A 72,089-nucleotide genomic window follows, 5' to 3' on the forward strand; every position below is an offset into this window, starting at 1 on the left:
TTTGTTAATTTAAAAGAATTAGCTCATGACGGAAGAGTTCGACCATTAGTATTTTCAATAAAACGAACAAAATAAAGTGAGCAGAAGATTGATATGCATTTCTAGTAAGTAGCTTTTGTGCATTGCAATGAATTGAACTTAGATTAATGTCCATATTTACAAAACGAAATTATGAAAGTACACTTTGATTAAGCATGAAAGGAATAAATCGCATATTGCATTATTGAATATATATTTTTTGAAATTATTCGTAAAGAAAGATTGCAAACTGAAACTCCTATACCCTAAATACTTGCCCACATTCACAGAATGTAGGGACTGTAGGACATACTTGCGAGAAAAGATCTAGGGTTTTTTCCTATGAATCTCTCGCTAAAAAGATGAAACTCGGAACCCTAGGACTGACAATGTCGGCCTAATGCAATCACGAACAGATTGTTATATCTAATCTTGACACCGTGATTAGAAGACACCGTTGATGGATAGAATAGTCCCATAGTTGATGCGACACTTGTGCAACAAGTTGCAGAGTCGCATGATCTTGTGATTGGATCACAAGGGAATGGCCAATTCCTCGAATGAGGTTGGCAGATTCTTACGTAAGTTATCTTGCAAGAGGACAAATAATCGTCCTAATATAGTATCTTTCTTGGGTAAAGATAATTGCTTGGAAGCAAAAGACCAACCAATAAATTTGAATAACATATGAACTTAAAGTATTAGTCAAGTCGGGTTAATAGGGTACGCCCTAACCCAGGATATAGGGAGCTTGTCAAGTCGAAATTAATCTTAGATCAAGTGCTGGATGCATTCGGAAAGAAGGATTCGTTCCTTAGCAGTTGGCCAAAAATAATGATCAATGGAAATGATTGTGCTTGTAACAGTTTTAAGAGCACTGTTTTGCTTTGTTTGCTCAAAGAATTAAAGGATAAATGGATATCTAATGCTTCAGTTTGAAGGCCTGAAGGGAGAGGCAGCTTCAGTTACCCCCGACTACCTGCTTGACCCTAACCAAGGGGGTTGTTAACCGCGTTGGGAAGGTGGACCGAACCCGCCGCGAGAGGTCTCTCTGTTGATCACTACTTGGAGCAGGAGGACGCTTGGGTGCCAAGGGGGGCTTTGGCCATAAATCCCTCACCTTCCGGGCCTTGCACAAGAGGCCAACGTGACTCAGGATTGGATCTCGAGGCCCGCATACTAGTCTACGGGCAGAATATTGGATTAGTGATCCTTGTGGATTGTTGGATAGCCTTCGGGCGGATTATGGATAAGCCTATGGGCTGGACTTTATGTATTTCAAAGATAAATATGATAAACTGTTGAAAATGAACTTTTTTGACATTGTTTTTCTTTGTCAAGTGCTATGATTACGTGAATGAACCACTAGTACCTAACAGGCTAATTATAGAAGCTGATTGATACATGTCCAACTAAATGTGCTAGGTAATTAAATAACTAAAAAACCTGAGGAAAGTGTGGAGGATGTGGCCATGGGTCCGTCCTACGGATGGGTGGTCCCGATTGGCCGGGAACTTTTCTCAATCATGATGGACAGCAGGAAGCTCGTTCAAAGAACACGAATAGCAAGAGCGTTGACCTAGAGTCTAAGTTAAAAATAATCCCGATTTACGTTGCTTTAGGGGAACGGAATGGGACTATGCCTTATGGCAGAGAGGTTGAGCTCCGCATCCCTCTCATTTCCCATTCTCCTTGAACCAAGTGCAATGTGAATCTACTTTGGACCTAGCATTTCTGCGTAAAGTAGTTCGCTCGGGTTCGACACTAGTTTCCGTTAGGAAATGACCAATAGAGAAAACCCTAATTCAGGTCGGTCCTAAGTGAGAACGGCCGGAATACTTCCACTACGTGGCAAATGCGAAAAGTCCTAGATTGCAAACCCCGTAACATTTCATGGGAGTGCCGGGCGGAGCTTTCTAGACATTCTTTCCGATAGACTGCTAAGACGTGTTCTGAAGATAATAGGTGGACACGTTACAAGGGTATGCACAATAATATGGCCTTGACTATGAGGAGACTTTCAGTCCGGTGGCTAAAATGGCAATAGTCAAAATTGTCATTGCTTTGGCAGCATGAAAAGGATGGAAATTATGGCAAATGGACATCAAGAATGCTTTCTTGAATGGTGATTTGGTTGAGGAAGCATATATGGAGTAGCTTAAAGGCTATGTTCACCCGGAATTTCCTACACATGTATGTAAGTTGAAAAATGCCTTATATGGCCTGAAACATGTAGCTAGAGCATGGAATGCTTGGATTATAGTTATTTATAGCAACATGGATTTAGATTGGGTGATGCAAATCACAGTTTGTTCACGAAGAAGACAGATCATGGATATGTGTTTCTAGTGGTTTATGTAGATGATCTCATCATCACTGGAGATGATGAAGAGGACATTGCTGAAATTAAATCATGTTCACAGTTTAAATTCAGAGTCAAAGAACTTGGTGAACTAAAGTATTTTTTTGGGATTGAGGCAGTCTCTATGCCTCAAGGTATATGGCTACTATAGAAGCAGTATGCTCATGACATGTTATAGAAGTATGGTATGGCTGAATGCAAGCCTATGGAGACACCTCTTGATCAGAATGTCAAGCTGTAGATTGATGTTGGGAATGACATAGAGAATGTGACAACGTATCAATAGATGGTGGGTAGCTTGATATACTTGACTATTACCCATCCTGACTTATGTTATCCAGTGGGGTTGATTAGTCAGTTCATGCAGAAGCCTCGCAAACCACATTTAGATGCAGTCAAGAGGATCATAAGATATGTAAAGGGTACTATAGATTATGGGTTGTTTTATGCATATGGAAAATCTTTTGACTGGACAAGGTTTACTTATACTAATTGGGCTGGTTGTGCCTATGACAGGAGGTCAACTAGTGGTTATGCATTTGGATTGGGCAACAGTATGATTAGTTGGCAGAGTAAGAAATAGCCTACTATTGCATTGTCTAGTACAGAAGATTGCATTGTGATGACCTCAGCAGTGTTATGTTGGCTAGCAATCCTATCTACCATGCTAGGTCCAAACATATTGAGGTTCGCTACCATTTCATCAGAGAAATAGTTCTTATAGGGCAGATTGACTTGATTCATGTGAAGATTGAAGACCATGTAGCTGACATATTTAGCAAGTCTCTTGTTAAAGAAAAGTTCATTTATTTCAGACAGCTACTTGGAGTTTATCAGATGGTTTGAGCTTGAGGGGGAGTGTTAGAATATCAAGCTCCCATTACTCTTCAGTAAGTCTATCTTTATGTGTGTGACATGGATACAGTTGTACACGTGTGTGACATTCAGTAAGTTGGTGTAGTCAGTGGCTTAATCACAGTTAGTCTTGGTTAGTCATACCTATGTGTGCAAGTCTCTTTTGTAAGTATGATGGAAGAAAAATGAAAGAAGAACAATAATGAGCTGAAGCTCATCTTTTTCTCCACTGTGTCTCTGTCCCTCTCTTTCAACAACACTTACATTGGTATAAAAGGACAAGACACATAAATTTTTGTCATCTTTTGACACATTAATACAATTACTGTCCTTCTCCTCTCTCCTTGCTCATAGCTTCTATGGATTTTTTCTCTTTCCTGTCTTTCTCTCTCCAATTCTAGTCTCTCTCTTCTCATCACTCTCTTTCTCTCTCTTCATACAATCTTTCTCTCTCTTCTATACTCTCTCTCTCCTCTTTCTCTCTCTCCAATTCTCTTCTTGACAAGTGGTATCAGAGCATTGGTCTTTGATCCATTTTTTTCCCTTCTATTTTTAGTCCTATTTTCTCCATCAAAAATCAATTTCAGACAAGTACTTGGTAAAGATAGTGACTAATGGAGGGTTGTAGACCATCTACAGTTGGTAAGAGACTACATCTAGAGATCTTCAAGACTAGATATGGTGGCAAGAGCCTAAAGTAGTAGATCATCATCAAAATTTCATGCAAATTTTGGAGGTAACTAGGGTAAAGGAGAGCTAATCGGGCTTAGTTTGGGAACAAACTGTGGTTACTTTGAAAAGAGGGAGTTCTCTTTCCCCTTTCTTGGAGTTTCCTGCACGTTTCATGGAAGTTTACCATCAAAATGTGTTCATCTATCTCAAATCCCTAATCTTCTTGGCCAAGCACCATATGGAATAGCTTCTTTGCTTCAATATCTTCAAATTGATTACCCATTTGTCAGAGAGTAGCTTAGCAATGGAGCCAATAACATCCCCGAAAATTGCAGTGTAAATTTTGGGCTGATTCTAGCTTGTTCCGTGCATCAAATGCTTCAGCCCCAACCTTTAGCACTCTCTCTGATCATTGGCAAGTGTAAATCATCAGTGATCCTTGAAGATTGAACTCTACTCATGAACTTTTAGCCTTCCTGTAAACTCTAGATGAATAGTCCATGGCAGCCATGAAAGCTTTAGTCCAAGCTTCCATTTCTCAAGAATTTTTTGAAGATTCTTCATCAATCCAACCCATGGGATCAAGGTAGCAAGGATTCTTCAACAAATTGCAAATATTTCAGCTCGTGGAGGACATTGGATCTCATATCAAAGGTTTATTTTGGGGCTTTCCTTCAAGAGGCTTGAATCGTTAGTATTCAAGTGTTTAAGCAAGCTCGGGGCATTGATTCTTCACGGGTTTGATCATGATGGAGCTCATATGGACTAATTTTATGGATATTTCAAGATTTATAATGAATTCATGGTGGATTATGGAAAATTCTTCCATCAATGGGATTGAAGCTGGTATCTATCATCCTCTTCAAGCTTAATCAAGGTATTTCTCTTGCTTAATCTCTGAAATCTCTCAATAATCCACTTGCTAATGCTTTCCCACTTGTTGATGAGATATTATTGATAAATTAATTCTCTAAATTGATCAATAGATCAGAGATTAGTATTATTTCCATTAATTTCAACCTATCTCATTGAATTTCAGCATTGATTCAATCATAATCTTATCATAGGTATCATTTGCCAAGTTTGATGCATAACCTTGACAAGTTTGGTTGAATTCTTTTTTCCAAGATGAAAAATTTGTAGAAGGGTAAGTACTAGCAATCAGTAAGTCACTCATTTGCATCGGTAAAACTCTCATTCTATCCAAATTTTCAAGAATTCATCCAATTGCATCTCATGAAATGGGCTGAACGAATATTTTAGCAATGCATTTCATGCTACTTGATTAGAATAGAATGTCATTGCCATGTTGATATACCCACCGAGGCAAAAGGTGGATGCTGGGGGAGATAGTGGGACAAAAGAGAGGTGACCCTCCATCACTATCAAAGATCCCGAAGGGGTGCAACCAACCGACCCCGGGAGAACTTTGCCCCTTCCGATGATTCGGAGCATGTGTAGGGAACCTGTCATACCACTTTATCCCTCACACAGGTACATTGAGTGGAAATTTGAAGATTGAAGAGTTTCCAAAGGCCCAAGTACCTTCACGATCAAAACAGAGTAAAACAGGGATTTTACAGGATATTATAGGGCATTTATGTTGAGAAATAAGTCAAAATCTAAGGCATAGTCTAAGCCTTATCATATTGTTGTATGTAAAGTGTCCTTAAGTTTGGGGGTATCTATCTTTAGAGGATACCATTTTAGTGTGTGTGGACTGTTGAAGATAGATTTGGAGAATAATGGAGGAGATGTTGACTTGAGCTCCAAAAACTGTGCTTGTTCCATCTTTGTCTTCCTCTATTTGAAGTTTTATTATGGTATCAGAGCCTGTACTTCCATTTCATCAGTTGTATCAAGAGGCAAGTAGATCTCTTCCATCTCAAATGCACCTGCTCCTACCCACAAATACCTTATCTGTAGATAGACAGAACAAACTGGGGAAGCAGCAAATCAAACGAGACTGCTGCGTGGATATCAATGTAACGAGCTGAGTGGATGAGGACAATGTGATCAGGCTTCTTGGTAAGGTTGTGAAGGATCCATCAGAGGTTTGATTGTGAGGCTTGGTTAGCTTTCTTCAATGCACACAAAGATCCTCCTGGTGCGCCAAGTTTTCCATCTGCAACGAACATCCATGTCCAAGGAGCATGGTACTGTTGCAGCAAATCGTCTTCCTACCTCTCTTTTGCATGGTTATGGCTATGGCTACCTCAGTTGTTACAAAAGGTATTTCTCTGGGCTCTGTTTTCCATCTACAACAAACCTCCGTGACCAAGGAGCAAGTTAGTTTTGCGGCAAATCATCCTGTGGTTCATCTTGAGCATAATAGGTATGGTCATGGCCGTGCTGCGTGTCTCAGTCGGCTAACTTGTTTAATGCAGCAAGGATCTGCTACTTGAGCTCAATAAGGACAATCTGCAAAGAATTTCCTCCAATTTTTTCCCATGGTTCCACTTTATTTGGCACGGCCAGTGCTATCATGCTGCTGGTGGTGCTGTTGCTTCTTGACTATGCCATGAGTGAGAAAGGTAAATACAACTCAATCAATGGGAATGAGAGCGGAAGCACACATGCGATGATTGGAGACCTGATGTGCTTGGATGTTAAAACAAACATGTGAAAACTAGTATCCAGCAATGAAGTCTGGCTCCGTTTGAGCCTGTTTTGCAAGGTTACAAAGTGACTAGTAGTAACAGGTAGCTGAGATAGGCAGCAAATATGGAGGACATTTGTTGTGTCGGAAAAAATATGTGAGCAGCAGACTTTGACTGGGTTGCAGGCATGGCAGAAGCCAATTGACATGGGCAAACCTCTAGCTAATGAGGCAGCACCTCTACACAGATTTAGGTGTGGGCAGCAACAGCAGCTCTAGTAGACAGCATCCATCAGGTGTTGAAGGAAGAAGAGGAACAATTGTCAAAAAAAAGGGAGACTAATTGGATGCAACAAATGATTGAGATTATAAGAATGCCCACAACATGTGCTATTAATATGGGATTTTGAAGCATTTGTCTAACCATGTCAAGTAATGTTAGAGCTACACATTCCTTGGACAGGCAGAACAGTAAGTACAGTAGGTGACAGGTGCAACAAGAGTGCCATGTGGCAGTTGATGTGTAAGGGAAATCTCTATGCAATTTACGGGAGGCTTTTTGAAGGCCGTCTTTTGCTAAAAAATTATGGGAAAATTTTTATAGCTTCTGCTTGATATGTATTTCTAGCTTGGCATAAAAATTAGTAGAAAAAGTGTAGGAAAAATGATCAATTTTAGACCCATGTTTTGATGCATTTTTGGGTCATACAGACATCGTTTGGGATCCGATTTGGATGGTTCTTGCTGGGAACTGAATGTATGACATGTTGGCATCATGGATGAATGTATATGACAGTTTTTGGACACATGTATGACAGTCATATTGCTGAATACCATTTCTGGACAAATTGTATTATTGTTTTTCTTCTGAATTTGCAGCAGTCATAATGTCTAACACGGCACAGATCACTCAGATCATGGGAGAAAAATTGACCAAAGACAACTATAGTGTTTGGTATTACACGATAGAGAATTTTTTGATGTGGGTAGAGGCCTATGGGACCTCATAACAGGTGATGATGAATGTCCAGAAGTTCTCGAACATCCAACTGAAGAGCAAAAGAAAGCGTACAAGGATTGGACTGGGAAGAAGAGGAAGGCTTTGCATTGGATCTCCATATGTATTTCAGAAACATTGATTCCTCATATAAAAAAGGCAAGTACTTGTAAGGAGGCATGGGAAATCATAGAAAAAATGTATGGAACATGTACAGAGGCCGCAAGATACAACTTAAGCAGAGATTACATGGTGCATGGAGAGGCAATCGCAGTATCAATGATTATGTGGTTGAAATTAAGCAAATTTCAGAAGACCTTGCATCCATTAATGCACGTATTGATGATGATGATTTAGTGTCAGTGACACTAAATGGGCTTGGACCAGCTTTTAAATCTTTGGATACCTCTATTTTCGTTAGGGGAGGCTCTACGCCTGACTTTGAGGAGCTTATTGGATTGCTACTTACAGAAGAAATCAAGTTGGGATTGAATGCATCTAGCAGTGGCAAAAATGCAGGTGGAGATAGTGTTTTCTATCACCAGAGAGGTCGTGGCAGCTCATCTAGAGCTAGAGGCTCTTCACTTGGTCGTAGTAATTATGGTTTTGCTCGTGGAAGAGGCAACTTTGGTCGTGGTGACTTCATGCATAGAGGCAGTGGGAGATCTTTCCCTAGAAGTAGAGGACGGTCTAGTCCTTCTTCACAAAGAGATGGCACTTGTCATTATTGTGGGTAGTTTGGTCACTTTGAGAGGGATTGTTATCAGAAACAGAATGCCATGTCTAGGGGTCATGGAAGGACCCAATATGGCCACTATGTAGGCACTTATGGTGGTATAGGTTATGGACCTAGAGGTGGATCGCCTAGAGGTCATTTATTTGCTATGGAGCATGTGCTTGGGAGCATGACTCATCCTCCTCATGAGAATGACTGGTTTTTGGATTCAGGAGCTACAAACCACATGACTCATCATGCTGAGTGGTTTGATAGCAAGGAGCAACTGCAAAATGATGAATATGTTGCCACTGGTGATGATACTTTACACAAAATTACTCATATTGGTAGTGTGCCACTTGTTACTAAAGATGGGATTGAGAACAAGCTTGATGATGTACTTTATGTGCCCACAATAACTAAGAACCTAGCATCGGTGACAAATCAAGGATTGTAGGTGAGATTCAATAAGTTTGGATATTTCATTGAAGAGTTCCATAATGGGAGAACCGGTAGGGTGATTGCTCATGGTAGAAAGAAAGGGACTTTGTTTGCTTTGGATGCAGGTACTCCAGTGATTCAAAACTCTATGTATGTTGAGAGAGGACATGGGCAAGATAAGATGTGGAATTATGGCATAGACGGATTGGTCATGTTAATTTGCAAAGATTGAAGCAAATGCAATCAAAACAGATAGTACGTGGTCTACCGCATTTAGGATATGTGAATGTTGATCATGTATGTGAGGCTTGTCAGTTTGGCAAGAAGCCCAGATTTCCATTTCCAAAGAGGGGGAGAATAAGCAGCTATCCTTTGGAAATAATACACTCAGATATTTGGGGCCCATGTCAAAATGTTTCCATGAGCGGAAAGTGTAGATTCTATATCACTTTCATTGATGATTTCAGCAGGATGACTTGGGTGTACTTTATGCAGCATAAAAGTGAAGCATTTGAAAAATTCTTGGAATTTAAATCTATGGTGGCTGAAAAGCAGTTTGGATGCTACATAAAATGTTTGAGGTCAGATAATGGTGGAGAGTACATGTCATATGAGTTTTGTGACTTCTTGAGAGATCATGGTATCAAAAGGCAATTGACATGCATGTATACACCTCAGCAAAATGGTGTGGCTGAAAGGAAGAATCGGATTATTGCAAAGGTTGCAAGGGCAATGATGAACCAAATGAACATGCAATTGTCATATTGGGCAAAAGCAATGCATACTGCAGTTCACATTATGAATAGAACACCTACAGCCTTGATTCATAATATGTCACCATATGAGAGAATGTATGGCATGAAACCCACTGTTGCATACCTTAGAGTCTTTGGATGTGTTTGTTATGTTCATGTTCCGGATGATTTGAGAAAGAAGATGGAACCTAAGGCTGTAAAATGCATTTTCCTTGGATATCCTGATGAGAAGAAGGGATACAAATGCTATGATCCAGTGAGTAAGGAAGTATACATAAGCAGGGATGTCAAATTTAGTGAATATGAATCATGGTACAAGCCCAAAATTGCAGTGGATGTTGATTCCTATGAAAGCAATGATGATAATGGCTATGGAAGGAAAATTTCAACAAACAACAAAACTGAAAATCAGCATGTGGAAGATGCTTCAGGACCTCAAGAGAATGTGGAAAGCAGTGGTAGCTACAGTCCATGGAGTGGTAGATTGAGAAATGCATAAAGGAGTGCAGAAGTTGCAAAAGGTAAGAGACCAATGACTGAAAGTTCCGAAGATCAATAGATGATGAGTATGGCATTCCACATGTTAAAACACCTGGCACTAGAAGTGCAGGAAAGTATGTGCCACCACATGCTAGATCAGATGAGACACATGGTAGTGCACCTCAATTGAGAAGGTCAGAAAGGGTAAGGTATCCAGATGATAGATTGACTTATAATGGGTTCATGAAGATGCATTATGCATACATGGTTTCTTATGTACAGCATGTGGAGCGTGCTTGCTTTGAAGAAGCAGTAGAGAGCAAAGAGTGGAGACAAGCAATGAATGAAGAGATGAATGCACTAAGGAAAAACAAGACTTGGGATTTGGTGAAACTACCTTATGGAAAGAATTCCATTGGATGTAAATGGGTTTATAAGGTCAAATGTAAGTCAGATGGTTCTCTTGAAAGGTATAAATCAAGGCTAGTTGCAAAAGGATATGCACAAACTTATGGTTTGGATTATGAAGAAACATTCAGTCCAGTAGCTAAAATGACGATAGTGAGATTCGGTAATTGCTTTGGCTTCTATCTATGGTTGGAGGCTTTATCAAATGGATGTGAAAAATGCATTTTTGAATGGCAACTTAGAAGAGGAAGTGTACATGGATCAACTAGAGGGCTATGTGGATTCAAAATACCCACATTATGTATGCAGGTTGAAGAAGGCTTTAAATGGACTGAAGCAAGCACCAAGAGCATGGTGTGATAGAATCAGCAAATTCTTATGCAGTATGGGATTTCAGCAGAGCAAAGCTGATTATTCACTTTATGTGAGGCATACAGAAGATGGTATGGTTGTTGTGGTCATCTATGTTGATGATCTCATTATTACAGGTACACTTGAGAAGGAGATTACTAAAGTCAAGCATGGGTTACATAAAGAGTTTGATATAAAGGACCTTGGTTCGTTGAGATACTTCTTGGGTATTGAGGTTATTGAAACACCTCATGGTATATGGCTGATACAAAGGCAATATGCATTGGAGATGTTGGAAAAATATGGCATGACAGGATGCAAACCGGTTGATACACCATTGGATCAAAATGCTAAGTTGATGGATGATGGATCTTATGTTGAGGATGTTACTATGTTCAGAAAGATGGTTGGTAGTCTTATCTACTTGACCATTACAAGACCAGACTTGAGTTACGCTGTTGGATTGGTAAGTCAGTTTATGCAGAAACTATGCAAATCACATTTGGATGTAGTAAGAAGAGTTCTTAGATATGTGAAGAAGACAGTTGGATTTGGGCTGTTTTATGAAAAAGGAATCAAGCCTACATTGTTTGGATACTCAGATGTAGATTGGGTAGGTAGCTCTATGGATAGAAGATCTACTAGTGGCTATGCATTCTCATTTGGATCAGCCATGGTAAGTTGGAGCAGTAAGAAGCAACCTACAGTTGCTTTATCAAGCACTGAAGCAGAGTATAGAGGCATTGCATTGGCAGCATGTGAGTAAACATGGCTGAGATTGATCTTATATGACATGGGCATAGAGATTGATGGTGGAGTTATTATATATTGTGACAATGTTAGCAGCATTATGTTGGCAAAGAACTCAGTCTATCATGCAAGGACAAAACACATAGAAGTGCACTATCATTTCATTAGAGAAAAATTCATTGATGGAGAGATTGACTTGGTCCATGTGAAAACCAATGACCAAGTTGTTGATATCTTTACCAAAGCATTAGGTAAAGATAAGTTTGAGTACTTCAAGAGTGCACTTGGAGTCTTATGTGTGCAAGCTCATTCTGAGCTTGAGGGGGAGTGTTGAGAAATAAGCCAAAGTCTAAGGCATAGTCTAAGCCTTATCATATTGTTGTATGTAAAGTGTCCTTAAGTTTGGGGGTATCTATCTTTAGAGGATACCATTTTAGCGTGTGTGGACTGTTGAAGATAGATTTGGAGAATAATGGAGGAGAAGTTGAATTGAGCTCCAAAAACAGTGCTTGTTCCATCTTTGTCTTCCTCTATTTGAAGTTTTATTAATTTACAGGTCCATACAAGTACAAACTTCATTACTGAAGTAGATGTGCAAGTACTACAGGGTACCCACGGGTCCTACTCAGCCTTCTACAGGGTTTGGCAGCCATTTGGGGTTACTATTTTACCTTACAGGTTGTAAACAGGGCATTCACTGGTTAAAACAAGGTGCAGGCTTGGACAGTTCAGACTCAAATATTGAGTTGCAAAATTTTTTATCCTAAACCTGTTATAGCGTGCTATAGCTCATCTCAAAGAGGGAATTGTTAGCTTCAATTTTAACTAAAAAAATTTGGAATTGGAGTTTTCTAGCCCAAGTTATAGCCATTTTTCTGATAGGGGGTAATGCAGGATTGTACTATTATGGCAGGGCATAAAGGCAAAAATAAGGTCTAGGATGATTATGCTAAGCAAATGAGAGATTCCATGTTGGAGAATGTACCCCAAAAGAGCCCTGAAGAGCCTCAACAACAAGGGGAAATTAGCGTACTCAATGATACCTTGTGTGCACATGAACGAAGGCATAGAGAACATCATGAGGCCTTATTATCAAGAATGGAGCAAATAACACAATATTAGTGAGTTTGGGAATCTCCCAATTCCCAGTTTTTGAATACTAAAAAGGTGGCACCCGGATAACATGCCCAGAAGTTTCTCAAAACCATATGATGTGAGCTTTCATTGGAAAGTGCTTGAAAAATGGAATCTATTGAGCTATAGAGTGTTCAGTTTGGAGTTATAGTATTCAAGTTATGACAAATCCAAAGATTTGACCACATGTTCCAAACTTATGGAAAATTCCCATTTTTCCCAATATGGTGTTAAATGGTTTTATCTATTGATCAAACGAAGTCTTGTATTGAGAAATTAGTGGATTCAATGACTCAAAAAAAGGATTCTATTGACAAGTTGGTGGAATCCAAAGCTCAAGTTATGGCCCAATTCTCCCAATGGATGCAAATGCAAATGGGATCTAAAGAAGCGAAGGAGAAAGCTTATTCAAATAGTGAGCCTTCAGTTCCACTTCAGCCACCTAACCAAAATGGTCATGGTCATGGAATTATTGGACAAGGAGGCATCCCAAATAGCCAATATAAAGTAGGTAAGACTTCACAAAGGCATGATGACTATTTGGGCAGTTTGAATGGAGCCAACTCTCAAGCTATTGGGCTAAATACTCAACGTCCTAGGGGTCCTCTACCAACGGGAAGATTGCATAGTGGTTCTCAGCCACCTATTGGGAGATTTTCATCTCACTTTGGGGGTTCAATGTCTAGCAATCATGATCAGTCTATTTTGGGAAAGCAACCATTCCATGAAAGGAAACTGAAAGATCAAATCATTTTGGCCAAGTTCAATTGTCAGTCTTTTTTACCATTTGATTTAGAGAAGTGGATCTCTAAAAGAGAATCTTACTTTGACATATTCCCTAGAACTGATGACATGAAGATTAATTTTGCTTCCTTGCACTTGGAGGGATTTGCACATGCTTGGTGGAGGTATATTAAAAAAGAGAACATACTTGTAGACAATTGGGAAGCTTTTAAGGCACTCATGACTGAAGTCTTTGTCTCTTCTCTTCAAAAAGAGAAATTGGCATGGAGATGGTATGGTTTGGAGCAAAGAGGCCTAAGTGTAAGAGAGTACACTAACCAATTTCTCAATCTAACCATGTATGTAGAGAGCATTAGTGATGAGGCTAAGCTCCACAAATATATGTATGGCTTAGAGCCATCTTTATCAGCTGATATCATGGCACAAAACCCTACTTCTCTTTTTAAAGCTATTGAGCTTGCAGAGCACTATGGAAGGAAATATAGAAGAAAATCTTCATTTTAGTCTAGTTTTGGACATCCAAGGATTGTTTTAAAACATGGACAAGTTGGTAACATTTATGGTAGCAATCATGTGCCAAATGAGGGCTTAATAGTTTCAACTTATCCACTATTCAATGCTTCAAGACCTCAAAGTAATTTCAAGACATCAAGCAATCCTAGAGTTAACTTCAAACAAAGGGACAACAAGCCTAAATCTATTTCAGCCAACATGAATCTTAAGTCTATTCCTATGAATATTTACAAAGAAAGAAAGGAAAAAGGCTTATGTTTCAAGTGTGGAAAAAAGTATACACCTAATCATGCCACAAAGTGTGTATACAAAAATATCAAACCCAAGCTGATGCCAGGAGGCATATTCCACGGTGGATTTCGTGCCACGGTGGATTCCGTGAGGTTTTACGGTGGATTCTGTAAACTTTGATGACCGAGGCTCATACACAAAGTGGATTCTTTGTGCGAGAAGTTGATGGGGACGCCTGTCCTTTTTGGGCGTTTCATTAATTTAGTGTGTACATGGGTGATTCCATAGCGGGTGATTCCGCAAAATGCATATTAAATTAATAAATTTTTTATGAGTTTAAAGTGTGCACTCGTAATAAATTAAGGTTAGGATTTATTTCTAACCAGTTGATTTATTTATGTAGCTTAAGACTGCTAGGTATTCACTTTTGTCGGTTTAATTGTATTATTTTACTAACGATTGTGAATGCTTCAGTTGATGTGTAGAGATAGTAGTAGTGGCGGAGGAAAGCATTGGAGGATAGCGAGTATTCGATCTATGGATTATATTCTGATAGGCGCCACGCCTATATTTTGTCATGCCTATTTATTGAGGCATCGATTATTTATTATTATTTTGTATGCGCATGGGCGCACAGTTATGTTATTTCTATTTGGACATTATATTGGGCGTGCCAGACTCTTTGGGAACCGTCCATTAGCTTTATTCCTATTTTTGTAAAAGCAAACTCAAAAGCTAAAAGCTTGTTATATTTTTGTAAATTGGGCTATTATTGAGCATGAAGATGGAATATACATAAAATACATGCTTTGTGAAGCGCTCACACAAGGCATGGGGGGAGATTGCACCCCATTGGTCTCTTGCTCTTGTCGTTCATGCTTTTTACCTTGTAATTTGTGCAAAAAGTAGAGTTCATTGTTCTTGGGGACCTTCCGGCATTCACTACGCGAGCATATAGCGTCCGATCTACGCACCAGTTGTATCAGAGCGAAGCTGAGATCAAGAGCTTCCAATCGCTACCCATCTCGTGCGAAGGCAGAGCTCCTGGAACGATCGGGCTCTACGGTCAATCTCGTCGTGAACCGTCGATACAAGCAGACTTCTGGCGATCAAGAACCCATGTTTCTGTCATTAGATCGTGAAGGACCGGGCTACAGAGGCGGAGGACCACTCCTTCATCTCCTTCATCAAGTCGTGGACAACCAGAGATAAGCTTCATATTTTCCATATCTAATTCTTTTCAAAAGCTTAGTAGTGAAGCTTAAAAGCTTTAAGAAGCTTTAAAAGCTTCAAAATTCGTCAGCGAGGTGTCGAAAGACCTCCGAAATTTGCGCAACGGCTGAAAAAACGGTCCCCCCCCCACGAATTTTGCCGTTTATTGATCCTTAAGCTTCAAGCTTAATTACTTAAGCTTCCTAATCAATCAAGTGACTACTAACTTCTGGTCACACCCAACAAAATCAAGTTCTGCAAGTATTTTCTGATCAAGTTCTGCAAGTTCCATAAATTGAATAAGTTCTGCAAGTCTGCAACTCTGCAAGTCAGACTAGTCAACCGGAGTTAGAACTGACTTGTGCTCAAAACTCCTAGAAGGACTGTTCCTGCGTAGAAACTCTGAACTGCAAAGTTGTTCATTGGAAGGTACTCTACCCATACGTAGGTTTGCTGAAGCATTTCCAGCATACGAAGAAGAATAATACGCAGATTTTCCAAAGATTGAGAAAGCTATACCCAAAAACACATAAGCCTTGTATTCCCGAACTTGAGCTACGCTCATCCCGCTAACCTAATTTTGAGTGAGAAAGATCTTTTTGGTTTTACAGGATGACGGAACCACATATGGATGATCTTATGGCTGAAGGCAACCTACATGAGCCTACGATGGAGCAAAAGCTGGACTTAATCATGATGCAATTGGAAGAAGAACGAAGGGCTAGGCAAGCATTGCAAGTTCAACTAGCAAATTTACAAAGAGCGTCTACCGACAAAGAAGAACCTCAAGCTGAAGATCTTATTCGACGTACCATCGACGCAACTCTTGAAGCTCAAACCATCCGCAAGGAATCAAAGATAAGTAAACGAAGTTTCAAATTCCATACTTTCAATGGCATACGAGAAGGAAAAACTGTTCTAGCATTCATTAGTCAGTTTGACGACTATTTCCATGAGGAAACCTATGCAGAAAAAGATAAAATCAAGTGTGTTACTAATCATTTAGTAGACAGAGCATCTCTTTGGTGGATTGTAGTATGCAAGAGCATAGATTGTCCTGCTACTTGGGAAGATTTCAAGAAGAAGTTCATGCAGAATTTCCTTCCACCACAATTTCATGAGAAAGCTATTAAGTAATGGGATCTTCTCCAGCAATGGGATCATGAGCCTATTCCTCAGTATACAGAGCGTTTTTGGAATGCACTCCTCCAGTTACGCATGCTTGAAGACGTACCAGAAGCGACACATAAGCACAAGTATATGTCTGGACTCCTTGGGCATTACTATGCTGAAGTTAACATGTTCAAGCCTACTACTCTTAAAGACGCCATTTCACTAGCTCGTGACACTGAAGATAAGCTACGAGGTAGAGACAAACGTCCACAACAATTCCAAGCCAATGGTAACTATGGATCTAAACAATTCAATTCCAATTTTAGAATGTTTAATCCGGATCGTTTCTCTTCATCATCTTTCCGCAAAAATTGGGCAAAACCACCTGCATTACCATCCAATCTCAATCAAAACCCTAAGCCTATTCCATAGCCAAATCCAAATGTACCTAGACTTCCCGCCATTGCAAACAATGTAACCAAAGCCAAGCCAATAGTATGCTATAAATACCACCAACCTGGACATCTAGCAGCAAATTGTCATTCAAAAAAGCCACCTGCCCATATCAACTACCTTGGAGCAATGGACGAAGACGAACATGAAGATATGCCTGATTTCACTGAAGACGAGGACGACACTACTACTACTTCCGATACTTTACCATGTATGCCTACTCCACATTCTTTATTGACTATGAAATGTTTGGTGCATGGAAAGGAAAAGACTATTTTTCATGATGACGGTAGTACTCATGATTTTATTTCAGCAAAATTGGTAAAAGAATTGAAATTACAGACTGTACCTACGCATTATCGCATAAAAGCTGCATCTTTAGGCACTAGGTATAATGGTACATAGGAAGTGCAAGACTTAGAGATTCAAATTGGTTCATACACTGAAAGAAGAAATTTCTTAGTTGTTCCATTACAGTCGAGTGACATTATTTTAGGTATGCCTTGGCGTCACCAGCATAACCCAGATATAGACTATTCCACACGTTCAATGAATATTAATTTTCAAGGAAAATCTATTACATTATATGGTATGCATGCATCTAATGTTTTTCCACTGCTTTCGCATACTCAAGCTAAACGTGCATTACGCAAGAGTAGTAAATCTTATCTCATTTGGGTGAATGAATTGCAAGTAAAAGAAAATCATATGCACCCTAGGCATAAAGAATTTCTTGCATATTTTAAGGACTGTTTTGTAGAAGACCTACCACCTAGTTTACCTCCTTCACGTCCAGAAGACCATAAGATAGATTTGATCCCTGGCACACAACCACCTTGCAAAGCACCATATAGGCATAACCAGATAGAGCAAAAAGAAATCCAGAGTCAAGTTGAGGAATTACTAAATAGAGGATTGATTCGACCTAGCAGTTCTCCATTTGGTACACCTGTTCTGTTAGTCAAGAAAAAGAATAATACCTATCGTATGTGCATTGACTATCGAGCTTTAAATAAAATCACTGTAAAGAATAGGTATCCCATTCCTAGAGTTGATGACCTTATGGATAAACTGCAAGGATCTACTATATTTAGTAAAATAGACCTTAAGTCTGGTTATCATCAGGTGAAAATAGATAAGTCTGACATATTCAAGACTGCATTTAGAACACAGTTTGGTCATTACGAATTTTTAGTGATGCCATTTGGATTGACTAATGCACCTGCTATGTTTAGTAGAATGATGAACCGTATATTTCTAAAATATCAGTATTGTGTAATTGTCTTCTTTGATGATATTTTGGTGTTTAGTCAAAATGAGAAAGAACATTATGAGCATTTGTCATTGGTTTTTCAATTATTGAAAGAAAATCAACTGTATGCAAATCCTGAAAAGAGTGAATTCTTTAAAACAGAAATTGAGTATTTAGTTCATATTGTATCATCTAATGGAATTAAAGTTGATCCTAAGAAAATTGATGCAATATTGAATTGGCCCGTACCTAAAAACGTGCATGAGTTACGTTCATTCCTTGGTCTTGCTAGTTTCTATAGGAAGTTTGTACGTAATTTTTCATTACTTGCTTTACCATTAACCAAACTTTTGAAGAAAGGAATTGTTTATCATTGGTCCAAAAATCAACAGAAATCCTTTGACTTACTGAAACATGCATTAACCCATGCCCCTGTTCTATAGTTGCCTGACTTTAATAGACCATTCTTTCTAGTAGTGTGACCAATGCTAGTGGATCAGGAATAGGAGCTGTACTTATGCAAGACAATCATTCTATAGCCTATTCTAGTTGTAAGTTGAAACCCTCTAAGCTAAAATATTCCATATATGACAAAGAACTATTAGCAGTTGTACAAGCATTAAGACAGTGGAAACACTACTTAATGGGTTCAGAATTTATGATTAAGACCGATCAGCAAAGTATTAGACATTTACTTAGCCAACCTCAAATCTCTGACCATCATATCAAATGGGCCTCCTTTATTCAAAGTTTTCATCCTATCATTCAATACCAACCCGGAAAAGAAAATGTAGTGGCTGATGCATTGAGTAGAAGACTTGCTATTCATAATATTTCTGTCATATCTTTTGATTCTTTGATTGCTATGAAAGATACATATCACCAGGATATTACTTTTCATGCTGATTGGAATAAATTAGTTCAAAATAATTTCATTCCTATTGATTCATTGTCATATAATGATGGATTTATGTTTTATGAAAAGAGATTGTGTGTTACAATTCCATTCCGATCTTTTGTTTTGAATGAAATTCATTGTCCCCCATACCAAGGTCATAGAGGTATCATATCTAATTTAGGTACATTAACTGAAGATTTTTATTGGCCGCATATGGATGCTGATGTATCTAATTTTGTTTCTGAATGTTTGATTTGTCAAAGAGTTAAGCGACATCATGGTAAGCAGTATGGATTACTTATGCCTTTGTCTATTCCATCTAAACCTTGGAAACAAATTTCTATGGATTTCATTACTGGTTACCTAATACTAAATATAACCATGATATGATTTGGACAGTTGTAGATAGATTTAGTAAACAAGCATATTTCATTCCATGTAAGAAAACTTTAACAGCATCACAAGCATCACAGTTGTTTTTGAAAACTGTTTTTACTAACCATGGATTGCCAAAAGTTATTATTTCAGATCGTGATTCTAGATTTTGTAACAACTTTTGGATTACTCTTTTTGCTAACCTAGGCACAAAGATTGATTTCTCATCTGCATTTCATCCAGAAACTAATGGACAAACAAAAGCCACTAACAGCACTATTCTAGATCTTTTACGTGCATATACTATCTCTAAACCACAGACATGGGACACATATTTGCATTTATTAGAGTTTGCATATAACAATACACCACACACATCTACAAAGAAAGCACCATTTGAAGTGATTTATGGATATAGATTATCTACACCTATTGCATCTTTGTCAAATAGAATTCAAAGTGCTGATGATATTGCTAGTATGCATAACAGTATTTTTGATGGGGTTAAAGATATGATTGCCAAAGCCCAGCAATCATATACCAAACAAGCCAATAAGAAAAGACAAGGAATGAGTTTCAAAGTTGACGATTATGTTTGGCTGAGAATAGAAAAACGTAGACTGCAAAGTGTAGATAGACATCCAGTTGTCAAATTAGCCCCCAGATTCTATGGACCATTTAGGATCATTCATAAAATTAATGACAATGCATTCAAGTTAGAATTACCACCTCATTGGAAAATTCACAACACATTTCACATTAGCTTACTGAGACCATTTAGAGGCCAATTACCTGTACACCCTGTTTATGAAAACCCACCTTTATTAGAGGAAGAGACTGAAATACTTGAACCATAAGCTATTATAGACAATGACTTTACTACCACTAGAACGGTAAAACTTGGCTACTTATTGGATGGTGTCCATGGATGAGGCATCAACCCCTATGGATACTTACCTAAATGAGGGGGCAGAGTGCATCGACCCCTCTATCCATAGGGTAAAGTCTCACTCTATGCTCATAAAATGACATTGAAGTGGGTTTTAGGATGACATTCTAGAAACAATCGAATATTTGACTCTTCCTAGATCTTCCTAATCTAACATGTTGACATCTATGCACCAAAAGGGGCAAGAATTACTAGCTTAGATGTGCCTAGGATTAATAAAAGTAGGTTTGGATCTATTTGGAGGCTCTAGGTAGGCGGAGGACCCATTAAAGCTCACAATTGTTCATCAAAGGGAAAAGGGGCCAACAGAATGTTATGTAATAGTTTCCCGTTACATGTTTTATTTTCAAGTGAGGTAGATGGTTTGCTTTAAGTGGTCAAAATATAGACATCATGAACTCAAATAGAACCCTTTGAGGCACTCCCCATTTTCATGCTTAGCTTTTGTCAGCTTTGTGCATGTATATGAAATGTAGGTTTAAATTAATAAACTTTTATTAGTTTTTTGGAGTTCTAGTTTGGATTAAGAGAGGGGGGAGAGTGGAGCTCAAATATGCGGAAAATGTATGTCATGCAAAGTGAAATTTTTATATCAAAGTGTCATGAGAGCCATCCTTTTTATGTATTCCCAAATACAAAATGTACCATGTTGTATGGTCTAATATATGGACAAGGAGGATAAAAATGCTAAGCTTTTAAAGTCCTAATTTTTCATGTACTCAAATGTTTTTTATAAAGAAATATGAATATGGAAGAGTCGTGTGATGGTTGGTTAGGGGAGTTGCAACCATTTGATCTCTCTTTATCATCCCATTCTCACATATCTTTCTCTCTCTCTTTTTGGGGCACAACTCTTGCTTCTTTCTCTCTGTGTGTTTCTTGCTGAATCTATGGAGGAGGGAGAGAGTGAGGATGAGGAGAGTGCTGATCTTTTGTGTGCCATGTTTGTGGAAGGAAGAGAGGCTTGAGATTGAAAGCCAAGCTTTCCACGACTTTGTGGGAGTGTTCTGTGGTTTTCTTGCTGTTCTTGGTGCTTGTGGGAGGGGCTGTCAAGTGGTGCACAGTTGGGGAAACTCCAATTTCAAGCTAAGAAAGAGAGAAGGTGAAATGGAGTCTTTGAGCAGAATTGAATGTGATGATAGAGAAGAAGACGTGTTGTTGTTGACCAGACTATTCTCTGTTGTAGCCAAACAACAATCGGCTACTCTTCTAAATTTGACTCATGGCATCTACCTATCCTATTCAAGCAAATCTTGGCGTCATTTTCAGGCCACTGTCTCGACATCAGGCCCTCAATATGTTTGTGGAATGACACCCAAAGTTGTTCTATTCTTCAGCGCAAATCTGATGTACAAATCGAGGTGCTCACTATCTCCTTTCGTCATATGGACTCGATGCCCTTTCTCATAGATTCGACAGCTTGTCCTTCCCAAGTTTTGGCAGCGATTCCATCGTCTTCTTTTTCCACACATGCCTTATCATCTATTACTTCAATTAGCTATTAACCTTTGTAATATTTTCTTTATTAAACCATCAAAGTAAACATTAAAAGAAAAACTCAAGAGAGAGCCCATGTTCACATGCTATGTTGGGCACACAAATATGTGACATCCTATCATGCTCTTATGCGGGATGGTGGACACCTCAGTGGATTGCTATGGAAGAACATTTTCTTTTTGGAGACTATGTGATGTTTTTAGTGTGGGAGTTTGCACGGGTCCCTTCCCTACAAGCTTCATGACAAGTCCACTTCCTCCATTCCGTTTCCTTCTTTTCCCTTTCCATGATGGTGACTCTTCTTCAGTGGTTTGCGGGGATGCTTCACTTCTTAGTGTGGGAGTATGATGGAGCTCAAATATGCGGAATATGTATGTCATGAAAAGTGAAATTTTTATATCAAAGTGTCATGAGAGCCATCCTTTTATGTATTCCCAAATACAAAATGTACCATGTTGTATGGTCTAATATGTGGACAAGGAGGACAAAAATGCTAAGGTTCTAAAGTCCTAATTTTTCATGTACTCAAATGTTTTTTATAAAGAAATATGAATATGGAGGAGTCGTGTGATGGTTGGTTAGGGGAGTTGCAACCACTTGCTCTCTCTTTATCATCCCATTCTCATGTATCTTTCTCTCTCTCTTTTTGGGGCACAACTCTTGCTTCCTTCTCTCTGTGTGTTTCTTGCTGAATCTATGGAGGAGGGAGAGAGTGAGGATGAAGAGAGTGCTGATCTTTTGTGTGCCATGTTTGTGGAAGGAAGAGAGGCTTGAGATTGAAAGCCAAGCTTTCCACATAGACTTTGTGGAAGTGTTCTCTTGCTGTTCTTGGTGCTTATGGGAGGGGCTATCAGAGAGCGAGAGAATAAAAAGAGAGACGGAGAGGAAAGAAGAGGGTATATATATATATATATATATATAGGAGAGGAAAGAAATGTTAACATTATTGACATCCAAAGTCATGTTCATGTAGTTATATAGTGAGATTGGTGAGCTAGACGCACTTCGAGCCAGTAGCAAGTCATGGCATCGATGTCTTCTTTGAGCATACTTTGGTACATAAATTACTAACTATTATTTATATAATTACTTTCGTATGAATTGATAAAATTGATAGTTTAATAGGTTAAACAATTGTTATCTATTTAATATGGAAAAGGCTAGATAAAATATTTTAAATGTATTCCTATTTTTCTAAAAATATTAGGATTTATTCTTAATTTTTGAATTTTTAAAATTTAATACCCCAATATCATTAACCTATTTTGGATTTTATTTTAATTTTTAAAATAAAATATTACATTATTTCTATTAAGATCACACAAACATAATTTAGAAAGGAGAAAAAAAGGAGAGGGACAAAATCCAAACAAAGTCTTAAACTAAGGCTTAAAGGGGGGCTATGGGGGAAAGGGAGCGTGTTGAGTGTAGTGGTTCCCCTCATCACCCCCAACAATTTTTTTTAAATTAAGACCACATACACACACAAAATTAAAGAGAGAGACTAAGGTGTAAAGGAAGGGATATGGGGGATATTCTTTAAGGAAAAACTAAGTGGAAAAAATTGGCTTATCCTGAGAGATTTTTCTTATTTCTAAACCTGAGTATAAAAACAAAAATTCCCCCTTAGGTAACAAAGGAAACCCCCCTTTCTCCTTTGACTAATCAAATAAATAAAGACAAATCCTTCCCCCCCCCCCCCCCGTCCTCCCCAGAAAAACTATTTAAAGGAGGACCCTTTCTTCATAATTCATTTCACGATTGAGCGGAGACTACTCTTGGGAGTGAGAATACTCTTGGGAGTGAGAGTGAATGTTAATGTGCTAGAGTAAAAAAGCGAGTTTAACAAATACTTTTTGTGGCAAGGAGCCTAGTGCTCCTTTGCACATGATCACCCTACCTACAATTGCCTTCTCTCTAACACCCTTTCTTAGCTATAATAGCCCCACACAAGCACACTAATGTGGTGGTGGCAAGGGTAACATAGTTAGCCATGATCCATGGGGGATAGGGCAAGACAAGACAATCCTAGAAGATGCAACCAAAGTAATTCCAAGAAACTCTTTTTATTTTATAATAATAGTGTACAATGAGGAAAAATCAAGTACATGGATAATTTGTATTACAATGAGTTACCTCTTTAGCCTCTTTAGGCAAGAGGTAACTCTACCTTGATAAATCTCTTTACTTGCTCTGAAGTATTTTTCCTCAGCCATTCACCACCAAGTTTGGGCTTATTTATAGCTTATAGTATTCATGTCAGAGGCCTTTCCATTGTCCAATCAATACAACACAAGCTTTTCCTCACTTTCCATTTGCTTGTCATCTCACGAAAGTTGAGTTACTGATCTCTCTTGAGAATTTACTATATCTATGTTTTCTATCTCTAAAATGCAAGCTCTATGAGAGCTTTTGAAAAGCATTTAATGGCTTTAAGCTCTTTCCTTATCAATCATGATTATAACACATTGTAGTTATCGGTTTGCTTTTACGTAGTCAAGAAAGTGATTCGATTTGATTGTTGGTGATGAAAAGCTATTGTAGAAGCTTCTCTAGTATCTAGTCTTCTTCTCACCCAAATTTGTGTCGATGAGATGAGTTTATTAACCACTTCATGGTTTTAGACAAAAACTAATTCAAGTTTTATCTAGCTCATATGTAAAGGTCTCGCACTCATATGAGGTGAGCTAGTTTGGGATAGAGGTGTTTCACACTTTTGAACTTCTTAGTCTTGGTTTTTTAGCGTATTTTTGCATAATACTTTTCAAGTTTAAACATTAAGCATTTTCACGGGCATCTTGAGGGTACACGAGCTTTGCCAGAACACATCCTAGCTCTCTAACATCATTTTTATATTTTTCTTACACATGTGCATGGCTATTCACACACATTGATGCACACACTCTTGCAATGAGATATCAAAGCAGAAAGAATTAATACCATGCACACTGGCTATGACATGAAATATAATAGGGATAGAAAATAACTCAATCACATTGTGTGGGAAGGAAAATTCCTAAACTATAGGTTCACACACAAATACACTGGAAATAAAACACATGAGATGTTGAAGGACATACACTAGTGAAATCACAGAGCATGGTGTTCCTCTAGGGTTCTTTGCATGTGGATGCATAGTGCCACAACATCCTTTAGGATTGTATGCAAAAGTCAAGGCCAAATTAATACCATGTATACAGAAGACATCCCTAGCCTCATCTGCATCTAGTTCACCTCGATTTGTAATAATTTTTCCAATACATCCATACGTGCAGAAAATCTCCCCAAGAAGAAACTTGCATTTGACATTGGTTGCTTTAGTACAGCTTCATCCTCTTTCCTCAACCTAATTTGTAAGGTCTTCTCTGGCTAGGACAATATACTGCATCTGCCAAAGACCCATGGGCATAATAGCTAGATCAAATACCCACTTGCAGTGCATACACATCGGGTATGTAGGATGCAATTCGTCCCGATGATGTACTAAATAATACATGTCATAGTATTTACATGTCTCAACAAACTGAGAAATATACTTATATATACCTTTCCACCAATATTGCTATTTAGTCTTCTCATATGTCATCCACACACGTGTTTTGTTGCCCATAGGCTTTCATGAAACTCTTTTATAAGATGCAACAAGGTGGTCTTATCTCTCCAACAACTCTCAAGGGCATTCCTCCTCTCTTCTTGGGATGTTTCCATAACAACCCTTCTTTCAAGAAATAACCATAGGATTTTCTCGTAATCCTCTTGTATCCTCCATTTTTCCATTCTCCTCTCTTAGTTAGTCTACTCAAACACCATCCTATTTGCAACCACTCATCTATGTAAAGTTATTATAAGAAAGCCTCAATAGTAGATGTATGACATACATGATCCACCCTAGTAGTTGACACCCAAGGAGTTCACCTATAAGAAATCATCTATATAACGTGTGTTCAAAGGATATTAAGAAATACTATTCATTTACATGTTATAAGGCCTTAAAATGAACCCTTTTACTTTATTAAACTTATATATTTTTTGAATTGTATTTAAAAAATATAATTTGTAAATATAATCTTTTAAATTTTACTAAATATAATACCCTTTCTTTTGAACTCATGTGGTATCTTATATGTTCTATAAGGTGGACTCCCCAAGAGTTGACATTTCTTTCTCCTCATTGTCTTTTGTAAGAATAGATTATTCATCATCACACCTTACCCTATAGTCCATATTCGCAAAATTTGATTTTCTTTACCTTCTATGTGCTTAAAATTTGGATTCAAGGAGTTTATGCAAGCAATCCATCTCGACATAGCTATATCAGGCATGGGGCAACTAGCAATCATTCCCAACAAAGGTAAACAATCTATCTCAACCATCACTAAAGCTCCTATGTGAAGCATTATTTATCACTCTTAAGAGTTTTCGGTTATCTTTTAATTCATGGATACCTCCTTTTCTCTTATTTAAGAAATTTTCCCCAAATTTTATGGCATATATGTTGTCTTTTTCATTGTCCTAACCAGAAGCCTAGTGTATCTTAATACGGTTAGTGTCCATAGTCATCACAAGAGGTCTTCTACGAGTGTAATAAAATTTTCTAAGAGTCAGAGTTGATTGTATTAATTTTTAAAACTTATTCATAGCTTTAACATGCCTCTCATCCCAAAAGAACTTTCCCCCCCTTAAAAAGTAGTTGATATAAGACATTTACAATATGGGCAAAATGAGGTATCCAGAGATCATATGGAATGCATATGCTCCATGAATCTTCTTACCTCTTAACTGGTGGAATAAAACTCTAAAATCTTCTCAATGATGGCATCCACTTTACTAGGGGAAGGATTCTTGCCATAGTAGCCACACATATGACCTACATGCAACACAAAAGAAAAACAAAAATGTCACAAGAGCAGCACGATTGAAGCCATATGGGTTCTTAGGAAGGGAAAGCCAAATTAAAAGGCACCTCATTCACAAGAAAGACTAACTTCTATCTTGATAGAGTCAAGTTCACCTCTTCTAGCCTCATCAATATCTTCTCACAATTAGAAATATGATTTGCAAAAAGTTTATACATCCCTATTCATTTAGGCTCTCATCCTTCTTTGTCTCCACACAACCTTTAATAGGTACATTATCAAGGAAGGGCATAGTAAGCTAAGGAATATACTATTCTAGGACCTTGCTCATAGCGTTTATCATGTCTGCTACTAAGTTCATAGCTCCTTGAACACCATATTGGGGAATATGGGAATTTCCCATAAGTTTGGGACATGTGGTTAAATATTTGGATTTGTCATAACTTGAACACTATAACTCCAAATCGAGTGTTCTATAGCTCAATAGATTTTGTTTTTCAAGTGCTTTCCAATGATAGGTAGATCATATGGTTTTGAGAAACTTATGGGCATGTTATCCGGGTGCCACATTTTTAGTATTAAAAAAATGGGAATTGGGAGATTCCCAAACTCACTAATATTGTGTTATTCTGGCAAAGTTCACATCCTGTGTGACAAGTCAACAGAATCCATAAAGTAATCCATGACAAGTACATGACAACAAGAAGTGAGTAATTCATACGTACTCATAAACAAGTACATGTCAACAAAGTCCATAAGAAGTGAGTACTCCATGACATAATCCACGACACACTATCATCCATAACTACTCATAATCCATGACATAATCCATGACAAGTACGTTACTTGCTAGACAACATCCTGACAAAATATAAAAAGCCAAAACAAACGTCATGTTTATAGTGCATGAACTTCCAACTAAAGGGCCCCATGAGGTTCACAAACAAATTAGAATATTTCGACATTGAATATTACATTTGAGAGGATTTTATGTAAAAAAAGAGATTAGCGAAATCGTGCGATGCGCGATCGTTGTTTTCAGGCATTGAACAGCACTCCAAAAGTGGGAGATGAAGAAGGAGTGATCTGGCAAGATTCTGGCTAGGTGTCCTAGTATTTAACCCCCCTTTCAAAGCCATTGGAAGCATCGAATTGGCGATTTGAGCAGCATAGAGGAAGGTATTATTTTATACACGTTTTTGTCTATTAGAGTTATATTTTCTCATAATGCTGAAAGAAACTGACAAGCTTCATCTTTGTTAGTATTCTTCTATATTTTCTAATTCTTTTTGGGAGTATTCTTCTACATCTTCAATCTCTTCAAACCCCTTTCTTCCGTCTACTCCTCTCCTCAGATCTATCTACACCCTATTGTCTCTTATCTTCAAGAACTTGGCTTGAAACCTTCAACCCTTCTCTTATCTCTACCATCTTGGAAGTCTAAGCTCTTGAACCCCCATACATTCTTCTCATGCCAAACCCCTGTGGTGACCTTCAACCCTACGCGTTATGACAACGTGTGGGGGCATTGGTTGTCTCATCATCTCCTGTAATTTTGCTATATCCATCCTAATCTCTGCTAACTCTTGTCCCCACTCAGTGCCCTTTCCTTTGTCATGAGTACTTGAGTCTATTCTCTCACTCAACATTGAGGCTCTCTCGGAACTCCTGGCACTGGACTCTTCCTGATTCAAGCCCCTAGAGCCTCTTTCCTTGAGGTGGTCATCCACTTTAATAGCTTCTTAAAAGACCCTTGCTAGTGCATCTTACTGCAAGCTTGAGTTGTTGGCCAAGGCTTTATAGAACTCCTTGCCCCGTATTCCATTGATGAATACCATGGATACCTCCCTTTCACTTGGATAGGGGAACTCTCTTGAAGAGGCTCCTTATGTGGGTCACATAATCGCGAATGCCCTCTCTCTCTTTTTGCTTGACATTCATAAGCCGCACTAACAAGTTATCAGAGCATCCAAGTTTGAAAAATCTCTTAATGAATACATTTTTCAATCCATTGAAATTGGCATGCACCGCAACATCCAGACTTGTGTACCAGGTCCGTTGAGAAGGATTAGTGAGGTTGTTGGCTTTGCAGACCTACTCAAATTGTTCCACAAAGCTATATGGGTCATCAATAGCTTGGTATTTGTCCAACTGCTTCACTACCACAGGGATTTTTGATTGACTCTTAGAGCCTTGGTTGACTCCCAACCCCATTAGTACACCAATGTTGCCAATGTTGAAGCACTTTGTTCTGCGGTCGTGTTTTCTAGTAGTTGCTTTGTCAGGAGCTCGCTCAGTGTAAGATCTCCTTCTAGCTCTCTCTCGCTCTCTGATCGATTCCTACCTACTAAGGCGAGCACTCTCTGGATCTCTCACATTTCTAAGCTCTAGTGCAAGTTATTGGTTTGTTTATCCTGGTTGTATGTAGCAAAACCTTGCAAAGCCCTACGCGCCAGTTTTCTCTCTTTCTCTAGGTCTACTATGATGTCCTCTACCGGCCTATTGTGGTGTTCTAGCTAGGTTTGAGCATCGTATTGGTTCACTAAATGTTGGAAAACCTCAGGAAAGTCTCCTAGGTTAAGCTCCTTGTTGTCTCTACGACCTGATCTGCCTCCTTCCATGTCTAGGACTTCCTGTTCTACCAAGTTGTCGATCAAGTTGATAAGACTGAGCAAATCCACTTCTGTGGTATTGTCTGTCCTTCTTGCATTTAAATTTTTGGATGTGTTCTCCACTTGGTCCTACCTTTGGGGATTTGATATCCCTTCTATGTCTTTGAGTCTTCTCTTATTGATGGATTCCTTCAAGTTCTTAGGTCCAGGTGTGTCCCTTGTTACTTACAATCAGCCCTCAACTTACCCTCACTCTGTGCTTGGGTGTGCATGTGTGCTCTTTTCTGTGCACTGTGCAAAATCAGGCTTTTAGCTTATTGAGCTTCGAGTGGTGCAATTTAGAGTGAGTGGAAAAAAAAAGTGTGCATAGCTTCGGTGCTCTTGTCCATGGGTTGGCTTGATAGGGTCGTGTGATTAGTTCTTGCGCTATCTCATTCGGCTTGGTCAGGGTAGAGCTGGGGTCTCGCAATCAGTCCACAACACCAAACACCCTCTTAGACCATTGAACCACAATCTCTAGGTTTGTAACTACATGTGAGGCATTCGGTGGGTTCTTCCAATGCAAGTCACGCTTCTCGTTAGCCCGGGTTCATCAAATTCCTAGGTTTTCCTTCTGGGGATCTACCAGTGTCTGATTCTAATTCTGGGGATCAAATTAACCTGTTCACTAATAGTATGGATTTTGATATTCATAAGGAAATCTTGCTTAGCCTATTTGAGATATTAGGCTTCAATATTATCAATATCTTAGAAAAGATTTTAGACTTATAGCTCCCACTAGTAGCTAGACTTTGTAAAAACCACAAAGGCTTGTAAAATCAGGCAAAGAAAATAGGGATATTGCTCTCCATTGGATATTATGCAAAGGGATAATATAGGAATGGTCATTAAAAAATATTTCATTCTCTACAAGCTATGCTTTTCTCTTCGTAAAGAGATAAATTAGGGGCATATAAAAGGGAAAGGCCACTTGTACATGCAATCAATTTTTTACACAATAATACAAATTTGTCATTCTTCTCTCTCTAGCTCCTCCTATCCTTTCATGGCTTCTAGCCATCTTTCTTCGTCTTTCCTATCTTTCTCTCTCCTATTATAGTATTTCTCTCTCCTCATCATTCTCTTTCTCTCTCTCCAAAAGATCTTAATTAGGGGCATATAAAATGGCAAGGCCACTGGTATAGGCAATCAGATTTTTACACAATAATACAACTTTCTCCTTCTTCTCTCTCTAGCTCCTCCTATCCTTTCATGGTTTATAGCCATCTCTCTTTTCTTTCTTGTCTTTCTCTCTCCTATTTTAGTATTTCTCTCTCCTTGTCACTCTCTTTCTCTCTCTTTTGCACTCCTCTCTCTCTCCTATAGTCTTCTCTCTCCAATTCACTCCTTGACAAGTGGTATCAGAGCATTGGTCTTTGATCCATATTTTTCTATTTCAATCCAATTTTTCATCATAAAAATCAATTTCAAACTAGTACTACATGTGCAAGACATTGACAATGAGACTTGCGATGACTTACATGAAACCTACAGTCAGAAGAAGAAAAATTTGGAGATATTTGAAGCTGGAAGGGATAGATATGGTGGTGGATGGTTCAAATAGCAGGTTGTCACTCAATTCTAGGCATTTTTGGTAGCTAGTTTGGTTAAGGAGGACCTAGTTGGAGCAAAAAGGGAGACTAGTCTTGGTTGCTTTTGAAAGCAAGCTTCTTCTTCCTTCTTCCTTCAAGCTTTCATGGAGGATTTATCAACATCCCTCTCTTTTGGGGAATCCATGGCCAAAATACATGCTCCATCTTGAATCTTCTCATCATTTCAAGCAAGATCATAACTATTCTTGAAGGCAAAAGCATCATGTGAGCTGCAGTAGTATTTCAAGCTATTGCACCAAGAACAAGGTGATTTAAACTATTTTTTATGGTTTCTAAGGTCATAGAAGTGGCATGAAAGGGACTCTACTACAAGCATTTACTGTGCTAGACACAAATATGATAAAGGTCTCGTAGTAAGGCTTCTAGCTTTTCACTTAATCTTGCTTGTCCCAAAGATTCAGTAGGTGTCACAATTTCTGGACTACATCCACTGGCTCTTCACACTGTAAGCGAGCTTGATAGGAAGAAAATTACCTTTCCATGATGCAATTGAGACCTCAAAGGACACTGATGCCATGGGAGTTGATGGTAATAGCAAATCCTTCCCCCTCCTCTCAACAGGACTAGAGCTGAAAAAGAAGGATGATACAACCAGTTTTTTGCAGACCTTCTATTTGTTGGCCTCTATATCTCTATTTTATCTTAGTTTGTCTATTTTCTTGATGATTGTAAGCTCCCACAACGAAATAAGGTCCTGCCATTGGCATCGACCTTGGCACTACCTACTTGTGTATTGGTGGTTGGAGTATCCTCACTCATCACACACTCTTGTGGAGGAGCATTATGAGTGGCTTCACTACTCATATGCTCTTGAGCCTCCTCCATGTGCTATAAATCTGTAGAATCCATTTGCAAACACATAACAATATAAGAGACTCCAATCAACACTAGGCCCTAGGATGGACTCACACAACATGAGAAGGGGAGGGGAGGTATGGGGTTAGGGGGAGTCCAAAGTCTCAAGATCCTCCCCCCTCACATTGTGTGCATCACCTCCCAAGATCATCCACATAGTATTGCAAGGATATGGGGAAGGGAGAAGGGGGCACAACTTCAGACTGGAGCCCCAAGAGAAACACCAAGGAAAAGGGGTTTCTACTGCAAGAAAATCTATCTTGTAACATCAACAAGCTTTTGTTTCCTTCTTTAGAGAACCATAACAAGGAAAAGAACAAATCTTCATGTAGCATCATAGTAGATATCTCCCACAGATTTGATAGAATCAACCATAATCTTCAACATCTTCACAAAATCCATCAATAGAACAAGAAACACAAAAAAATATACCATTTTTGAATGGAAATAATCACATATGATTCATCTTCATTGTCTTCATAGTTCTCTTTCTCAATCTCTCATAGATAGATACATTGTTTTGAATAGAATTGGCTATCTTTGACTCTCTCTCTCTCTCTCTCTCTCTCTCTCTCTCTCTCTCTCTCTCTCTCTCTCTCTCTCTCTCTCTCTCTCTCTCTCTCTCTCTCTCTCTCTCTCTCTCAATCAATCAATCAATCAATCAATCAATCAATAGTACATCATCTCCTTACTACAATACTCAATAATCACTCATAACCATCCTTCTTAGGTCATAGATGCACCTCCCAAGAGGTATGGGAGGTATGAAAGGGCACCAGAGCCACTACAGTGTCTCTTCATAGCTCACTACTGTCACTTCACTTCAGTCTGCATTTGAGTCTTCAATAGCTACTTCTTCCATTTGTTTTAGATCCTTTGAACTTAGATTCATCCTTTCCAAAAGTTATAAAACTTTCCCAAAGTACAATCTGATATCGCATCACACTTACAGAAGATCTACAGAGGATTTACAGAACAGAAACAGAGTAGAGACAGATACTCTGCACAGGGTTAACAGAAGGTCATCAGAAAAAATTAAATTCTCATAACTCATACTAAAACCATTCCAAACGATCAAAAACTATTCAATAACCCTTCAAAAGATCTCAATCTTCATCAATCATCAATCCATACTTCATATAGAAGAAAATCAGAAAAAAATAGAAGCTAAACAGAAGGTATCATAACCAATCAGAACCTCAACAGAACCTATCAGAACATCACAAAGCCTCATATTTCTACTAAGAATCATCATGAGCTCCCAAAATATAATCAATATAATCCAAAAAAACTTTCAAACACTTCTAAAACAACCAATCATAACTCAAAATCCATAAAAAATCAACCATTCAATTACCTAAAAAACAACAAAAATCAACCAAAAAATCTAGTCATTTCAGCATTCAACATATCTCCACACTTAAAAAGGAAGAGTCCTCTCACGACCTAAGGAAAAGAAGAATATAAGTTCAGTAAAGAGCTCAATTCGATCTTTTTTAGTATCTTCAATAATCACCCAACCACGACTCCAATAAGGAACCTATAATCAACGTTGAATCTGCAACTACTGAATTCTCAAACACCATCCTGGCCACTTTAGACAATAGATCGGTAGACCACGTTCCACTCCAGCCATCCTCTAGAGGAGATAAATCCATGGTTGAAAGTTTAACATAAAAGGGAAACTTCTGTTGTTGATAATGAACAAAGAAAGAGTGGGCGGAAGGAACAAACTCCATAAGCTGCTCAAAAGTAGTCCATAAGATATCCATTCTAGAGTGCAATCTCTCAACCTTGGCCTAAAATAAAGGACATAAAGTGGCATTCCATTGAAGAGTAGCCAAGTCCTGTTGAGACATAGAAGGAATCATGGAAACACTGGGACTTGGGGGAATGGATCATGACTGTGCTAGCTCGTCCTTCAATTGTTTAATTTGGGAGGCTTGAGATTCCACTATATTGTGTGCAATCTGCAAATCTGACAGTTTCATATCCAAAAGAGTCTAAAACTCTTGAGCTTCGTTGGACATTTTCTCTTTCTCTTTAAAAACCCTAGTGACCTCTGACTGAGCTTTTGCTAACTAATCTTTCAAAGAAGATATATCTGGTCTCTAGGTCTCAATGATTTTGGTATGCTACTCTATCTACTTAAATAGATAAAAAAGAGTGTCTTTGCTAGAGGCTAACTTTGTGGTTGCCTTATTCATATGGTTTTTGGATTGCATCAATTCTTCATAAAAAGAAGAATATAACTCTCGAGCACAAGCTATCACTGAGAGTTCAATAGAACTCTGGATGTCTTTGCAAAGGAAAGGAATGGCATTCCGTGTCAGTAAAGCGATGTAGCGAAGAAACTGATATATCCAAAGAACCCTCTTGATGTGCCCTGAATAAATTATTAGATGTGAGGTAGGCAGGAAGTTCGCTTCAAGAGGTAGCAGGAACTGACACTACAGGCTTCAAGCGCTTCCATTGAATGACCAGTGTGGCGGAGGGGAATTAGTATCCTCTATATCAATGGAATCTGAATATTTTGAAGGTGGAGGGACAGGAACTGGATTAGATGGAGGAGGAGGTAAAACACCCTTCTTAAGGACTGAATATGTCAAAAAAGCATATAAATATGAACCAAAGGTTACATTGGTAACATTCCCTCTAGTCACCTTAACAAAATGCTGGTCTATCTTCGTAAGGAGGTAAGTGCTCCAGTCAATGAAACCCCCTTTCAAAACCATCCTGGAAGTTGTGAAGAGCTCCTTGGACAAGTAATGAGATGGTGTCTTGGCATGCATGAACTTGTCCTGAAGAAATTGAGAGAATAGCTTCCAAAAAGGATCAGTGATCATTGAAAAAGACACTCCTAAAGTGTTAATCACCTTCTTGACATCGAGGACCTCTTTAGTCTGCTTCTGTAACAGATTGAGGATATCTTCATTGGAGAATAACTATTTGGTTGTGACAAAGGGTTCCCCTTTGTAAGGGAGGGACAAAGCCTTCCCTAACCCTCTAGGTATCACGACCATGGAAGTACCACAAACCAAGCTCGATTTCTTATTGTATGACGTGAGAAACTCATCACAAAAGGATGGATTATCTGGAATTCGAGGGAGAGGAGCAGCCACAAAAGATGCAAGGCCAGCTTTTTCCATAGGCTCAAAAGTCAGTAGAGGGAAGAATAATCCCTACTGATCAATGGGACGTACTGAATAGGAGGAGGCATACGAGGTGGCATTTAGATAGTAAACACACAACACAACTCACAAACAAAAGAAATGCCTGCAAAACCAACAAAAAAGATCAAAGATAAAATATCAACCAAGGGTTTTGAAACGAGACTTGACCAACTATCCCCAAGCAAGGCACATCCTAGAAAAAATTTGACATGACCTCTAGGCATATGTGACCGAAAGCTTCATGCTATGCAATAGACATGCACCCTCAATCTCCATATCAGGCAGATAAAATGAAAAATAAATTCAGACCGTATCCTTAATCCTATAAATCAACCAAATTAAGAACTACACATGTCATAACCAAAACACCATTGACCATCAATTGACAAGAAAATACCATTTTGAAGACTACACGTGTCCATCCTGCGAAGTGTATTCATTTGAAGAGGGGAATAAGAAAGTATAGTGAGAGGAATGATTTTAGTGAAGGGTTCGTTTTAATAAATTATTGAAAATGGGAAAATTTTATTAGGTTGTAAATCTTAATAAGAAAAAGACTGTTCATTTTTAAATTATTACTTACAATTTATTAAGGTGGAATGGTGCTTTTAACGAATCCCGGACTTTGATACCCAGACTGGGTCTCTAAATGTAGATTCATTAATTAAAATTTTAATTTGTCTAAAGCACTTATCTTTTTCAGCGTGTGCATTTTTATGACGGCTAATTTATTTTTATTTAAAATTAAGGTGCCTCTGAAGCACACATAGTGCGTGCAAAGTGAATGGCTGGTTGAGTTTTATTTAATTAAAAAGAAGGCGTGTTGAGCATAGATGTGCATGCCATGGAGGCGATTAGGGTTCATTTCAGAAATTAATATGTGAATTTTTGGGTGTAGCAAAAAAAAAAACGAGAAGGGGGAAAAGAATGACCTAAGAGTGTCTGTGTGCAAGGATACTGGATGCGCACGTATCAGTCCCCAATGCAAATGAATCTCAAAAGAGAAAAGTCAACAACTGAAAAAGATTTAAACATTGTAAGCTCCGAAAAAAAACAAACAAACACTTCATTTAAAAAAAATAAAAAAACATGTGGTGTTGGGTGATATTTTTGCAAGACATTACTAGATTTTTCCAACATTTTGCCATTTATATTTAGGATTTAACATGTGTTTTTCAAGAATTTTGCCCAAAAATAAAAATTTGACCATTTTGTAAAGCATGTTTAGATTTCTTTAAATTTTTTAGAATTAAAGACAAAGGTGGAAGGAATTTTCTAATATTTTTTAATTTTTATCTAGTTTTAAACTTTTTTAAAACCATTTTTAATGGATTTTAAATGAGTTTTGAAGTGTTTGAATTTTTTGTAATTAATTTGAGAAAATTTAGCCTTGAAAAATAAATAAAAATTTGTCTAATTGGTCAAATGAATTTTAAGTTATTTTTTGTAGATTTTAAGAAATTTTTATTAACTTTTTCGATTTTAATGTATTTTTAAGGGTTTTAAAACTGTTTTTTAATGAAAAATGGGTACCCGGCTACATGTGAATAGCATCGCAAACACCACTGCATGCACAAGTCTAGATATGCGTCCTTGTGCGTGAACACCCGCGTGAAAAACTGCATAGACGCGAAGACCAAAACTGCACACACGAATAGAAGATGGAGTCCCGCATGATTGCATGCGAACGCCCTCAAACAATCGCACGAACACGTCGCGAGAGGAAAAGGGAAACACGGGTAGAATGGGCAAAAGAAAGGGGCAACGAGGGCCAAGGGAGGTTTTTTTTTTCTCTCTTTTCTTTTTGTCTTTTGGTGGTAGGTGGGTGGGTGGGTTTGGGGGAGGGGCGGGGGACATGGGCGGGTGGGGGGAGAATTTTGGGGGGGGGGGGGGGGGGCAAATATGGTCGAGGGGTGGGGGGAAGGGAATGGCGAGGAGAGAGAAAGAGAGGGGGAGAGAGAGAGAGAGAGAGAGAAGAAGGGGAGGGGAAAGAAACCGTCGGGTGGGGGGTGGGGTATTTTATTTTTTATAATAATAATAATAAAAATAAATAAAGATAAAAATTAAAAAACCCCCTCGTTCCGCGCTTATGCTCGGGGCGAGGTAAAAACATTTGTAATGGCGGGAAGGAACGGGGGACCAGGACGGCGACGGTGAAGGTGTGGATGCCATGCGAGTGTCGCGAGGCGCATAATAGCAAAAACACACACGTTCACGCGCGAGGCGAGGCGCACAAGGAGCGCGACAAAACAAAGAAATTTTAAAAACATGCAAATCGCGTATCGGAATGAAATTTTGTAAAAAGGAAAAATGGACTGTGCAATGAGGGTAAGACAACAAGAAAGGGCAACGAGGTATTCGGGAACAATTCAGGGTGTTCACATGGAAAAAATGCAAAAATCGGGCCCGAAAACACATACGACAATTAATATAAAAAATTTTATTCATCGAAATGAAACACGGGAAAAAGGAAAAATGTCGAAAAAGTATGCCAGACAGATTTATCTTGTTAGAACATAGTTCTGACAGAGATAAGACCCATTCACAAGTAAAAAACCAAAAAATTTGTATTCGAGGATTCGAAAATTAATATTGAAGGATCTATGCACCGGAACGAAGGGTAGTATAAAGGAAAAATGTTAGGACACATATAATATTCAGGGATGTCACATCAAATCTCAGTTCGGATGGGGTTAGGAGGCGTTCATATGGAAAAAACAAGAAAATGGAGCTCAAAAACACACAAAAAAACTAATAACAAAAAATCCAAAGGGCGAAATAGGGCAAAGGAAAAATGATAAATGGGAAAGAAGTCAGAATTGAATTTCAAGGAGAATAGGGCAGGTTCCTATGGAAGAAGGGAAAAAATACGCACAAAAAAGACACGAAACCACATAAAAATTAATTATAGACAAACCGTACAGCGGAATAATAGGCAAATAAAAGGAAAAATGTCTAGCGGAAGGCATAGGATAGGGTTGGTACGTCAGATCACTATTCCGAAACAATAAAGGAGCATTCACATGGTAAAGCATCCAAGTGGCAAGAATTACCTCAAAACTTAATAACGCAAAAATAGTAAGCCGGAACCGAGGGATGTAAAAAGGAAAAGTGTGTCATTCGAAGGGACGAACATGGCTATATGGTTGGATCGAGAGTGTGGTGAATGTAGGGGATGTTCACATAGAAAAGGGAAATTTTGCACAATAAAAGCAACCACAAGGGAAACGACCTCGATGACAGGGGAGACGACGGAAGTTGGATTGGGAAAGGACCCCATCAGGGCAAAACTAGTACGTGGTAGACACACATGATTGGTTAATAACATATGCAAGGGGGGTATGCACAACAGATGCGCAGGGACGCGTCCCCACACTTAGAACGGTTAGGGTAGATTGATCAATACGGCCTCGGACTTGGCAACCGATTGGACGTTGATGTCCCCACACTTTTAAGGCATAACATGCACTTGCAAACATAAAGGTAGGGTTAAAAATACTTGGCCCATTTCGTAGATGGTTGAAGGGAACTATTTTTGTTGATGTAGGAATATTGAAGTCGTCATTGGGCAGTAGGAGGGACCAAGGCACACCACAGAACACGTCGAACATGGCAGGGACCATGCAATAGCACTCAAGGAGGTAGCTTTGTCGATAAAGCTCGTCGATTCAAGTATCAATGATGAAGAATAGAACTCTTAGCTCACGGGTACTCAAGAGGATGATAGAACAGTCGCTCGCCCCATGACACCCATCGCTCAATGAATAAGCATGAAATCCCATAACTTACGGCCGGTTCAAAATTGAACAATGGGAAAGTGATTGGGAGGGAGTATGCCACTGTGCACAATTGATGGTGCATTCTGTGTTCCACCTATCTGGTATATGTGCAAGGAGGAAGGCTAGGGAGCCTTGTAGTGCAGTGCACACATCAGGGGGTGACGTGTCTTGTGACAATGGCAGAGACCCGTCCTGTGTGTGCATAGGAAAATGGAAATGTACTTGACTCCAATTGTCGTAATGTCCCTCAACCTCACCTCTTGGAATTGATTGAGGAGAAACACTAGTCACACTCAGCCCACCCTCTATCTCACGCTTTGTTGAAAGATACAGAGGGTAGCCCATTCTTGAAACCCATTGATGTAATCCTCACATTCACTTGTGTAGAATTGTTGTATGCCTTGTGCGCATTTAATGGTGCAACCGTGCATCCCACCCTCTGCTGGCATACAGTGTGAGAAGGAAGGTCAGGGAGCCTTATAGTGTAGTGTACAGGAACAGATCGTGCTTTATGCATTGAAAGACCCATCTTGTGCATGCAACACTCTATTTCACATCGCACCTCTCAATTGAATTGAAGGGAAAGGATTGGTCACTCGGCCCACCCTCTATCGTGCACTTATTTGATAGATATAAGAGGGCAGCCCGTGCTCACATCCCCATTTTCTTAGGATGAAAGCTCACATCACTCAATGGGTTGTCGATGAAGATCGCTCTTTCTATTATTGTCATCATAGTGTTGAAGATGGGGCATACCTAGGAAGGTAGCCTGCAAGTCTGATACTTCAATGATTTGTATGAAAGATCATCGTTTAAAGAGGGTCAGACTGACTGATGAAGTTACAGAGACAGTGCACCAAGGGAGGTGGTGTCTTGGAATCGTATATGAAGAAGTTTCGCTAGTGAGTCAGCTATCGTGAACTGTGGGGTGTTACCACCTTTTCCACAATCACGTTCCCACCCAAGGGTGTTTGTCACCTTTTCTTGAAACGAGGCTTGCTATGACAGGGAATTGCTTTCTTTTCTCCCATAGCAGTTTGTTTATTTGTTTTTTTCTATTTTTTAAAATTATTTTTTTCCTTTTAATAAAGAGAATGGTAGAAATACCATTTAGCAAGACCATCCTCATTACCACTGTTGAATCAGACAAGAGGAGAACTGAGTAAGGATGGGAAGTGTCTGGGAGGGGCTAGAAGAATGAGACGGCCTCATGAGGAAGATCATAAGGGCTATTAAGAGCACGAAAAGAAGGATAGTGTGACGCCCAAAAGGGAAAGGGTGGGTCGACTGTGATTGTCAAGATTCCCAGGGAGAGAAGTACTTCTTTAGGCAATAGCCATTGATCAGAAAGGGATCCTTAGAGGCATCAACTTGGATGGGTCCCTATAAGGTACTTGCCGTGAATCAGAAAGGGATCCTCAGAGGCAAGCTACAACAATGTTGGATGGATCCTCAGAGACTCATCATCTCCGAGGCATTCATTGACTACTACTCATAAAGAGAGCAACTCCAACTCAATACGGAAGACAACTTCTATGCCATACACCAACTGGAAAGGGGTTTGTCCTGTAGCAGCCTTGTAAGAGGATTTGTATGCCCATAGGGCCTCTGTAAGTCAATCATCCCAATCGTGGTGATGTGTGGTAATTGTCCTGGTCAGGATCGAACAGATGATGCAATTGGTGACTTCAACTTGGCCGTTGGCTCTTGGGTAATAGAAGGCAGACTTGCGATGGCAGATCTTATACAGTTCTGTCAACTCTTTCATAATCTTATTAAGGAAACGAGTACCTTGGTCACTTATGAGCTCTAGGGGACTACCAAAATGGGTGATGATGTTTTCATACATGAATAGGGCTACGTTGTTACCATCATCCTAGTTCAAAGCTTTAGCTTTTCACCACTTTGTGATATAATCCGTACATACCCGGATGTATCTAATCTGCTTCCGTCTGGTGGGTGGATCAATGGGACCCACGAAATCAACCCCCCACTTCTTGAAAGGATTTAGGGGAAGGATAGGTTGCAGTGGCATGGTACTTGTTTTGGTGGATTTCCCTATTCGTTGACAAGCATCGCATCTCTTGCAGTAGTCATATGTATCCTTGTGGAGGGTCGGCCACCAGTATTTTGCTAACATAGCCTTCCTAGTTGTTGCTTCTCCTACGAAGTGTCCACCACATGGCTCATCATGACAAGAATTAAGAATAATCGCAATCTCGTCTCCTGCAGCACATCTTTGCCACACTTCATCTTTGCCTTTCTTGTACAGTGCACAACCTAGCAAGGTGTAGGGGGCTGATTCCAACATAAGCTTCTTTTTCTCATGGCTTGAGATGCCAGGGGGATACTATTGGGTTGCCAGGAGGTTGGCTATGTCTACGTACCATGGGGTAACTATTTCAACTAAGAATAAGGAAGCATCAGGGAGGTCCAGATCATCCTATTCCTCTTTTGCTGTTTGAGGGATCTGTGACAGATGATTAGCTAGGATATGGGAATAGCCAAGCTTAGTGACCACTTCAAAATTGAACTCCTGGAACAGGAGCAACAATCTCATCAGTCGTCCTTTGACATCTGCTTTGTTCATCAGGAAGGACAGTGCTTCATGGTCCACGTAGAACTTGAAATGCGTTGATAGTAGTAGATAGTGTCAAAACTTCTTCAATGCAAACACCATTGCTAAGCACTCAAGCTCTATCACTGTGTAGTTTCACTCTCTGTCAGTTACTTTCCAACTTGCATAATAGATTGGTTTATCTAATTTAGAGGAGCCCTTTTAACATAAGACAACACCTAGCCCTTCCACTGATGCATCTGTGTGCATATGGAACTCCTTCATCCAGTCAGGAGGCTGCAAGATATGTGCTTTGATGAGGCATTGTTTTAGGGTATTGAAAGATTCTTTGTAGTCATTAGTTCAAAGGAAATCCACATCTTTCCTTAGGAGCTTGTGCCGAAGGGCTGCCTTGGTTGCAAAATGTGCAATGAATCTTCTGTAGTAGCCCACATGGCCAAGAAATCCTCTCAATTGCTTGAGGGTTGTTGGTGATGTCAGTGCTGCAATCTTCTCAATCTTTGTCAGGTCTGTTGTGATCCCTTGTGCAGAGACAATATGGCCTAGAAGAACTCCTAATGAGATGCCAAAGACATATTTGTTAGGGTTGAGAGAGATCCCATACTCTCGGCATCTATCAAAACATTGCTCTAGGTGTCCCCAATGCTCACAGATCAAGCTATAGACACAGAAGTCATCGAGATACACCTCAATGGTATCATGTAGATGGTTTTAGAAGGCAGCCATCATTACTCCTTGGAAGATAGTAAGAGCATTACAGATCCCAAATAGCATCACTCTCTAAGTATAGGTTCCCCATTTAGTGGTGAAGGTTATTTTGGATTGGTTCTCTTCTGTGATTTGGACTTGGTTATATCCGCTCAATCCATCCAAGAGGGAATACAACTCATGACATGCCACTTGTCCAATAGTTGGTCTGTGAATGGGATAGGGAAATGGTCCTTCTTTGTCTTCGAGTTCAATTTTTGAAAGTCCACACATATTTGAAGCTTCCCATTCTTCGTGGGCACGACCACAATAGGCGAAACCCATTCACTGTTTACAACTGGGTAGATGAACTCTGTCTCTAGGAGCTTCATCAACTTTATCTTCACCAGGGCTGAGTAGTTCGGGTTCATTCGCCTTTGGCATTGCCTTATTGGTTTGGCATCTGGTTCAAGGTCGATGTGATATTGATAGACTGTAGGATCAATCCCCTTCAGGTCTTTGACCAAGCAAACACGTCTAAGTTATCTTTTAGAAGGTCATATAGGGTCACTAGCTCCTTTTCAAGGAGACTGCTTCCCACTTTCAAGTGGCATTCAGTGCCATCTACATCAACAAAGGTCAACTACTTCTCACCTTCCACTTCTCTGATGAAGGTCCCGAGGACTGCTTCTGGATAGAGGTCTGATTCCTTCAAGGGAGTAGTATCATCGTTTGATGTTCCACTAGAACCAGTGTCCTCCTTCTGAACAGATGACTCATTTGTTTGTTGGAACTATATGAAGGGTATCAAAGCTTTGTTTTCTTTTGTTTGAGTGATAATTCCTTTTGGACTTAGGGATTCATCTTCAGAGGATGCATCCAAGAATGTCACATAGCAAGACCTTTTGTATGTCGTGGCTCTGATGGCTCTCGCTTCTCTTGACAAGGGGCATCATCATCATCTTTTCTCCAGAATGAATGGTCAGGCGACATGAGCTACTCGTGAACTTAATTTTTATACCTTTGATCCATTTTTAATGCACATTTTGCATACTTTGTGGTCCATTGGTTAACCCAAATGGAACCATGGTCATTCTATCCAACACCTTGAGATCCTCGGCCTTTGAGGTCTCTATAGGGACATCAACAAGATCATGCATATAAGAGAAACTTCTTCAACTGCACTTTCATAACATACTTCTTCTTCTTTCTCATCATTTTCATCCTCTTCCTCTAGAGGCTCTATCTCTACTTCTGTAGAGGCTTTGTAGGATAAGAGTAGGTCCTCTGTCTTTGTGTCTACTTCTGCTTCTACCTCTGTCTTTGACTCTATCTCTATCTCTGACTTTGCTTCTATCTCTGTGACTGCCAATGTAACAGGGATAACATTACATCCATGCTTCTATTTTGCTGCCAAAAGTGATTTTAGAAGTCAATTTGGGTTAAGGCAAGAGGTATTCTCCCATGATCAAAGACTTTGCTTCTCTCGATAGTTGGCTTACAGTGCTCGCTGTTAGGGATTGTGCCTCTGTTTTCTTGGGAGAGATCTGTTTAACAGCCTCTTCGTCTCCTAATGTACCATCTATTACTTCATTGGAGGAGTCTGTTATGACTTTGATGGATGTGGATCCATTGCCTTTTTGTGATCCATACAATTTCAATACCACTTTATAGTGTCCTCTGCCTAAGGTTAGGGTGCCTTTGAACCAGTCCATCCTAGCTCTTACTTCAAAAAGCCAAGGTCTTCCCAACAGTAGAGGGTACAAGGTCCCATAAGAATTTGGTTTGACCACAAAATATGTCAGCCAATAGTCTCTTCCTGCAAGGGTTGTTTTTACTATGGGAGGATGCCCAATGGTTTGATTCTACTTTGATCTGCCAATCTGATAAGCCACTATGTAGGTTGAATCCCTTGCAACCCTAGATCCTTCATTGTCGCATCCGTCATTATATTTACTCATGAGCCTCCATCAATCAATTCATCTGAAATAAGCACCCTTCTATCCATATACTAATCTCTGGGGTCCCACGATCTAGGAAGGCATTAGCCATATCCACTTCCTTCAATGGTTCTAAGGCTTTGTTGGACTTTTTTGTTGTTGGGAGAGCAATCCTTAGTCCGCGTCTTCTTGTCAAAATGCTTTTGAATCTTTTTCGGCAATTGGGAGACATCATCAACAATTGTCGGAAGGTTAGGTTTGCTTTAAAGGTGTCTAGGTCTTTGACCAAATCATACTCTTTGATAAGATCCACATGCTTTTCCAATCGAGTGGGAAATGGGGCCATGCCCACTTTTATCTTCTCTTTTTCTTCTAGGAGAGACAACATCTACGCTTCTTCATGATGAGGAGGGACTTCTGCATCCTTTATTTCCTAGACCCTTGGTCTCGTCTTTGCTTCTATCTCTGTAGCTTAGGCTATGGCTCTATAATGCTATGTACTTCCTTACTCTAGATTGCATTGTTTTGCTTTTCCCAAGGGAGGTTGAATTTCACAGTCTTGGTAGAAGGAGTGTTCTCTTTTGGAACTATGGATTCTCCTTTCTTTGGTTATGTTATTGCGGCCACTTCCAATTCCACCAAATTGGAAGCAGGTTCTTGGGTCTTCTAATGGGTATTTGAAGTAGATTTCACAGGGGCTAGACTTGGACAATCTTTTGTAGTATGGCCTTCTCCTTTGCATCGATTGCATAAGAGCTTGTAATCCACAGGTCTTCTAGGGTTTGGACAATTCACAGGGCTTGTAATCCACAGGTCTTCTAGGGTTTGGAAAATTCAGTTAGATATGACCCTTTTCTCCACATCTATAATATTCCACCTCTGATCTCTGACCACCCCCAACAGACTATCATCCTCTGTAACTTTGAGAGGGAAACCTCGTTGGACTGAAACTAGGACCAAACTCCCTAGGCTTTGGTCCAATGTTGTCACAACTCTATAGAAACAGAATTTGTATCCTTTTTCATTAATTTGTCTATATAATGATTTATTAAATTTATTTCCTTTGCAGTAATTAGATATAAAGAAAAGTGCATTGGAGCTGGCCACTGATGAGTGATCACAGGTTATGGTGGACCCACACGGTGGGTTAGAGAAAAGATAGTTCACACTTTCACCTATATGGCCCGATTGGGCGCCTGTGACCAGAACTCACGCATATGCGGGTTAGAATCACACACAGAAAAGATTGATGCCTTGAAGTGTGGGCTAGATCCACCAAAATAGACAGTTACAATCAACAAGATGGCATGATCATGAAATGCTTGTATAATGTGCATGTGTGGGTTGAAAGCTTGAAATGCACATTTCTTTGCACAAGAAAGTCACATGAAGATTTGGATACCATTTTTGCAATGTACACGGAAAAAGCTTTCATATGACACCCATATTGGGGGGGTCCCTAAATTTTAGGAGATCCCTAAATTTTAGGAGGTCCCTAAATTTTAGGAGCCTCGAATTAGCCTAAAAATGCTAGTCCTAAAAAATAGGGATGTCATTCTAAAAATAGTAAGTTCTGTACTCTGACTGTGCTTACTAAATTTGGTTGTTTCTATTCTTGACAGTATTCAACCCAAAAAGGAAGGCCATAGAGAAGAGACAAGTGTCAAGACACTTGTCACACAAGTTTCCAAGTGTTCCACCACTTGTCACATCTCATGACATGTGGCTGGACACTTGTCTTGTGCTACTCCACTTTCCCCTTTTGTACTAGCTCTTCCCTCTCCTATAAATAAGAGCTCGTTTTTCTTCATTCAACATCATTTTTCTTTGCTGTAAACTCATGTACAGCACCCACAGATAGCCAGAAACTGGCCCCATCCATCCCCATCATCATCCCCCACTTCTCCATTATCAAATTCCTCCATATTCCCTCTTCTATCACTGCTGTTTTACAGGACAGCAAGCGTGTAAATTCATTACAACACCTCCTTCTCGAGCTCTTTCTTCCATTTTAGCAAGAAGAAGCAAGCCCTATCCATGTACTGCTGATAATCAACAATGGAGAAAGGTTGATTTCCCTTATTTCTTCTCTCATACTGTAAAGAAATCAGTTCTTATCATTGCATAATAGATAATGCATGTGTGTTTGTACATCTTCGCATGATCTTGTGAGAGTGAGAATTACTTCTCCTCACTCTCAGGTTGATTGTAATTGAGCTCTTCCCTAAGGGACTTGGGTTGAGCAAAAATACATTCCTTCGGGGGGGGAGGGGGTTGCCCATCTTCAACCCTCAATCTTGTCTCCATTACTTTTACATTTTCATGGCTGTAATTTTGTGAGTAATTTTCATTTTCAGCTTTAAGTGTTCATTCTCTTTTATATTAAATCTCGAAAACAAGCGAATATCGTAATTGTTAAGCATACTGCATTGTTCGGGGCATTTACAGTGGTATCAGAGCTTTGGCTCGGTCCTCACCCCAACACTGGTAGTGCTTACAATTATAAGTTTGTTTGTTTTCAGCCCTTGCATTGAGTGCTTGAGCATATTTTTTTTCTTAAGAGTCTCAATGGATCAGTCGAGTGCTATCCTTCAAGCCATTCAAAGTCTTAGAGAGGAGAATCAACAAATTTGTAACCAACTTCTCAAACTAGAAAAAGTTGAGAATCCCAAAGAATTCAAGGAAAGAAGCCCATCTGCTTCAAGGAGACAAAGCCATACCAATGAAAGGAGCCGATCAAGAAGTCCAACTACTTCTAAGAGGCAGTCCCATTCTACTTCAAGACAAAGAAAGAGATCGCGTCGAAGCTCATCCTCTTCTTCAAAGTCATCTGGCGCCTACTCTGATGGACCCTCTTCTAGTGACGAAGAGTCACACTCTTCTCGTGGAAGACCTCATCATCGTCAAAGGCGTCGACATTATTCACCCTCGTCTCCCTCTTCATCCCCATCAAGCACTTCATCATCTTCAACCTCAAGATCCGGGCATGGACGAAGGCATAAGAAGAAGAAGAAGACTAAGTTACTATCTCAACTTGAAAAGAAGATCAAGTTCAGTATGTATGATGGTTCCCGAAATCCTGATCTTCTTCTGAAGTTTATTCGTCAATTTCAAATTTTGTATGGTCGTGACAAGTATAAAGAAAAAGAAAAGATTAAGTTTGCAGCTTTACATTTAACCGACTTAGCCCATACTTGGTGGACAGGGTTGGAATATGATCATGCTGCCCCAAAATCATGGTGGTCCTTTGTTTGCATGATACAAAGTCAATTTCTTCCTGTTCATTTCAAAAGAGATGTTAAAATGGAATGGGATCGGCTTTGGCAAAGGAAAAATGAGTCACTTGGTGACTATACCAAGAGATTTTGGGAGCTACTTTTGAAGGTCCAACATTTCAAGAAGATCAGTAGTTCGGAAAAGCTTAGGAAGTTTCAAGGAGGTTTGCATTTTAAACTTCGTACGGCTCTTAATCATTATCATTGTTCTAGTCTCATGGAACTCATTGACCATGCTGAGACATGGGAAATGGAGCACAATGGCAACAAATCATTCCAAAAGAATGATAAGAAGAGAGTAGCTGATGATGAGGAGTATTCAGCCCCAAATGAAGGACAAAAACAATGGCAAAAGCAGCCATCAAATCAAAAGAAGATGAAGCCCTATGCACCTCCTAATGCTCCTCAATTTCGCTCCAATCTATACCCACAAGCAAAGCAACTTTCCGAAGAAGAAAAGCAACGCTTCATGAAAGAAGGGAAGTGCTTTAAATGTGGACAAATAGGCCACATAGTGAAGCAATGTCCAAACAAGGGACAAAGCAAGGTTTCTGACAACAAGCCTAAGTCGCCAATGAAAATCAATGCTATCAGTGATGTAGTTGCAAACACAACTCACACTCCAGAGACGCGCAAATTATTAAAAGCTTGGGGACAGTTGCAAGGTAAGCAAGCACTATTCTTGATAGATCTTGGGGCGAATGAAAATATCATTTCATTGCAATTAGCTAAAGAGATTGGATTAAAGAATGAAGAGATAGACACTCCGACAGAAGTTCGCCAAGCTTTAAATGCTGATGAAGGTGACACAGTGAAGACTGTGATACCCTACATTGGCAAGCTCAAGTTTCAAATTCAAGGCTATAGTGACGAAGATACCTTCTGTATTGGAGACCTTGATGGTTGCGATGTGATTCTTGGCATGCCCTCGAATCATAGAGTAGATTCAACCATCTTCTCTCAGAAAAAGAAGGTAGAACTCACCAACAAAGGCAAGAAGTACGAGATCCAAGCTGGAGTTTCTGGAGACACCATACCTATGGTAAGCCATATGCAAGTCTCTAGAGCAATTAAGGATTGTGTTCAATGTTGTTTGCTTTATGTCACTGATGTAAAAGATAATATGAATGCTGAAAACCAAGAGCGACTTCAGCTCTTGGAAAAGTATAAAGATTGTTTTTTAGAAGATCTTTCTTATCAGCTTCCCCCAGAAAGGCCAGAAGACCATCATATTGATATTATCCCGAGCAGTTCTCCTCCTAATATAGCACCATACCGTGTGAGCTGTCCTCAACAAGAAGAAATCAGAAAGCAAGTCAAAGACCTACTCAACCATGGGCTAATTAGGCCAAGAAGCTCACCATTTTGTTCACCGGTTCTTCTTGTTCAAAAGAAAGATGGCACATTCAAGATGTGCATTGATTATCGAGCCCTCAACAAAATCACTGTGAAGAATCGGTTTCCTATTCCCAGAATTGACGACATTTTGGATCGTCTAGGCGGCTCAAAGGTTTTCAGCCGCATTGATCTAAAGAGTGGTTATCATCAAATTAGGGTAATACCACAAGATGTACACAAAACTGCTTTCCGCACTTCATACGGTCTTTATGAATTCTTGGTGGTTCCTTTCGGATTAACCAATGCACCATCCACCTTTAATCGAATGATGGAGTGCATCTTTAGAGAGCATCGACAATATGTCGGTACTTTCTTTGATGATATTCTTGTCTTTAGCAAGAATGAAGAGGAGCATCATCAACACTTGGAAATTGTTCTACAATTACTTCAACAAAATCAACTCTTGGTAAATGGTAATAAGAGTGAATTTTTTATGCATAAAATAAATTACCTTGGGCATGTCATCTCTTCTAAAGGGATTCAGATGGATCCTGAAAAGATCAGGATAATCCAAGAATGGTCTCATCTTCATGATGTACATGAGGTGCAATCGTTTCTTGGATTATGCTCTTATTACTGCCGCTTCATCAAGCATTTTGCACATATGGCTTCTCCACTTTATGACCTTACAAAGAAGAAGATCTCTTTCCAATGGAAGGAAAAAGAGAAGGCAGTCTTCACAAGGCTGAAAATAGCTCTTACTTCTGGACCTGTTCTTATCATTCCAGATCTGGTAAAACCATTTGTGGTGGAAGTAGATGCTTGCGGTGATTGTATTGGTGCATTGCTAAATCAAGAAGGCCATGCCGTAGCCTTTGAAAGCCGCCGTCTAAATGATGTGGAGAAAAGGTATGACATTTATGAAAAGGAGCTCTTAGCAGTGGTTCATGCTTTAAAGATATGGAAACATTATCTTTTAGGCAATGAATTCCTTATTAAAACTGATCATCAAAGCTTGAAGTATTTTAAGACTCAAAAGCATTTGCAGGAGAAACATGCAAGATGGGAAAATTTCTTATCTATGTTTCATTTTCAAATTATGTACACTCCAGGGAAACAAAATGTAGTTGTTGATGCACTTTCTAGAGTGCCTTGCATTGCAACTATTACAGTGGCTCATCATGAAGATTTTCAAGCGATGAAGAATACTTATGATGAAGATATTGATTTTGCAGCAATTTGGTCAAATTTACAGCAAGGAGGTTCTCATCCAGATTATTCCATCAAAGACGGTTACCTTCTCATGAACAATCACCTTTGTGTCACTCTTCCTGTTCGACAAAAGGTGCTTAAAGAAAGTCATGAACCCCCTTATGCAGGGCATAGAGGGAGGGTAGCCACTCTAAGTGCAATTGAGCACTACTTTTATTGGCCAACATTATGAAGAGATACACATAACTTCATTGAGGCTTGTCTGGTATGCCAAAAATCCAAATATGATAGGCAGAATATTCCAGGATTGTTGCAACCTCTTCCAGTGCCCAAAGATCCATGGGAATCTATCACAATGGATTTCATCTCAGGTATTCCAAGAACACCTCAAGGTCATGATATGATTTGGTAATTGATAGATTCAGCAAAGAATCACATTTTATTCCATGTCATAAAACATTGAAATCCGCACAAGCTGCAAGACTTTTCATTCAACATATCTTCAGATTACATGGTATGCCTTCTGAGATCATTTCAGATAGAGACTCCAAATTCACAAGTAACTTTTGGCATGCTTTATTTGAGAATTTTGGAACCACTTTAAAGTTCTCCTCAGCTTTTCATCCTCAAACTGGCGGCCAAACAGAGGTGATGAATCTCACTCTTTTGGATATGTTGAAAGCTTATGTTAGTGAACATAAGTCACAATGGGAGAAATATCTTCCATTATTAGAGTTTGCTTACAACAATACAGTGCACTCATCCACAAGGAAAGCTCCAAATGAAATAGTACAGGGTAAAGTGATTCCTCCTCCAATTATTCACACTAAAGATAAGATTTTTGCTGCTGATGAGTTTGCTTCAGATTTAAAAACCGCAATGGATCAAGTTCGAGCCACTATCAAAGTTGCCCAAGAGCAACAAAAGAAGCAAGCAAATAAACAAAGAAGACCTTTGGATTTTGAAAAAGGTCAATATGTCTTGCTAAAAATTGATAAAAACAGGCTCAAACAAGGTTCTGGTCAAAATTCATCTTTTCCAAAGCTCTCCAGTAGATACTTTGGACCCTTCAAAGTGATTGAGAAAATAAATGAAGTTTCTTATCGACTTGAGCTTCCTACTCATTGGAAAATACACAATGCTTTTCATGTAAGTTTGCTAAAACCTTACATAGGACCAGAACCAAAGGAATCCATTATTGAAGATCCCCCAGAAGTTGAAGAAACAAAGCAACTCTTGGAACCTGAAAAGATTTTGTTTCTCAAGGATCAAACCACGAGAAGTGGCCTTGTGACACGAAAATTCTTACTAAAATTCAAGAATCTACCCACAACAGATGCATAGTGGGTAGATGAAAAATTCATGAAGGATTACCCAAATATTCTTCAGCCATATCAAGAAGTTTTTCAGCTGAGGACAGTTGAATAAGAGCCAGAGGGCTGTCACAACTCTATAGAAACAGAATTTGTATCATTTTTCATTAATTTGTCTATATAATGATTTATTAAATTTATTTCCTTTGCACTAATTAGATATAAAGAAAAGTGCATTGGAGCTGGCCACTGATGAGTGGTCATAGGTTATGGTGGACGCGGTGGGTTAGAGAAAAGATAGTTCACACTTCCACCTATATGGCCCGATTGGGTGCCTGTGACCAGAACTCACGCATATCAGGGTTAGACTTGCACACAGAAAAGATTGATGCCTTGAAGTGTGGGCTAGATCCACCAGAACATACAGTTACAATCAACAAGATGGCATGATCATGAAATGCTTGTATAATGTGCATGTGTGGGCTGAAAGCTTGAAATACACATTTCTTTGCACAGGAAAGTCACATGAAGATTCGGATACCATTTTTGCGATGTACACGGAAAAAGCTTTCATATGACACCCATATTGGGGGGTCCCTAAATTTTAGGAGATCCCTAAATTTTAGGAGGTCCCTAAATTTTAGGAGCCTCGAATTAGCCTAAAAATGCTAGTCCTAAAAAATAGGAATGTCATTCTAAAAATAGTAAGTCTGTACTCTGACTGTGCTTACTAAATTTAGTTGTTTCTATTCTTGACAGTATTCAACCCAAAAAGGAAGGCCATAGAGAAGAGACAAGTGTCAAGACACTTGTCACACAAGTTTCCAAGTGTCCCACCACTTGTCATATCTCATGACATGTGGCTGGACACTTGTCTTGTGCTACTCCACTTTCCCCTTTTGTACTAGCTCTTCCCTCTCCTATAAATAAGAGCTCGTTTTTCTTCATTCAACATCATTTTTCTTTGCTATAAACTCATGTACAACACCCACAAATAGCCAGAAACTGGCCCCATCCATCCCCATCATCATCCCCCACTTCTCCATTATCAAATTCCTCCATATTCCCTCTTCTATCACTGTTGTTTTATAGGGCAACAAGCCTGTAAATTCATTACAGCACCTCCTTCTCGAGCTCTTTCTTCCATTTTAGCAAGAAGAAGCAAGCCCTATCCATGTACTGCTGATCAACGATGGAGAAAGGTTGATTTCCCTTATTTCTTCTCTCATACTGTAAAGAAATCAGTTCTTATCATTGCATAATAGATAATGCATGTGTGTTTGTACATCTTCGCATGATCTTGTGAGAGTGAGAATTACTTCTCCTCACTCTCAGGTTGATTCTAACCGAGCTCTTCCCTAAGGGACTTGCGTTGAGCAGAAATACATTCCTTCGGGGGGGTTGCCCATCTTCAACCCTCAATCTTGTCTCCATTACTTTTACATTTTCATGGCTATAATTTTATGAGTAATTTTCATTTTCAGCTTTAAGTGTTCATTCTCTTTTATATTAAATCTCAAAAACAAGCGAATATCATAATTGTGAAGCATACTACGTTGTTCAGGGCGTTTACAAATGTCCTGTGTTGTCATTTTGGATTCTAGCAAGTTAAATCTTGTGTTTCATCTTTTTGTCTTCATTCGTGCATCTCTTTCAGAGAGCAGATATCCTTTGTACGGTTCTTCCTCAAATAGTATGAACAGAAGGCTCCAAGAATGGTTGGTTTTTCGGTACATTCAGTGGCTAAATGTCCTGATTGATGGCATTTTCCACACCATGTATTGGAACGCACATCTCTAGCACCTCCCGCAGGAGTGGATATATTAGTGGTATTCACCTTCAGCATTTGTAGTTGTTCTATAATCACATGCATAAGCTCTTTCTTAATACTAGCAACTGAGTTGGAGAGGTAGTCCTTCAGATTTTCACCTCCTAATGTACTTGTAGTAGGGTTTTGGGAAGCTTTTGTAATCACTGCATACATTAGTTGGGTTGATCCAAGAGGTCCTCTGTTCAGATTCAAATTCAGAGCTTCTATTGATACTTGGGGTTGCTGGTTCCAATGGGTAGGATTCCACTATTGTTGAGTTACCATCGGAGGAACTATTTGAGACCACTGTTGTTGTGGTTGAACAATCAATTGAGCCATTGTCGTCTACGGCCACTGTGGATTAGGTGCATTGTACTGCAGTACTGTTTGCATCTGAGGGTAAGGGTAGGGAACTGTCCCTGGAACTGCATTTGGTGGGTATACCATTAATGGCATGGGAGGAGGTAAGAATCCTCTTCCTAACCTTATTATGCACAAGCTAATTTAATTTCACCATGGTTAGTTAAATCAAGTGTGACATATAGTGATTGTGTGGATCTTTTGAGCATGAATCCATTGATTGGAGGCTGCAACACCTTGCCTTGCAGATCCTTAAGCAAAAATGTGCCTTGCCCAACATCTTTAAATACCACAAATGGGTCTACATGTCCGAGTTTCAATTTACCCGAAAACTTACCAAGTCGGAAATTATACACCACAACCCAATCATTTTTTTGAAAATTTTTCTTTTTGATATGCCTGTTGCCTCCTCTGCTGAGTGATTCTTGAAATGTAGGCTGCAAGAACCCTGTCCACATCTAACTTTAGGAGTTTTCCTAACCTATGGTTCACTGATTCCTAAGGATCCAATTTATGTGTGACTACTATCCTCAGGCTTGGTACCACAAACTCCATGGGCACCACAACCTCCAACCCATACACAAGTCTAAAAGGTGTCAGCCTTGTTGTAACCTTGCATGCAATCCTAAATGCCCATAATGTTGAATCAAGTTTAATATCCCAATCTTCCCTATTATCCTCAACAATTTTCTTCAAAATTTGGAGCAAAATCTTGTTGGAACTTTCAGCTTGACCATTAGCTTGAGGGTGATACGGAGTTGATTTCTTGTGAAAAATCATATGCTTGTAGTCAGTTCTCTGATCACTTGATTCAAGAAATGCTTTCCCTGATCACTAATTAGCTCAATAGGACAACCAAATCTGGTCATAATGTTAGAGTATAAAAACTTGGTCACCCTTGTTACTTTATTATTTTTTAATGCATGAGCTTCTACCCACTTTGTACCATAGTCAGTGCAAACCAAAATGTATCTAGTACATATCCTTTTAGCTGTTGGTTTGATGGACCCGACAAAGTCAATTCCCCATTTCTAATGTAACGTGCATGCTTATTGGCTATCCAAGCACATTTTTAGCGGTCCATCGAGAGACAAGCCTAAGCAATGCCTCCTGACACTCCCATGGAAAACTATAGGGTTTGTTGCCTAGGGTTTCCAGAGTCCGCCTCACAACGAAACATTCACGATCCCGACCCACTAGGATCAACCTAAAATCTGGGTTCCTAGTGGTCAAGGTCTCCTGACAACATTCTAGCATCGACGGATCCTAGGCATCCTACTTTATGCAGAGATACCCGAGCCGAAGAATACTCATGCCGCACTTGGTTCAAGGAGAATGGGAAATGAGAGGGATGCACCGCTCAACCTCTCTGCCCGTAGGGCATAGTCCCATTCTGGTCCCCTAAAATTACATGAATTAGGTTCTAACTTAACACTACCTAAAGTAAAACAACGGTAAAACCTTGTGAGAAGCATCGCAGTTCTCTAGGACCAACCTACCATAGGACAGAACCATTGGCGATTCCGCCCACCCGCTTCCATTGATAGCTTTAGTTTTCTAATTAGGTCCTACCACAATTACGTGCGATATTTAAAATCAGATTCCTTAATTAAGCCTTTTTAGGAAATAGGGTTTGTTCTGTAATTTACAGCACAAACACAAAAACAAAATAAGCAATCCTTTGACAAACAAGTTCAAACAAATTCCTTAACTTATCTTCATGTTAATCTTTGTCTCCTACCCATATAGGAGAAATTATGTATCCCTTCTGTCCAACAAAAGTACCTGGTCCAAATCACATGGCACCATAATTTCCATCCAATATATAGAATAGGATCTTCCAATGCCCTAGGGGTGTCCAAAGCTCCACCTGACCCCAAGTGACCTAGGAGTGAGACACAACTTCTGTGGTTGGCCTTTTCACCACTCGACCTTCGGCATGTGAATTGAGCAATGCCCTCTCGGGTTGAAATACGGTGTGACCTTGGAGATGATCCACCCGTGTAAAATATTCTTTCTTAATTAATCCAGTTAAGAATCAAGCACAATCAAGGCAATCAATCTAATATCATCTTCCAAGAAAACATTCCTTTATTTTCCATGGCAACTTGTCAACACTCACCCCTACCATGCATTTACCATCAAACACAAGCACTTGGAATAATCATCCAAATCACATTCCAACAATTAGTTTAATGCAAAAGCATTTAGGACGTTGCTTGATCAATCAACAAAAACAATGGTATTCTTTCCCAAACATTGCGCGAATAGTGGTGATAACCTTTCCATTGTGTATTTGCTCTCCTCCTTGGGATTAGGAGTGGTTCTATGTAAATTTTACTTAACACACCCTTCTTTTGGCTAAGGCATATGTTAAGCTTTTAAACACTGTATAAGACATAAGTTCTATTAATCACTTACATTGATCGATAACCTAGCCTTCTTTCCAACAAGTACAAAAGCATCGGTCTTTCCTTGGACTTAGGGTTTCCTAATCGCTAGAGCTCTCCACTTGCCTTTGAAGCTAGGAATTGTAGTTTGTGCTTAGCCCAATCCCCGAGTTGGGTTGATAAAGGTAGTAGTTGCCAGACAAACCCCAAGGCATCTTAGTTTTAGCCCTTATGATTGTTATTTGCACTAACTAAGCATAACATCAAGATTCCAATCTACCAAACATGAGCTATTAGTTCGTGTTGTTAGCAAGAGCTTGGGCAAAGCCTAGAGTTTGCAGGATGAATTTCCTTTAGGCTAGATCATTTGCCATGCCATCTGTCAAGCATGCAAGTTGCAAGAAACACCTTAAAGGCGATGAAAATGCCCCTAGTTTTGCAAGAGGACGGGAAGTTGACAATGCCTGAAGCCTTATATGTTGTTTATGAATTTATCCCATAGCATCTAAATGCAATCAAATTCTCTTGAAACAAGAATTTGGGAAACTTCATCCTTTGAATAGGTGAGATGAAGTTTACCTTTTTCAACAAACTATTTCTCACAAGGTAAAGTTTGGAACCTAACATATTGCATGTGGAAAATTAACCAAGCATATATCAAATTAGGAATACATTACTTATGATGGATACCGCAGTTGGATTGGCAGTGATGCCCTCACTTGAGGCTTCATTTCTTGTCATGGGGTTGCCATCTACATGTGACACTTTCCTCTTGGGGGTCATCCTTTATCTTCTCCTCTTTTAGATGTGACTCACACAAGACTTCAGTAGCCACTTGCTTGAGAAGAGGGCCAATTCGGGAGAGTTCAACTTGCGGGACGGAGGAAAATTTTGCAAGAGGTATAAGGAATAATTTCAGGGGCAAAGGGGAAAAAATATGCATGTGGCCACCCTCTTAGGAGGGGAAAAGGAGGAGATCCTTTGGCATATACCTTCTTTCTCTCTCTCACCCTTTCCTTCTCATTCCCTCTCTATCACCCCCTTTCTCTCTCTCTCTCTCTCTCCCTCTCTTTTCCTCTCTAGCACCCTCATTCTCTCTCTCTCTCTCTCTCTCTCTCTGTCTCTGCCACTATTTCCCTCTCTAACTTATTACTCGTGTAGAAATAGGTCGAGGCCTCCTACTTTTCTTATGATGGGGGGTGGGGGGGGGGTTTATAGTAATGAAGGGATTTATTATTGGGGGGAAAAGAAATAGTTGCGGGGAGAACATCATCACCTCCATCGTCATCTGCCTCTTCATCATCTCCTTCTTTCTTGTTATCATTGCCTCCTTCCTCCCCTCACGATCATCGTCATCGTTGTCTATGTCGACTTTTCCTTTTCCATGTCATCATCTTCTTTCTCCCCTCCATGCCATTTGCTTACAATACCATCTTTTTCTTCCTTTCCTTCCCCCCCTTGCCACCTGTCTCATCGGCAATGATAGGGGGGGAGGGGAAATTTTCAATTAATTTTAAGGGCAGGTTTCTTGTGGCCCGCGAAACGTTACATCCTCTCCCTCTTAGAGAACTCAAGATGTACTCATCTCGGAAGAAACAAGGAAGACAAGCATTAATGGGCTTAAGGCCTGTGGGTTAAGACCCACCATGCATCTACTGCGCTATTCATAATGACTTAAGTAGTACAACTCATATTATTGCAATTAACTATATGTACAAGAGTAGGATTTATTCCAATACAAGTTGTATTACATGTTGATAATTTTTTTAATTATCTTGAAAAGGTGTAGTGGGTTCTAAGTCTTTGTCTTTATCTGATTCCTCTATATATCCATAGACTGCACTTGTGTAGATTTGTTTTCTTGGAGGCTCAATATCTTCTGGACTTAAGTGAGGGCAGTCAGCTTGGACATGTTCTAGCTCATTGCAATGGAAGCATTGATGGTAGGGACATCTCCTATGGATGTGCCCTATCTCTCTGCATGTGTGGCATCTCTTGTCCTGATCTCGGGAATCATCTTTGTCACAATTTCCTAGTTTAAGTTATTCGACAATTGGGTTTGCTCGAAGTAATGTATCTTGCAAGTCCATTGGACGCATTGCTTCTAGATGATGGTTCAGAGAAGTGTTTAGGCCATGGAAAAACTTGGATACTTTGCTGCACGATATCCATAGGTAGTGCGTATTTTAGTAGGGTTACATAGGGTTAATTCCAGCTGCTTGAGCTTGAATAATTCATTCATCTTCAAAGTGTGGTAGGTTGGCAAAAGGTATTTTTCGTGTAGAGTATCTTTCAACTAAGCCCAAGTAACAGTGGCTTCAAAAATACCTTGATCTTTGCCCCATTGCTTCCACCATAACTAAGTTGGGTCAACTAACTTAAGTTTGTTGGCTATCATTGCCTGATTGGTAGAGGTAGTTCTTGTAGCAAAGAAATAGTCATCCATCGACTCAAACCATATCTTTGCCTCTACTATGACGTCTATGCCTTCTCCATCAAAATCACGTGCCTTAAATTGCTTGAGAATGATTTTTTTCTCTTGCATGTCAACATTTGTGGGTGCAGAAGGTGCTTGATAGTCAAGCCATATCACTTAGGTTATTTTATTAAAGATATGCCTCTGAACCATATATTAATCTATCACATATCACTACAAAGTCTGATATTGTAACGTGCCCACCTATCAGTTGTCCAAGCACGTTTTTAGTAGTCCATCAAGAGACAAATCTAAGCGACACTGCCCGGCACTCCCATGGAATGTTATGGGATTTGGCACCTAGGTTTTCTCAAGTCTGCCTCTCAAAACAAAATGTTTGTGGCCGCAAACCCACTAGGATCGACCTGAAATCCCAATTCCTAGTGGTCAAGGTCTCCTAACAGCATTCTAGTGTCAAGTCTTGGACATCCCACTTTACGCAGAGATACCCAAGCCGAAGCAGACCCATGCTGCACTTGGTTCAAGGAGAATGGAAAATGAGAGGGATGCGCTGCTCAACTTCTCTCCCCGTAGGGAATAGTTTCATTCTGATCCCTTAAAATGGCATGAATTGGATTCTAACTTAACAATACCTAAAGCCAAATGACAGTAAAATTTTATGAGAAGCCTCCCAGTTCTCTGGGACTAGTCTATCATGGGACAGACTTGTTGTAGATTCCGCCCACTGGCTCCCCTTGATAGCTCTAGTTTTCTAATTGGGTCCTACCACAATTATGTGCAACATTTAAAATTATCCTCCTTACTTAAGCTTTTTTAGGGAACACGATTTATTAGCATAATTTATGGCACAAACTAGAATACATAGCAAGCAATCCTTTGACAAAAAAGTTCAATAATTTTCCTTAACTTATCTTCATGATAATCTTTATACAGGAGAAATTGTGTATCCCTTCTATCCAACAAAAGTACCCGGTTAAAATCACATGGCACCATAATTTCCATCCAGTATCTAGAATAGAATCTTCCAATGTTCTAGACGTTGGCCTCATGGCAATCTTCAACTCCGTTTCGAACTAGGCAAGGGGTGTCCAGAGCTCCACTTGACCCCAAGCGACCTAGGAGTGAGACACAACTTCCGTGGTTGGCCGTTTCACCACTCGACCTTCGGCTCATGAATTGAGTAGTGCCCTCTCGAGTTGAAATGCAGTGTGACCTTGGAGATGATCCACCCGCACAAAATATCCTTCCATAATTAATCCAATTAAGAATCACACAATCAAGGCAATCAGCCTAATATCATCTTCCAAGAAAACATTCATTTATTCCCCATGGCAACTTTTCATCACTCACCCATACCGTGCATTTACCATCAAACACAAGCACTTGGAATAATCATCCAAATCACATTCCAACAATCGGTTTAATTCAAAAGCATTTAGGATGTTGTTTGATCAATCAACGAAAAAAATGGTATTCTTTTCCAAACATCGCATGAATAGTCACGATAACCTTTCCATCGCGTATTTGCTCTCCCCCTTGGGATCAGGAGCAGTTCTATGTAAATTTTACATAACACACCCTTCTTTTGGATAAGGCATATGTTAAGGTTTCAAACACTATACAAAAAAGACATAAGTTCTATTAATCACTTACATTGATTGATAACATAGCCTTCTTTTCAACAAGTACAAAGGCATCAAATTTTCCTTCAACTTAGGGTTTCCTAATACCTAGAGCTCTCCACTTGCCTTTAAAGCTTGGAAGTGTAGTTTGCACCTAGCCCAATCCCCATGTTGGGTTGATGAAGGTAGTAGTTGCCAGACGAACCCCAAGGGATCTTAGTTTTAGCCCTTATGATTGTTATTTTTGCAAGCTAAGCATAACATCAAGATTTCAATCTACCAAACATGAGCTATTAATTCGTGTTGTTAGCAAGAGCTTGGGCAAAGCCTAGAGTTTTTGGGATGAATTTCCTTTAGGCTAGATCACTTACCATGCCATCCATCAAGCGTGCAAGTTGCAGTGAATACCCTAAAGGCAATGAAAATGCCCCTACTATTTCAAGGATGAGAAGTTGACAATGCTTGAAGCCTCATATGTTGTTTATGAATTTATCCCATAGCATCTAAATGTAACTAACTTCTCTTGAAACAAGCATTTGGGAAACTCAATCCTTCAAATAGTCGAGATGAAGTTTACCTTTTCAAAGAACTATTTTTCACATGGTAAAGTTTAAAACCTGACGTATCGCATGCGGGAAATTAAGCAAGCATCTATCAAATTGGCAATATATTACTTACTACCGGTACTGCTGTCAGATTGGCAGTGATGCTCTTGCCCGAGGCTTCATTGCTCATCTTGGGGTTGCCATCTACATGACATTTTCCACTTGGGGGCCATCCTTGGTGGTCTCCTCTTTTAGATGCAACTCACACAAGACTTCAGCAACCACTTGCTTGAGAAGAGGGCCAATTGAGGAAAGTTCAGCTTGCAGGATGGAGAACAATTTTGAGAGAGGTACAGGGAATAAATTCACGGGCAAAGGGGTAAAAGATGTGTGGGGCCACCCTCTTAGGAGAGGAAAGGGAGGAGATCCTTTGGCATATATCTTCTTTCTCTCTCTCACCCTCTCCCTCTCTTTCCCTCTCTATCACCCTCTTTCTCTCCCTCTCCCTCTCTCCCTCTCTTTCCCTCTCTAGCACCCTCTTTCTCTCTGTCTCTCTCTCTCTCTCTCTCTCCCTCTCTTTCCCTCTCTATCTTACTGCCCATGCAGCAGCAGGTCGAGGCCTCCTCCTTTTCTTGTGATGGGGGGGGGGGGGGTTTATAGTAATGAAGGGGTTTATTATTGGGGGAAAAAGCAATAGTGGGGGCGTAGAATATCCTCGTCTCCCTCATCATCTACCTCTTTATCATCTCCTTCTTTCTTGTCATCACAGCCTGCTTCCTCCCCTTGCAATCATCATCATCCTCGTCTACGTCGACTGTACCTTTTCAATGTCATCAGGTTCTTCCTCCCCTCCACGTCATTTGTTGACGGTACCGTCCTCTCCCTCCTTCCCTTCCCCCTTCTCCCCGCCTGTCATCGGTGACGACAAGGGGGAATTTTTTTTCAATTAATTTTAAGGGGGGGGGGGTTTTTATGGCCTACGAAATGTTACATCATCTCCCCCTTAGAGAACTCGAGATGTGCTCATCTCAGAAGAACCGGGGAAGTAAAGCATTAATGGGGCATAAGGCCTGTGGGTTATGAGCCACTATACGTTTGTTGTGCTACTCGTAATGACTCAAGTGGTACAACTCATATTGTTGCAATTAATTGTATGTACAAGAGTACGATTTATTCCAATACAAGTTGTATTACATGTCGATAAAATTTGCTAATCATCCTGAAAAGGTGTAGTGGGATCTAAGTCTTTTTCTTCATCTGATTCCTCTATATATCCATAGATTGCACCTGTGTAGCTTCGTTTTCTTGGAGGCTCAATATCTCTTGGACTTAAGTCATGGCACTCAACTTGGACGTGTCCTAGCTCATTGCAGTGGAAGCATTGACGATAGGGACATCTCCTACAGATGTGCCCTATCTCTCTGCACATGTGGCATATCTTGTCCTGATCTCGAGAATCATCTTTGTCACAATTGCCTGGTTTAATTTCTTCGACGATTGGCTTTGCTCGAAGTAATGCATCTTGCAAGTCCGTTGGACGCATTGCTTCTAGACGGTGGTTCAGTGGAGTGTTTAGGCCATGGAAAAACTTGGATACTTGTTGCGCAATATCCATAGATGGTGCGTATTTTAGCAGGGTTACAAATTTTGAGTAGTAAGCTTCCAAGGTTAATTCGAGCTACTTGAGCTTGAAGAATTCATTCATCTTCAGAGTCTGGTAGGTTGGCGGAAGGTATCATCTATGTATAGTATATTTTAGCTGGGCCCAAGTGACAACGGCTTCAAAAATACCTTGATCCTTGCACCATTTCTTTCACCATAACTGAGTCTGGCCAACTAACTTAAGTTTTTCTATCATTGTATGATTGGTAGAGCCAATTCCCACAATAGAGAAATAGTCATCCATCGACTCAGTCCATATCTCCGTCTATGTTGTTGCGATGTCCATCCCTTCTCCATAAAACTTGGGTGCCTTAATTTGATTGAGAAGGAATTTCTTCTCTTGCATGTCAGCATTCGTGGGTGCAGAAGGTGCTTGATAGTCAACCCATACTACTTAGGTTATTTTGTTTAGGATATGCCTATGAATCATATATTAATCTATCACATATCACTTCAATGTTTTTCTCTAATATCAACTGTAACGTGCCCATCAACACACATCGAATAGCCTCTACCCTTTAATCTCTAATCCTAGAAAGGATTCTTCTCATCTCTAAGGTGGAGGTGGGAACATAATGGAACATAATGAAGCATAAGCAGTGTGGAACATAAAAACCAATCCTAAAACCTCAATCAACATTCAAAAACAAAAAATAATCAGTAAAAATCAACTCATGATTGAGGTAACGTTTCACTAATTTTTGTGGAATGCATGGACTATTTATAGGAAAATTCTCTTTCTATATTTAAGCATTTCAATTTCCACAATTATTTTTTCCATCTCCTACGCATCTTTTCGCAAAAATTATCTAAAGAATATTGATGGTGAGCTATGGCTTCATGAGAGACACTTACAATGGCAAGATAGGTGAAAACCAGCAAGTTGCCATTCTCGGAGGAAGAGCAGGCAAAGTACTGCCTCTCAGTGGAGACAAGGGCCTACAACCAATTCAAATTCAGGCACATCCTGAATTTGGAAGACATAGTCATGGAGGAACCAGTCATCAAGAAAATTGTGAAGTAGTGCAAGAAACACAAGTATGTGGAGAAGGTGGGCCAAGCTCTGGAGTATGAGAAGTGTGCGGAATTCCTCAAGACTTTCAATAGGACGGTGGCACCGTCACAATGCATCAAGAAAATGAAACCCACCGGCTAGCTGAGCCCCAAGTTGGTGCAAAGAGTACTCGACCTGCCCAAAAAAGTTGAAAGATACCCAAAAAGGGACATGTACTACATGTTGAGATTTGACAAAGTGATGATCCACACCAATGATAGCATCGGATTGGTTGACATCCCCGACCCAAAAGTCCAACCACATGCCAAAATGATGCACGCCTTGTTCCCCAACCAAACGTACAATGCATTGATGAGTAGCATCAATGTGCATGAGCCGTAGAGTTTGAGCCCAAAAAAATGCTAAGAAATTGCCAAAAAATTTGGATTTGAAGGAAAAAATAAACCCCATCGAAAGTGGCATAGTCAATTAAATCGATTTTAAACAGCAAGCAGTCGTCCGGTTCCTAAAGTGCTTTAAAGATACACCAACTGACAGTTACGGATTTCCCATAATTTTTTCGATTTTCAGATTGGAGCCCAAGAATTGTTACAATGCAGGACCTCAAGACTGAGGTGCCGGGTTTTCAAGACCTCGAATTGGAGGACGAATGCAAGAATGGGAGTGCCCAAGGCCAAGACCAAAGAGGTCTAGTGTGAAAAGGACTAGAAGGGGAAGGGGGGTGACCCTTGGGGTCTCCCACCCCCAAAAATCTGATCAAAGGGGGGGGGGGGGGGGGTGGGTGGTCGTTTTTTCAGCGCAAAGGGAAAAAAAAAGCCATGGTGACTGCACAACGACATTTTTTTGAGGAGGGGGGCTATAGGCATTTGCTACCTCAATATACCCATATGATTTGATCTTACTGGCCTCGTGCTTACTTCCTTCGCTCTCCATCCCCACTCTTCACTCCTCCAATAGTTGCTTGGATTGACAGAACCATATTTAGTCTTTCTCTCTCCCCTCTCTCTCCTCTCTATGGATTGTTCATGCACATTACTTTGAAGGAGGAATCGGGAAGGAGATTGAAGAAAATGATGATGGACATTAATGGAGATGCTCAAGATTGATGTGTAGCATGGAATTGAGAGTGATGGAGGCTCTTTCCACTAGTCATGTAGTCATTCAATGCGTCTCGGGTTTTGTAGAGACACGGTATGCCTATTTTTTATGAAGAAAACGAAGGGTTTTCGACATTTTATGATAGAAATTATGTTCTTATTCGATGAGAAATTGTTTGAGTGTTGGTTGCACCATGTTTCATTGATGTTTATAAGAAAATTCTGATTTCATAATGATTTACATGCACTATTTAGATCCTGCAAAACCCAAAATGCAGTTTTAAAGGGTAAAATGATAGTTTTGTCGTTTCGGGTGGGTGAAATGTGTTCTTGGGGAAAAATGAAGAATAAAATTGAATTTCAGTATGCTAAAATGAGTATGAAAAAATCAGAAAATAATAGTGCTTATTGATAAATAAATGCTAAAAAATAAGAGAAAATAAGGAAAAAAATAAAAATACACTTCATAAAAATAAGAAAAAATATAATGAGTGTTTGTGAATGTATGGTACTGGTGAAGCTTGAGCTTTAGTCTCAATTTTTCCTATCTCTTTGTCAAAGTTTGTGATTTATCACTTTTCATACATCAAAACATAACAAAATGAACCCCTACACCTATGTAACGGAAGTAATACCTAAAAGTAGGGGTTGGGGTGTTTGAATGATGAAATTTGGATACTATTTATTACTAATTTTGCTCATACATATCATGATATAGGGTTTGTTGTATTTTAATTAAGAGGATAGTAGCATGAGCGTTGTCTCGGTGCTATCCTTACATCGCCGCAACGAGTTAGTAAATGAGCATTGGAAAGCCTGATTGTGCACGACATGTTTCTGATTGAAATTTATGTTTGAGCACTTTAGGATCATCCACTTTTTCATGTGCATATCGACCATGGTATCAAAATACAAAAAACTGGATGCATAGCACATGTTTTTCATTTTGATGACCTATGCTTGAGCATGTGAGACGACCTAGGCTATAGGGTACTCAATCGTTTTCTTGGGAAATTGTGTGGTAAGGATACACGGTATCTCCTGAAATACATTCAAAATGAAAGATTGGAGTCTGTATTGTGTGTACTTTATGTTGGAGTGACACATCTTGGGGCCAATCCTCGAGGTGTAGGAGAGTGGAGTGGGGCAAAGACAATCCAATGGGTTGCCTCCTATGTATGTTCTTTGTGGTATTTATTATCAATATGTAGGTGATACTCCATTTTTTGGAGTTGGGAAAAGGGCCATTAGACTATATATTAGCTACAAACACATAATTAAGTCTATCTAGTGTAAATCAGTGTATATAGATGCTCCCGACCCATGAGGTCGTGTGGTGGGGTTGTCTGTTATGTGCATGAGGTTCGGCTAGTGCCATAGCCAGTGCCAGCCCATTTTAGATCCCATGAGTGGTGTGTTTTTTAGGAGCCGCCAATAAGTGGTGGTTTTGAATCTAGGGTTTCTAGGGACCAAATAGTCGATTTATGTCCTCTGACAAGAATCATCAAATTGAACTACAAAAAGAGGAATGTGCTGAGAGGGCTAGACGGTAGGTGGAGATTCTAAGGCGTTATTCTCCTCAAAGAAGCAGCCCGATACAAATAAGTAGTAGAGGTTCTAATAACCTAAGTGTCACAAGCATCCCTTTGAGTGCAAGAGAAAGTTCTAATACTTTTTCTCTTCTAGTCAATCAAGCCACTTCAAGTGGGGGGTGTAGTTTTACCTACACAAACTCATGTTGTCAATCCGGTTGTAGCCATGGCACAACCCATTGTAATTTCAATAGAGACAATGGATTTACTGGCATTAGGAGCACCTTTGCCCATCTTCCATGGGTTAGTAGAAGAGGATGGAGAACTCCATATTAATGAGTTTTAGACACTCATGTTCAACTATCGCATCCAAGATGAAGAACACTTAATGATGTTCTTCAATATGACACTAAAAGGAAGGGCAGCAGTATGGTATCACGGTCTAGAGGCCGGAACCATAACTAGTATTGACCAATTCTTCACGGCCTTTTGTAGAGAGTTTACCCCTCAGAGGAGTGGACAATATTGGTTGCGTGTCTTGAATGTAACACACCAGGAGCTAAATGAGAATGTCCATGCCTATGCCAAGAAACTAAAGTAAGTTCTTCGCAAACTTAATACTTATATCCCCATTCCACCAGCTACACAGTTGTAATATTTTCTACATGGATTAGATTTCAACATCTAGGTGCATCTGAGTAGTGTCGCTTTGGCTGACATTGACAATCCTATTACCCAAGCAAAAGGAGTAGAGTCGCGCTTTCAAGCGAATTATGCATCAAGGATAAATGGAAATGGTAATAATTTGGCATTGACCAACTGGAGTCAAGGGGAACCCATGTCAAATGCGAATGGAAGAGGGAGTATCATGCCAAATTTGCCTATGTTACCAGCTCCTCCTAGTCTAACTATGCATATGGCTTGTCAGATGGGCCCACTGAATGGTGGAGGCCAAAAAATGAATTCTAATGTTGTCTCAGTAGGTCAGCGGTTCCTAATCAAGTGGTTAGGCCAATGGGACGATAGATAGACGATTGCAGCTATGAGTCCAATGCCTCAAATGTCCTTGGTGAAGTCAAGGACATGATGAAGCACTGCACTAATATGATTAGCAAACAGTATAGACAAATAGTTGTGGATGTCAATTTCCTTAAGAAGCAGTAAAACTTGATAGGGAGTCGACACCCTGAAGAGGGTGCCCCCTCCAGATTCAGCTGTAAGTGGTGTGGTGGCCAACATTTTCCTAGGAATTGTCCGAATGTCAAATGGGATATTTGCAAAAATTTTGGCCACTTAGCTGCTACCTGTTGGAGTAAGATCAGCTCTCTCCAACAAGGAAGTAAATAGCTAGGTCCAATTAATCATTGCACACAAGGAAATAATCTTCAGCAAGATGAGGGACTAAGAGAAATACTGCAAAGAGGAAAGACTAATGTAGAGAAGTTGCCTCATGGCAGTGGACTCAGTCTTATTGAGGTTGCATGAGTCAATGATGCTAAAAATTCTAATCTACGAGCCATAACAAGAGGTCAAAAGACTAGAGAGGGTGACAAAAGAAATGTAAAATCTGTGGAGGGAAACCCGGAGCAAGATGCTAGGGGAAAGCAAGTTCTGAATCTTGATATAGAAGGTGGACCTCTTAGGCCTGTTGATAGTAAAATTTATCCCAAGAAGAATAAAGAATTGCCAAAAAAGAAGGCAAAAGTTAAAAAAGAGGAAATAAAGCCAGCCCAAAGACCAAAGAAGAGGATGGTTTGGCGAGAGAAGAGAAATTTGGCTAAATATCACGACTTTGATCTAGCAAGTTCTCTTTGGGAAGTTAAACCAAATGTGGATCTCTTGCAATTGATAAAACTGTCTCCAAGAGTACGCAAGGAATTCAAGAAAATCCTACTTATTTGGTATATTGTAGAACCTTTGGGGATAGTATGAGTGGGAGAACATTGGTTCGATCATGTTGAAAAGCATTGTCCCCAGGGTTCTAGCATACGTGGATGGAATATTAGTGGAACATGCTATCGTGGAAACTGGATCCTCCGTCAATATCATGAGTTCAGACTTGATGGAGAGGCTAGGTCTAGAAATTTAAAAAGATGGCTCAACACTTCTTAGGATGACTAATGACAGTCTAAGGCAACGAGAAGGTTGCACCACTAAAGTCCACGTTACCGTTGCAAGCATGGAATGCTATCTGGACTTTAGGGTGATGAGGTTTGCAGGAGATCCTAGCTATCGAGTTTTGCTAGGCATGCCATGGGTTTTAGAAACAAACTGTCAAGTCAATATACTCGCTGGTCGAGTGATTCTAGGTAGAGCTACCAATCGTGTAATAATGGATGCTTACCTTGAGTCTTCTCAGAGTGAGAGAGCTCCTTTATCCTCTATTGAACTAAAAACAATAGATGATCCATCTGGTAGTGAGATGTCATCGAGTGATGGATCTAAAGAAGGGTCTACTACTACAGAGGACATTTATCAGATAACTTTGAATAAGCCGATAGAGCCTTAAGATCGAATAAGACATGGAGACATTATTGAGTTGGACCTTGCGTAGTTTGGAAGAAAGAGAGGACTATGTATCCTTAATTCGAGAGTTTTGCGAAATCTTTGCTTGACGAACTTAGGGGCATTCCTCCCAGCCTAGATGTGCATACCATTCCTCTAAAGAAAGAAAGTCGGCATGTATGTCAGAAGGTAAGATGCATGCCTTTTGAACTAAGGGATGTGCTATTTGAGGAGCTACAGAAGTTGTGGAAAGCGGGTTTGATCTTCCCTATTCAGCATACTGAATGGCGTTCACTAGTTGTGATCAGAAAGAAGAAGAATAATCAAATTTGGCTTTGTGTAGACTTTAGAGAGCTGAATAAGTAGACTGTTAAATACTACTAGCCGTTGCCATTTATTGACCAAATTTTGGATCGGGTAGGGAAATATATTCGTTCATGGATTGCTTTGTAGGGTATAACCAAATGGCAATTGCTAAGCAAGACAAGCGAAAAATGACATTTATTACTACCTTCGGTACCTTTTGTGTACCATGTGATGGCATTTGGTTTATGTAATGCACGTGGTTCATGGTAAAGAACAACCGACAAGACCTTTGGTGATAGCTCTCCAAAGGATTTGAAAGTATTCATTGATGACCTTGGGATAGCCACCACAAGACAAAGGTAGTTGATTATTTTGCAAAAGTATTTTGAGTGTTGTTGACAATTTTGCATAGCTCTTAACCCACGGAAGTGCATCTTTGGAGTGCCTTATGGGCTATTGTTAGGTCATGTGGTCAATTCATTAGGGATCTCGACTAACCCTGAAAAGATCAAGGTTATAGTCGTAACGAGTCCACCACATATTCCAAAGAAAGTGCGTAGCTTTCTGTCATCGGTAGGGTAGTATCGGAGGTTTATCAATGCCTTGGTAGAAAGAACGTTTCCATTAACAAACCTATTTTCCTTTAACTGTCAGTTTGCATGGAATGATGCTTGCAATATATCTTTTGATGATGTGAAGCAGGATCTTGCCAAAGCACATGTTTTAAAAGCACCTAAAAGGGGTGAAATGTTTTATATATTTTCAGCAACCACCATGTATAGTATTAGCTGTTGTTGTTTGGTCCAAATTTAGAAGGAAAAATGGTACCATCTGATTGCTTTTGCCAATCATAAGTTGGGCATATCGAAAATTAACTACATCTATATGGAGAAGTTGTGCCTTGCGATGGTATTTGCAACTAGAAAGTTTAGGCACTACATTCTTTATGAGAAAGTGGTTTTTTATACGAAGGCAAAAGGGCTTCGATTGTTGTTGAACAAGTTACAACCGCCTGATCTATTAGCAAAGTGGTTAATCACTTTGCAAGAATTTGATTACGAGATTAAGAGCAAGCCACCGAAGCTACAGGGCATTGTAGAATGTCTTGTGGATTTCAGAGAGCCAAAAGTAGTCTTGGCTGAAGGAACTAACATGGAAATATCGTTTAAGATTGATACGGCGTCTATTCCCTCCTGGTATGCTACTATAATGCACTATCTATCTATCATTAGGGCAAAAAATGCTTCAAAAAATGCACTTTTGTTAATCACGAGATTAAGAAAAGGGCCAAAGAGAGTTTGCCACGTGTGCAAGAATATGGTATTCTTGTCTCCTCTTTTTTGGAGATAGTAGAGTCCACTTCATGATTCTCTTCTCCCTTTTAGCCAAAATCTCCAAAGTCTAATATGTTTTCGTAGTCTCGAAGTCCTTATTTACTTATAAAATTTGACAAATGACATAATAAAGTTGCTGTGAAGTTAATGATGATTTTTGTGAAAGTTGAGAACTTTTTGGTGCCCAATATATTTTCATTAGTCTTCTTAATATTCATTTTTAGTTCATTCACCTTTCTCGGTGAGCTTCTTTCTCTACTTTTTAGTTCATTCATATTTCTCGATGAGCTTCTTTCTCTGCAAATTTAATTTAAGTACGGCATCCAGAAGGCGCTCTTCTCGTTTAGTAAACTCTTGCACTGTCTATAGCCACAAAGTTGATGAAAATTGGGAGCCAAAGATCTTTAGTATAAACGATTAGGTTGCCATGCTACCCTCTTGCAAGGACTCTCACAAGGTGAAAAGAAAAAAACGAGAGGATATTAAACATCACTGGAAGGGACGTATCATTTCTTTCAAAATTATGCATGAAGGATGGTTTATCAAACTGCAACATATTTACATGGCAAAGGATATGCACTTACCTCCAAACGAGCGTGTTTCGCAGCAAACACATTGTAAGACTTGAGTTGATAACGTATGTAAATTTTTTTATTTAAGCAAGTACTAATAATGAATTCTTGGTTGTAGATATATTTCTGTCAACAAGTAATGTTCGGCAACCTATGGAAAGCTTAAGTGGAACCTTCCATGCAATTCATAAGGTGTTCACAAACATTATCTATGCTGATCAAATTGTGGGTTCTTTTATTATGCATGTTTCGTGGCTTTGCAGAGGGGAGTCAGAATCAACTAGTGTGATTACCCTATCCAAAATCAACTCAATACATTGCTCCCTTATCAACTGCATATATGAGTTAGGGTAATCTTAGTACTATGAGAAAAAATATAGGGTGCTCCAATTTTCGCCGCAACTACAAGAAAGATGGATTACCTGATCTTCCTCCTACATATAGATTTTTGGGTATTTATTCTTAGAATCCTAATTACTATGAAATTAATATATCGCAATTCCATACCTAGATTGTGGTAGAAAAATATTTTCCAAGACCTGAACTACTGAAATAATGTATTCCCTTTCTATTGATGTAGGGAATTATTTTTGTCCATTCGTTTGTCTCCTTGATAAATCAAAAATAGTAGATAGAGTTTTTTCCTGATTAAAAATCAAAACTCTCTTTTGAAGTATAAACCCTGATCATTATTGGAAAGACAAGTAGTACGTAATTTCCTTTCTAAATTATTGAGGTAGAGTAAACAAGTAAACATATTTTTTTTAAAAAAATATGGTTGGAACAAAAATTGATCATAAATTTGTATAATTCTCAAAACATCACCCGGAATCTCAATATTATGGAAGCCGAAAGAGAAGAAATTTCTTCTCAAGTAATATAAGCCACTAGAGTTTGATGGTAAAGGAAGGGACATTCCAACTGAAGCAAAAACATGGATAGAATCTATGGAAGACTATTTCATTGTTGCATGAACTGCACCATCAAATCAAGCCATAATCACCAAACTAATACTCACAGGAGATGCCCGTCTTTGGTGGAAACAATGGTGCAAGGACCAAAGAACACCCGAAGGCACTATCACTTGGGACACAATTAAGGATGCGGTACGTGGGAGATATCTTCCACCCACATATCAAGCCCCTAGAAGATGAATGAGTTCTTTAATCTAAAGCAGTTAAGCCTAAGCCTAGAAGCCTACTACTCCAAATTCGTAAAAAAGAGTCCCTAAAAAAACCAACAATATGAAAGAGACTTACATTCACTCCACCTATCTTGAGTATCTTTGAATCTACTGTCTTGAAGACATTTGAAAAGCACTCTCTTTCCACAAGTATATGTATGACTTTGCGATGGTACTTCTTGTTAGAGAGAGTTATATGGTTTTTCAGGATTAACAATATCCTCATATGTAGTGTCCAAGAAGGTAGTCACGAGCTTGCCAGCATTGAAAATGGAAACGTGTAACTAAAATAGACAATCAAATAAAATAAATAATGAACCAAAAAGCAAGTAGTATTCCATTCAACCCACATTCTTCCTTGGCCATGGATACCACTTAGAGAGTTTATGAGGATAATTTCTCTGGTGAGTGTATCTGATGTAATGAAAAAAAAAATGGTAGTTTGTGGTGGAATCAAAAGCTTTGAAAGACATTGTTATATTTGAACCAGATCTTGAAAATAATTCCATTGATAACAGTGGATCAACAATACAAATAATTTTAGAGATTTATTGGCTAAGAGATGCAATCATTGCCCTAAAGCTAATAGCAAAAATAAAGGCGTGTTATTTGCAATCAATAGCACAATCATTCTATATACTAAAATTTTTGAGAGTCAAAATGCCTTACCTTATG

This window comes from Lygodium microphyllum, chromosome 6 (genome assembly GCF_053477565.2).
Source record: "Lygodium microphyllum isolate KBCC chromosome 6, Lygodium_microphyllum_v1.1.10, whole genome shotgun sequence".
NCBI lineage: Eukaryota > Viridiplantae > Streptophyta > Polypodiopsida > Schizaeales > Lygodiaceae > Lygodium > Lygodium microphyllum.